At 39.7% G+C, this 72,089-nt stretch overlaps 1 protein-coding gene and 1 long non-coding RNA gene across 3 annotated transcripts; one reads left to right on the top strand and one right to left on the bottom strand.

Annotated features, from left to right (window-relative positions):
• The first annotated feature begins 44,239 nt into the window (after positions 1-44,239).
• LOC133781629 (uncharacterized) lies at positions 44,240-51,661 on the top strand. Of its 2 annotated transcripts, XM_062220680.1 has the most exons (9): positions 44,240-44,923; positions 45,378-45,530; positions 45,650-45,802; positions 47,141-47,206; positions 47,402-47,464; positions 47,753-47,851; positions 49,849-50,028; positions 50,375-50,757; positions 50,838-51,661. In XM_062220680.1, the coding sequence occupies exons 1-9, from the start codon at positions 44,254-44,256 to the stop codon at positions 51,444-51,446; spliced, it is 2,376 nt and encodes a 791-aa protein (XP_062076664.1). In that variant the 5' UTR covers positions 44,240-44,253; the 3' UTR covers positions 51,447-51,661. The 2 variants fall into 2 exon arrangements, with proteins under 2 accessions (XP_062076664.1, XP_062076665.1); XM_062220681.1 differs by lacking the exon at positions 47,402-47,464.
• A 3,772-nt stretch (positions 51,662-55,433) lies between these two features.
• LOC133781628 (uncharacterized) lies at positions 55,434-57,106 on the bottom strand. Its single transcript, XR_009870174.1, has 3 exons — positions 56,895-57,106; positions 56,591-56,657; positions 55,434-55,841 (listed from the first exon to the last, which is right to left on the bottom strand). It is a non-coding gene; the product is annotated as an uncharacterized LOC133781628 (long non-coding RNA).
• Positions 57,107-72,089: the final 14,983 nt, after the last annotated feature.

The following is a 72,089-nucleotide window of genomic DNA, read 5'->3' as shown; positions in this document are numbered from 1 at the left end:
GTCAAATTCCCCAGCATTCCCTCCTCGACTCACTAACTCCAAATATATCCCCAATTATTCATTCCCATTACCCAATAACCCAATTCAATCCCAAATACCTAAAATACCCCTTGACTCACCCCAAGTCGGGTATTGGGTCTCGTTGTGACTTTCCCGCTAACATGCTCCCTAGGATCATCTCGTACTGAATAACCCAAATAAACCCACATAATAATGTAATCTCTAACATATATCACATATATACAATTATGCCCGTAACGGGCCAAATTACGAAAGTTTCCATTCTAATAAGAAACGGGCTCACATGCATACTTAATATCCTACACATGCATAACTAGTTATATTATTATATAACTCACATGACCACAATAAAATATAACAAATAAACATACAATTCCATATATTGCCATCCTGGCCCCCTAATCAAGGTCCAAAGCCTTATTTGGTAATTTTCTGACGTTACACTCATCGTGCCTTCTCACAAAATATAGAGTTTGAAACCTCTTAAATATATACATGAGGAGAACTAGGAAAGACCCAACAATTACTTGGTGTCAATTCATACTTGATGAAGATGATTGAATATATGTGATTCATGATAGCCCATGAGTTCTCCAACACTTAGTAGAATGTAAAGAAACCTGGAGAAAATGCGTACATTGGAAATATGAGAACAACCATCAAGGACAAGGTACGTGTGCGGGTACGAGATGTATGACCATGAGGAGGATAGAGGCGTGACCCTGACATCCGTATCAGACAAGTAGTGGTGGTACAAATTAGTAAAAATAGTGGAGGCACTACCTGCATACCCCTGACCATCTACCAGGGTCGACACCACAACCTTTGCACCACTACGTCCTGCACCACTACCCTGACAATGCACCTATGTACGGTCTTGTCCTTTGGGACCACCTTGTATCAGAGGCCATTAGAGCCCATCTATAAATAGGCTTCGACCCCTCAAACCAAGGGGTTGGAAATTTTTTTGTATGCTCAAACAATTAAGAATATATGATTTTTGCTCCATTGTGTTTTTGGAGCCTTCTCCTTCAAGTTCTTTCTATCTTCTTTATACATAGTTGTTGTAATACACTTTGAGTTTTCCGATCCTATATCATTGACGAGTTCTCACTGTCAACAATTACTATGTTGCTTCTAAGATAAGAATATAACTACTCAAATACATTTTGTGAATTATTTAAAGGAACTTTCATGTTAAATCATTTGTTAAAAAAATATATAAATTACACTACGAAAAATCTAAGTTTTAGTCACAATAAATTTTGTGACTACAAGTAAAAAATTTGTGTCTAAAGAAAAATCATATTACCTATGTCATCACTAAAAAGTCAGTGGCTAAAAGTATTAGCCACAAAAATCAAAATTTGTTGTCACTAAATATATTTTTAGTCATGTTGTCGCCTTTTTTTGTCAACTTAAAACGTAGAGCGAATAAACAATAGGAACTATGGCGCAGATGAACAATGCAGTAAAACAACAAGAATTTTACGTGGTTCAGTAGTTAACTCTGCCTAGTCCACGAGTCAATTTTATTAAGACTTTGGAAATTTCAGGTAATTCTTCAGGGATGAATTCTCCATAAATTCTCTTAAGATATCAAAAATCTGTCCCTTACAAGTGTTCATGATCTATCTATTTATAGAGGGTTCTCAGAGTTCGTTGCCACATATTTCGGGAAGATACTCCTTATTTATTAATGAAAATAATGACATTAAATTCTGTAACTCCTATATACAAGGAAACGTCCCCTGAAGACCAGGAGGCATATAACAGACTTGTTAATATCCCTTTAATGTTGGGATGTTACAACAATAAATATCTTTTAAATGCATGAACTGCGTCTCCTCAGATGACCCACTAAGTCGTTCGAGGTCGGCAATCAGCATCATGCCAATCCAGGTCTATAGATAAGTTATGAGCTAGGCACCTTTCCCCAAAACCAGCTCGGAGCGGGTAAATACCACCGAGGCTGTCACACTCCAAGCTTATACTTATGCCAAGCTCGGGCTACTTGATCCGCAGACACTCGACATCGGGTATATATCGATGCCAGGTTCTTTCGAGCTTAGAAAGAACTTCGAGCTAACAAATGTCTTTGAGGTTGCCATCTTGATTCGAGGGTTCGACACATGAGTCATGCATTTGCGTTTCAGATATTTTGAGCTCACAATTGACGAGTCCAGCTTTCGAGATCACAATCTTGGGGGTCTCAAAATCTGGGTGTAACATTTTGTCCCCTCAAAAGTATTAGTTCGAATCCTATGAGAAGGAAACTTTTGAACTACTTCCTTCGAGAACCATTCCATCACACACTCGAGTATGGACACACGTCAGCTGGGTATTGCTTACTCAAGGTACTCGAGTGCCTTGAAACTCTGCCCATGATCGTTCGCCTGCCAGCTTTATGGTACCATCATGTCATTTTTCCCTGGCCGTCAGATCTGATACGAAATCTAGCCAATGGCTCAGAATAATTCAACTTTTACAATCTCAGAGGGTCTATAAATATATCCCCTTTCATCTTCTCCATTTTTTCTTCACATTCAACTTCTCAGAGAGAAAAAACCACAATTCTTTGCCTAGTTCCTGCATGTTCTCCAAGCCGAGAAGACAAAGCACGGTTGGACTTTTTGATTCAATGAGATCGCACTTGCAACCGCTCATTCAATCATCTATTTCTCTGTTTCCACCGATCACATTGTGTAAGTTTTCAGTTTATGGCTTCTTTACGTTATACATGTACAATTTTTTTTTTGTATGCTTTTGCCTCTGTTACACCGTGAGTGCTAGGATTTATACTAGTTTAGTGCACTAGGATTAGGATGCTCTGACTGATAGTCATTAGACTCAAACCCAATTTCTGCGAAAGAAGGTCCAGAAATGGTTCATTTTCTGGGTTTTCAAATTTTAGAAACCATATCTTGCACACCAAGATATTGGGTACACAATCAGGGTTTTTTTTTAAGGAATGCACGATTCCCAACAATATCACCTTTTAGACAACCACTACCTTTTCTTTTTCTAATATTTTGGGACTTCTCATAACTGATCCACCTCCCTTCCTTTCAGTGGAATACACACTTTGAGATTGGTCTCTTCCTTTGGGTCGAGCTTGCCTTGTAGTCTCGATCATTCGAGCTTAGGTACTATTTATTTCTTTATTTCTTGCTCCCTTGGACCTCACCCTTTGCTTTCTTGTTAGATGCTGCAGAATTCGGGAAAGTGGTGGGGGTCAAAGCTCGTAATTCCTTACTCACCAGTAGCTTCGAGCCCAGAATCTCCATTCACTCGCAACCAACACTTAATTCGGGAGCACGAACTGAGACGTGAGCAAGAGGACACTCGAGACCACTTCTGACGTCAGATAGATGAAGTCGAAGAAGGGAAAAGGAAAAGACTAAGGGTCTCCCTTCATCCAGATCCGGACACCAAGCCTAGACCGATCCCTCTCGATTCTGCTCTTAAAGTGAAAATCACCTTCAAACCAGGTGATCTTCAGTTTTCACTGATGGGGGAACCCTCTACCTCGTAGCCGAGGAGAGAATTTTTTGAGGCCGAGCATTACTGAAGCTCGGTCACGCCACTAGGCCAGATAACCGATATTCTTGCCTTTCATGGCATAGGACTATAAGGTTCGCTGAGGTGTCGAGACTCGACCTCGCACGAGCGGAGCTGCCGCACTCCAGGAGATGGAAATCCTTACCGCAAGCTGAGATATGCAGCTTGGAGCCAGGAGCATATGAAAGCAGGGGCGATACTGCCCTTGAAGTATTTTTTCAAGGACTTCACAAACTTCGTTGGGTTGGCCCCTTTCCAGCTCAACACCAATTCTTACAGGATCCTGTCTACCCTGAGGTCGCTGTATCACGAGTTGAAGTGGGTAGGACCTTCACCAGAAGAGATTTTATTTCTCTTCTGCTTGAAAAACAATCCCTCCCGAGCTTGGGGAGGGGACGACTTCTACTACCTCTCGAGCTATCCGAAGGAGAAGAAGATGTTTGAAGACCTTCCCAATCATCCTCCCGACTTCAAGAAGGCCTTCTTCTGAAAAGATGGCCTAGCCCCGTCTCGATTCTATTCGTTCAGACGGATTCGTAAGTATTTCAACCTCCTTCTTTTTTGTGCTTGACCTTTGCTTTAGGCTCATGCTTAGCTAAAATGTTCTTAATTTTCCAGCCAACTATCATCACCCTTCTCCCACCAATAAGATGAGGGAGCGCCGAGAGACTCTGCTCCAGCTTCCTATGGCAGGAGGTCTCTCTCTTACCTCCTTCATGAAGGCAAGCTTCGGGCATGTGGGCTCTTAGGAGAGGATCAGTCTTCATCGGACTGGTCCAATAAAAAATACGACTGGTGGGAGCTCGTACCTTTACTAACTGGCAATCTCCCCCCAAGGAGAGATGTGAGGCCTCCACCTCCAGTTCGTCATAGGAGTCCACAATCGGGGAATGAGGCCAATGACGAGGCCTCAAGCTCGGACTTGGATGATCAAGGTATAGTCATCCTTAGCTCGAAAATGTGGTTCCCCTCCCTATTAAAGCATAAACCCGATAGGTTAATATTATGTAAGGATGATAGGAACCCTTTCTATGTATGGTCTTGGGTAGATGATATGGTACATAGGTTTGATAGCTGGCTCGGGAAATACAACACCATGTATAGCCTGAACGAGGTATGGAACGAGATATCCATCCAATACAGGACTAATGACTATAGGGACCTTTCGAGGTTGACTTCCACCTATAAGGAAGGCACTCCCCCCGCCTCTTCTGAAGATGGGGAAATTTCGTGGTCCCCGAGCACAAGCTCGGGGGAGAGTTCCAGTTAGGTTTCTCTCCACTTGTCTTTTTATCCCATGTATGTTTGCATTATGCTGAGTTACTTTATTTTTCGATAACTCATATTATGGTGTAACTGTGCAGGCAAGATGGAATCCGACCTCGACAACATCCTTGAGAGTGGCAGGGCCAAAAGAAGCAAGAGCCCGAGAGGCTCACGGAAGTCCGAGCGTCCCACCAAGGTCCTTAAGAGGACTGAAAAGACACCTCCTCCACCAGCTTTGGCTGCTATGAGCTTGGCTGTGGAGCCGACTCCTCAGGTCAAAGCGTCCACTACGGTCGAGCTCTAACCTCCTCCCATCATGGTTCACTCAACACTTGGCCCACCTCCAAAAAAACCCTCAGCTTCCATAGCACGCAAGTTGTCAGTTTCTACTCACATCGATGAGTATGTAGTTGAAAATGCTGCTGGATCCCATGGGGGTACGCTTGGCTCGGACATTCTATCTCGAGTGGGCCAGAGCTTTAGCGGCTTTGATGCTCCTCATTGGAAATTCTTGAATAATGCTCGAGACTGCAATACGCTTTATGAGAAGAGTATCGAGCTCACTGCTGCGGTAACTTCCCTCATCTTTCGGTATTAGCTGTATTTACACTTGGTCTGTATGCTAATTTGATTTCTTTGTATGCCAGACTCTTGCTGTCTCTGCCCAGCTCAACTATAAGCTGAACCACGAGGTCCACTTGAGCATGTCAATTGCTCAGGAGGCGAAGGATCTTCAGCTCAAACTGAGTGATGAGCTCAAGGCAAAAAGGCAAAGGTAGAGGCAGAGGCTGAGGAGCTAAAGGCCAAGTCTTCCGAGCTTGAAAAGCTGAATGCCCGGATCGCGGAGCTTGAACAGGAGAATGCCCGGGTCAAGGAGACCAATGCCAAGCTTGAAGAAGAGAAGGCCGCCACTTTCGAGATCATGGAAGGTGAAAAGAGTTGTCTTCTCGAGGAGTTTAAGGAGAAGAAGGACCAGGCAGTCGACATGGCTATGTATAGAATCTGGGCCAACAATGTCGACCTCGACACCAGCTTCTTAGGCCCTCTTGAAGCGAAGCTCGTGGCCCAATGGCAGGTTCGGCTGGATGATGAGGAGACTGCCCGAGATGAGGTGGAGAAAGCCAGAGGGACCTGATGCTGAGAAGGCCAAGGAGAATGCTCCTTCTTAATTCTTGCCTCGGGGCTGTGTCCTTTTGAATCTTTTGTAAAAGTCCTTTTATTTTGTTTTTTGTTTTTTTATGCCCATGGGGCCGAGACAATTTTATGGCTCGTGAAGGAGCTAGTATTACTTTTTTGGACTTACTTTAATATATTTCCTTTACAATTCTCGAGCCGAAATATTTTGCGCAATTTAAATTAAAGTGTCATATATGCCTGTTTATTCATACAAACATAATTTGGATTTAAGCTCGAGGTTCAATGCTTTCATGCACATTTTGCTCGAATTATCCACTTCCGATCTCGTTATTTGTCAAGGTCGGATATTACTTTTACCATGCACCCAAAATTACTTATATGGCATGTAATGCAGATGGTTTAGTTGTATCTTACTTTTTAGTTGCTTTTTCTCATCCTCGGTTAGCTCTCCAAGGTTATGAGGTTGAAACTATTGTTTTGCAAGATACTCCAGCCTCGATCTCGACTTAGCACGAAGTGGGTTATGTTCCAACTTACCGCCGATTAGTTTTTTTAGCTGATTTGTTCCAAACCTATTAAGGTCATGTTAGGTTTGTAATCCATACACTTATATTTTTAATCTAGTTTTCATATTTGGTTACATCCAAACATTTTTATCTTTTTGGCAATTTGGTTATATCCAAACTTATCTCATTTCGCGCATTTGGTTATATCCAAACATTTGTATGTTTTTGACGGTTTGGTTATATCCAAACAGTTATATGTGTTTCGTATATGCTATTTTATTTTTTCAAGCTGATGGTATATGTACCACAGATGCCCCCTTAATATCCTATGAGTGTGACCATAGGTTATTAAATTAAGAGAGATTGCAAAAAATACAGCATATTAAACGAAATCAAACTTTATTTGAAAACATCCAAAAATAGAAAAATAGTACAGATAAACAAGCATGGTTACAGGCAACATCCTTCCCATACTATTGATAGTAAGGTCGTAGGTGTTCGCAATTCCATGCTCGTGGTACTAGACTTCCATCCAATCTTGCCAACTTGTACACACCAAGTCAGACGACTGACTCTATCTGATAGGGTCCTTCCCAATTTGTCCCGAGTATGCCAGCTGCTGGATCCCGTGTTGCCAATAATACACGCCTTAGCACCAAATCTCCCACACCAAGTTTTCGATCTCGAACTCTTTTGTTGAAGTATCGGGTAGCTCGCTTTTGGTATGCAACATTTTTTAATTAAGCTTCGTTCCTTCTTTCTTCGATCAGGTCAAGAGTTTCTTCGAGCTGAGAGTGGTTCGAGGTTTGATCATAAGCGAGGGCTCGAATTGTGGGAATTTTGACCTTGATTGGCAACATAGCCTTGCAACCGTATGCCAGACAGAATGGGGTATGTCCTGTAGATGTACGGGCCGTGGTCCTATATGCCCATAGGACTTGGGGCAATTCTTCGGGCCATCTTCCCTTAGCTTCTTCCAACTTTTTCTTCAGCGTACTTTTTAGGGTTTTGTTTACAGGTTTGACCTGGCCATTCGCCCGGGGATGGGCCACTGAGGAGAAGCTCTTTAATATCCCATTTTTTCGCAAAAGTTGGTAAACAGATCACTGTCGAACTGGGTACCATTATCAGACACAATCTTCCTTGGCATTCCATATCGACATATGATGTTTTTCACCACAAAGTCAATGATTTTTTTCGAGGTTATTTTCGCCAAAGGTTCAGCCTCTGTCCACTTTGTGAAGTAATCTACGGCGACTACTGCATATTTTACTCTGCCCTTGCCAGTCGGAAGGGAGCCTATGAGGTCGATTCCCCATACCGCAAATGGCCATGGGGAGGTCATCATAGTTATTTTGGATGGTGGAGCTCGAGGAACTGTGGCGAATCGTTGGCACTTATCACACCTTTTTACGTAGTCGAACGAGTCTGATTTGATGGTAGGCCAGAAGTATCCCTGACGTATGATTTTCTTGGACAGGCTATGCCCCCCAGTATGGTCTCCACAGAAACCTTCATGAATTTCTTCTAAGATTTTCTTAGCTTCGGGTGGAGTCAAACACCGGAGTAGTAGCATGGAATATTCTCTTCTATACAGCCTTCCATCTACAATGGTATAACGAGGGATTTGATACATCAACTTTCGAGCCTTGGTCCGTTCTTCCGGAAGGATGCCGGTCTCGAGATATTCAACTATCGGAGTCATCTAGGTAGGCTCGGAATTGATCATACACATGTCCTCCTGCTCTGGCTCGTCAATACTAGGTGCCGAGAGATGTTCAATTGGTATGACATTCAGTTCGTCATTCTCGACATAGGTAGCGAGCCTAGCTAAGGCGTCCGCATTCGAGTTCTGTTCTCGGGGGACCTGTTCTATCATATAGAACTCGAAATGATCCAATGCTAATTTTTCCTTTTCTAAGTATGCCACCATTCTCGTACCACGAGCTTGGTACTCTTCCAAGATTTGGTTAACCACTAGCTGGGAGTCGTTGTAGCAATGTATTGCTTTAGCTTTGAGCTCCTTGGCTATGCAAAGTCCCGCCAGTAAATCCTCATACTCGACCTCGTTATTTGACGTGTTGAAGTCAAATCTTAAGGCAGAGTGAAATCGGCTTCCTGCAGGGGTGATCAAAATTACTCCTGCCCTTGATCCATTTTCGTTAGACGACCCGTCAACGTAAAGTTTCCACAACTCATGGGCTGGGGTTATAACTTCGTCGTTGGCCATGCTAGTACACTCCACTATGAAGTTTGCCAAGGCTTGCCCCCTAATGGTCGCCCTTGGATGATAGGTGATCTCGAATTGTCCGAGTTCAACGACCCATTTAAGAAGTCGACCTAAAGCTTCTGGCTTGGACAAGACTTGTCTTAGTGGTTGATCAGTTAATACATGGATGGGGTGCGCTTGAAAATAGGGTCGAAGATTTCGAGATGAGTGAATTAGGCTGAGAGCTAGCTTCTCCATCAAGGGATATCTTGATTCTGCCCCCAGTAACCTTTTACTGACGTAATAAACGGGCCTTTGCACTTTTTCCTCCTCCCGTACGAGTACTGCGCTTATGGCGTGCTCGGTCGTAGCAAGGTACAAGTACAGAACTTCTCCCGAAATGGGTTTTGACAAGATAGGAGGTTCTGCGAGGTGTTTCTTGAGTTTCTAAAAAGCCAACTCGCATTCCTCTGTCCATTCAATTTCTTGCCTCCCCTCAACAGGTTGAAAAATGGAAGACAACAGTCTGTAGAGTTTGATATAAACATACTTAGTGCAGCCATCCAGCCAGTCAAACTCTGGACATCTTTGTGTTTTTGAGGTGAAGGGATATCGATCAGGGCCTGGATCTTATCCGGATTAGCTTCTATTCCTCGAGCATTTATAATGAAACCCTGGAATTTTCCTGAAGATACTCCGAAAGAGCACTTCTGAGGGTTAAGCTTCATGTTATATTTCCGGAGCATGGCAAAGCATTTTTCGAGGTCATCAACATGGTTATTGTTAAGTTGAGATTTGACTAACATATCGTCAACATAAACTTCCATGTTGTTCCCTATTTGCTCGGAGAACATCATGTTCACGAGCTGCTGGTAAGTGGCTCCAGCATTTTTGAGCCCGAATGGCATGACGTTATAACAATATAACCCTTTATCTGTTATGAAGCTTGTATGTTCCTGGTTAGAGGCATGCATGGAAATCTAGTTATATCCAGAATAGGCATCCATGAATAAAATTAGTCCGTGCCCTGCCGTGGCATCCACGTGCTGGTCGATCCGTGGTAAAGGAAAATAGTCCTTAGGGCACGCCTTATTGAGGTCCGAGTAATCAATGCAGGTTTGCCACGTCCCATTAGGCTTCGGGACCAGCACCGGATTGGCTACCCAATCGGGGTAAAAAGCATCCCTGATGAATCGGTTTGCTTTTAACCTGTCGACTTCCTCTTTAAGGGCCTTTTTCCTATCATCATCCAGTTGTCTTCGCTTTTGTTGCTTCAGCGGGAAGCTTTTATCGATATTTAGTGCGTGGCTCACTACATTTGGACTTATTCCTATCATTTTCGAATGTGACCACGCGAAGACATCCTAGTTCTTCTTCAAAAAGCAAATTAATTGCTATTTGGTTTCTTCGTGTAGGTTTTTCCCGACCTTTACCATTTTCGGGGGATCTGATTCTTTGAGCCTGACCTCTTCGAGCTCTTCCAATGGTTCGAGATCAATTTTTTCCTCCACTCTTGGGTTGATTTCTTCATCGATCTTTAGGACCTTCTCGTCCTTATTCTGAATAATGACGAGTGCTTGTGCGCTCGCATGCTTCTTTCCTCTTATGGAAATGCTATAGCATTCCCTCCTGGCTAGCTGGTCTCCCTTCAACATCCCGATGCCACTAGAAGTTGGGAACTTGATGGCCAAATGCCTTACAGATGAGACTGCCCCCAACCCTACTAGGGCGGGTCTCTCGAGCAGCATGTTGTAGGCTGATGGCAGGTCCACTACTAAAAACTCCATCATCTTGGTTGCTGAGACTTGGTAGTCTCCCAAGGTTACAGGGAGTTCAATGGACCCCATACATGCAATCCCCTCTCCTAAAAAACCGTACAATGTCGTTGCAAAAGATTTTAGGTCTCGAAGCGCGAGTCCCATCTTTTCTAAGGTGGCTTATAGAGAATGTTCACTGAGCTCCCATTATCAATGAGAAATTAGTGAACTCTCTTATTCGCGAGCTGGAGAGTGATGATCAGTGGGTCATTGTGGGGAAACTGAACATGGGACGCATCGTCCCCAGTAAAGGTTATCGGCTGAGATTCAATCTTTTGGTACTTTGGAGATCTAGGTTCGGGTTCATAAGGGGACCCATCCCCAGATTTTAGCTCGTTCATGTATCGCTTTTGGGCATTGTTGCCCGATCCTGCGAGATGAGGCCCGCCCGAGATGGTTATCACATCTTCTCCGTCAATCGGAGGGGGCCTATCTTCTTCTCTAGCTCAGGAATTATTGTTTTGAGCAGGCGGCGGCGCGACTGCCCTCTGGCTAGTAGAAGCCTGATTATTATTCTGGTTCTTGACATACTGTCTGAAGTATCCTCTCGATATCTGTAACGCCCTACTACCTTAGAGTCGTTACTAAGTGAGGTTAAAATGTGCAATCAACTCGCTAGACGAGGTTTTTAAAACAAAAGTGTGATTAAACAGAAGTCTAGGCTGTAATCTTTAAAAAGTACTCTATTTCATTAAAAGTTCAAGAGTTTAACATACGGGATCCCAGAACTCAGTTTATAAAATATTTACAACCCAAAACAAGTTTATAAGTAATTAACCATCAAAACTAGGGTTTGTACAGCCATTTCTCAAAAATATTCCCAACCAAAGCAGTCAGGCAGGCCAAACAGGTACGCGCCGCCCCCACGCTCTCTGTACTCATGGCTGGTTGACTTTCTCTTTGCCCTTACCTGCAACACAAAGCACCCGTGAGCCGAAGCCCAACAAGAAAACCCAACAATACATAACATATGCATAATATACAGTCATCACAGTAGATAGCTCATATCTAGTCAGACAATCCATAAAATCTAACACATATACGACCATGTCGTCCCAGAAGCGCAACCAAAGCCTGGAATCTCGGTCTACACCGTAAGGATATCCCATGTATCCATCGGGGTCTCACCCTAGCCACGAGCACTCCATGTGCTAAGTGGTATTCCCGGCCCCACTGCCGTTCTCGGCCCTTCGCCGTTCCCGACCCTTCGCCGTTCATTCTGCTATTTCCACATTTAGCATACTGAAATAACAATCAAATACATAATCATTAATGTAATGCTACATCCTAGCAATAATACAATCTAGGGCCGCGCCCTGCAACAAAATTATGGGCCCAAGCCCTACTCTACAGGTGCTACAGTTCTCTTACCTGTATCCCGAGCTTTCGATGCCCCAAAGCCGCAAGCACGGTCTTCTAACCCGAGCCTCTCCAAAGACCTAGTCACAACACATATAAAAAATCCTTTAATACTAATCAATCCCAAAACCACTTCCCGGGACCAATCCAACACTCTCGGAATCCCCAAATTCCTAAAACGATACATCAGAAACATCCCCCGAACCCCTGGAGCAAAGGCTAAAATTTGCAAAATCTCATGTTCTGAAAATGGCCTAGCGCCGCAGCGCTGCCCTAGAGGGCTGCGGCACCCAGCAAATCAGAGAGCTTCCTCTCCCCAGACACAGCCTCGCGCCGCGGCGCCCAAGAACAGGGCCGCGGCGCTCCTTCGCAAACCCATAAATCTGGGTTTTCCCCTGCGTTTTCCTCGAGCCAAAACCACTCCAAATAATCCTAACAAGTACCTAAGCCCCAAAATCAGTTTAAAACCCCAAACAAACCATTTAACAAACTATAAACCTCAACAACAAGCTCAATTACTCACTTACACTCAAGATCCACACTTGAGTTAAAGATTTCAGAAATTCAAACCATAACTCCTAAGACCTAAACCAAAGCTTGAAAAGTATAAACCATGCCTCTAACATCTCAAACAAAACCAGATACAAAACTCAAACATGATAAACTCTTACCTCAGTCAAGAAACCAGCTTGAATTCTCCTCAACTCTAGCTTCAAGTCACCTTCCTTTTGATTATCCCAACTCTGAATTCCATACAAAACCAGCCACCATCCTATTTCATGCTTATTCTCTAAAAACCAGACTTGAAACTTAAACAAAACAGAGACAAATCCTTACCTCTGAATAATCTTGGCTTATGCTCAACTTAGTTGTCTTGAACCACCAAAAACTCTCCTCCTAGGTTCCCAACTTCAGCCTTCCTCTTCTTCTATTTTCTTCTGGATTTTCCTCAAATTCAGCATAAACCCAACTGCCCAAGTGAAAATAACGTAAATGATCTTTCCCCCAGCTGAAGGTTCTTTATCTTGCCAAATATACTATCCTATCCTTCCATAGTTATCCTCTCCTAACTAAACCTCAAGGGCACTCTTGTCCTTTCACCTATATTACAATTCTACCATTTCTTTCATCCAAACTTGTTACTCATAGTGGTTACTAATGGTTACCCAGGTTACTCAATCACCAATAACCACTAACTCACAAGAACCCAATTACAAACTCCCCAAAATACCCCTAGGCTCCTCCCGAGCCGGGTATTAGATCCCGTTGTGAATTTTGAGTTATCTAGCTCGCTAGGACCGTCTTGGCACGTGCATCACATTAATATCACCACACCCACGTGGTACAAATCACATAACATAATTATCACATTTATGCCCTCAACAGGCTAAATTTACCAATTTACCCCTATCATGCAACCGGGGCCCACATGCATATTTATACTACCTAAACATGCATTCTAATCACATACTCATTTAAATTCATATATTATCATATTAATTCACTTATTGCCCTCCAGGCCCGCTAATCAAGGTCCTAAATCTTATTAGCAACTTAGGGTGTTACAAGATTAGTCCTTCGATCTCGTCCTTCAACTGCCTGCATTCATTAGTAGTGTGCCCAGTATCTCTGTGAAATCTACAGTACTTGCTGGAGTCTCTCTTGGACTTCTGATTTCTCATGGGGTTTGGACGCCTGAAAGGGACCTGGTTTTCATTAGCCAGGTATATATTCTCCCGAGACTCGTTGAGCTCAGTGTACACTTTGTACACGGAGAAATACCTTTCCCCTTTCTTCTTCTTTCCCCCTTCTACCTCGGGGTTACTTCCTTCATTCTTCTTCCTTTTGGAAGGGTTTTCTGCAAGGGGTTTCGAGGCTAATGGGTCTGCTGAGGCCGAGGCAGAGTTTTGCATTTATTGTTGTAGTTATGGGCTGAGAGGTCATATTTAGCGTTGACCTCGCCTCTTCTACATTGACAAACCTCTGAGCTCGTCTATTAAACTTGGTTAAGGACATCACAAGCTTTCTCTGCATATCATCCCAGAAGGGACTTCCCGGCATTACCCCAGCTTGGACGGCCATTAGATGACCGCTGTCGTCTACATCCCGAGCTTGGGCGACCTCCAGATTAAAACTTGTAAGGTAGCTCTTCAATGTTTCACTTGGATATTGCCGAACGTTGGTCAGGGTCGATGCCTTGGGTCTTACCCCGATCATGGCTCTAAACTACTTCTTGAAATCTTTTGATAGCTGATCCCAAGAAGTGATTGAATGTCTCTTATATTTTTCAAACCAGTTTTTTGCTGGTCCTGTAAGCGATGCTGGAAATAACATGCATCTGAGCTCATAGCCCACATTACTTGCTCTCATTATGGTGTTAAATGTACTCAAGATTTTCCTTCAAAAGGCAGGACATGAGGAATCTGAAACCCTTGAGGAAACAGAGTGTTGGAAATATGGGGAGTGAATGGTTCGAGCTCCTCATCAGAATCCTCACCCCGACTCCGACCTCGCTCATTCTACAAGAGCCTAAATGATCTTTCCAGCTGATCAATTCTTTCTTGAACTGGGTCCACAGGGGGTCGCGCCTGAAATTGGCTTTCATTGATCACAATTCCAGGCTCGCGTCTTCGCATGTAATCTTTGCGCTCATTTAGGCGATCTCTCAGGTCTGGGTTCGTTGGATTACCACTACCCCGATTCTGATTCAGGTGCTCCCGCAGGTCGGAGTGGTTCCTTTGGTTTCCAGTATTTCTAAGTCCTTGAACATACATGATGACTAATCTAGTGTCCCCTGAGTCGTCACTGGAGAGGCTTGTCGCATGATTGTTCCAAGATGTATTTATTTCATGCTGCCTCGTCTCTGCAGTGCGAGATCGAGACATTTGGCTTCTTGTAGGCTGGGCGCCCTCTTCGTTCCCTAGTAGCCTCTCTATTCCCATGTTTCCATCCTACCCGCCTTTCCTCATCACCCTGAGTTGGTTGTGCGTTCCTCCGAGGTGGAGAGGGGTATCTTATTGGTGACGGAGGGAACCGTATGGGTGACGGTGGCTGCAAACCATTTCAGGGCCTGGATGGTCCTGAGTTCGCCCGTGCTGACTCGGTAACATTCTGTGTGTTACCAGGAATCTAAGTCCGAACCTCTGCACGGGCTCGGTTATTCCTAGTTTCTGCTGGTATCTCTGCAGTTGAGTTAACCGGAGCCCTAGCCCGAGTGTTTCTTCGGGGCCTCGAGCGAGCAGGTTGCTCTGCCGGTGGCGGAGGTTGCTCCGTTCTTCTTGTGGCAGCATTTTTCCAAGGTCGCCCACGAGGTCTGTGGGGAGGAATATGAACGTCCCGCGGAGGTGGGGCTTGGTTCTCCTGCGGAGGTTGAGGCTGAGCTACCTGCGCCTCCGCAGCTAACCTAGGCAACTCCTCGTTCCGCTTCTTGGCCTTAGCCAACTATTTTCTTAACTGTCAGTTTTCAAGTTCTACAATGGGAACGTACCGTTCGGGATTATAGTACATGTACTCATCGTCCCTGGGAACTGGAGGTGCTAGAGGTCCTCGAGAATCAGAGGACTCACTTCTCTCTTCAGGTTCAAGATTCGTCATCGGCTGCTTCCCAGGGCGCCATGGATAGTTTTCTTCAGGAATATTCTGATCATTCGCAGCCATAGATAATCAGGGATCGTATTGCTTAAGGCTCTCAATGAAAGCACCAAACTGTTGATGCCATTTTTTGTCAACTTAAAACGTAGAGCGAATAAACAATAGGAACTATGGAGCAGATAAACAATGCAGTAAAACAACAAGAATTTTACGTGGTTCAGCAGTTAACTCTGCCTAGTCCACGAGTCAATTTAATTAAGACTTTGGAAATTTCAGGTAATTCTTCAGGGATGAATTCTCCAAAAATTCTCTCAAGATATCAAAAATCCGTCCCTTACAAGTGTTCATGATCTATCTATTTATAGAGGGTTCTCAGAGTTCGTTCCCACATATTTCAGGAAGATACTCCTTATTTATTAATGAAAATAATGACATTAAATTTTGTAACTCCTATATACAAGGAAACGTCCCCTGACGACCAGGAGGCATATAACAGACTTGTTAATATCCCTTTAATGTTGGGATGTTACAACAATAAATATCTTTTAAATGCATGGACTGCATCTTCTCAGATGACCCACTAAGTCGTTCGAGGTCGGCAATCAGCGTCATGCTAGTACAGGTCTATAGATAAGTTATGAGCTAGGCACCTTTCCCCAAGACCAGCTCAGAGCGGGTAAATACCACCGAGGCTGTCACACTCCGAGCTTATACTTATGCCAAGCTCGGGCTACTTGATCCACAGACACCCGACATCAGGTATATCCCGATGCCAGGTTCTTTCGAGCTCAGAAAGAACTTTGAGCTAAAAAATGTCTTTGAGGTTGCCATCTTGATTCGAGGGTTCGACACCTGAGTCATGCATATGCGTTTCAGATATTTCGAGCGCACAATTGACAAGTCCAGCATTCGAGATCACAATCTCGGGGGTCTCGAAATCTAGGTGTAACAAGTCACAACAAACTTTATCACTAAGAATAATAGGTTGTAACTAAAACTACATTAATGACAACTTGTGATTAAGTATGAATTTTTAGTTACAAGTAATTTTTTGTTGTGACTAAAAGTAACATTTAGTCACAAAAAATATATGTTGTGACTAAAAAGTTGCCACTAAAGGGTGCCTTTATTTGTAGTGATAACTAAACAAATCATATCATGACTCTTGAATCCTTTCTATTCTCTAATCTTTGATTACCTCTTTCTTTTTTATAATTATTTGCGCTTTGTTTTGTCAACTATATTTGCTTTATTTTACCATCAAGTTCTTAAAACAAAAATCACTAATCCATTCCTATTTATATTTCTATTTCAATTACTTCTTACTATTTTTTTTGTGCTTATTTTTTTTACTAAACCTTTTTGTTTATAATTACTTCATTGTGGAATCAACTGCCCACCTATCCAATAGTTACGGCTAGTGAATGTTACATTTTGGGTGTTAAACAAACTTTTCAAAATCTTGCAAATAAGCATTGATGTTCCAAGCCGAATCGATCGATGACACCCCAATGAATCTAAAACAAGAGAAAGATATATGTATATTTTTGAGTTTCCTAGATATTCAGTTGCCCATATACTACTGTAAAAATATAAGGAATTGGATAACCTCTTATATGAACTAGATCTAAAAAATCAAATTTAAAATCATGAAAAGTATCTATCAAGTAACTGATTATGCAGTCCAGACCTTGAAAAAATATATATACAGTTAAAAGTGGTTAAAAAAAAGTAAACTAAAAAAATTATAATAAAAACGATTCACATTATATTATAAAATAAAATAGCGTTGTATAATATCTGTTGACGCCATTTTTTATCAACTTAAATCGTAGAGAAATTAAACAATTAAACAATGAAGCGAATGAATGATGAAGAAAAACAAGAGAATTTTTACCTCCTTCAGCAGTTAATTCTGCCTAGTCCATGAGTCTATGTTATTAAACTTGGAACTTTCTGGAAATTCTTCAGAGATGAATTACCCAGAGCATTTTCTCCAGAATTCAGAAATCAGTCATTTTCAAGTGGTGAATCCTTCTCTATTCATAGAGAAGGTTGCAGAATTCATTACCACATATTTCAGGAAGATATTCTGTATATCAATTGGAATAATTATATTAAATGCATTATCTCCTATATACACGGAAACGTCCCATGAAGATTGGGAACGGATAGCAGATTAAATGACACCCCTTAAATATTGGGATTACACAACAATAAATATGTTCACATTTAATGGACTTTCCCAGACGATTCATAAGGTCTTCAAGATCAACAATCGACATTGAGTCTCTCAAGACTTATGGGTCAATCACAAACTTGTCACTCAACTTCACGCTACGCTCGGGATAGATAGGTACTATCGAGGCTGTCACACTAGAGATTGCACTTCCTGAGCTCAAACTACCTCACCTGAGGACGATCGGTAAAAGATATATTCAAGTGTCATGCCATTGCCCATCGCGAGCTTAGAGAATATTTGAGGTTACACACCCTCGAAGTCGTTGTTTTACTTCAGAGGTTTTACGGCTGGACCATATGGTGTTTTCATACATTTCGAGCTCACACATGACGAGCCCAGTTTTCGGGCTCATAACCTCTTTTCTCAAAATCTGGGTGTAACATTTTTCTCCCTCAAAAGTATCAGTTCGAATCCTATGAGAAGGAAACTTTTGAACTGCTCCTCTTGGAAACTGTACCATTAATTGCACTCGAGTGTGGACACACGTTAGCCAGGTATTGACTAATCAGAGTACTTGAGTGCCTTTGAACCATGCCCACGTTCATTCACCTGCCAACTTTATGGTACCATTGTTTCATTTGTCCCTGATCGTCAGACCATATATGAAATCTAGCCAATGGCTCAGATCAGCTCGGCCTTTGACATTTCCAGGGGCCTATAAATACATCCCCATAGTCTTCCCTATTTCACTTTCTCCTTGTGTTTTCAGAGGAAGGAAAAAAAAAAGAAAACCAGAAATTGTATTTGCCCAGTTCTTGTATGTTCTCCAAAGCCAAGAAAATAGAGCAACGTTGGCTTCTTCAACTCCGCGAGATCATCTTTGCAGCCACTCCTTCGGTCATCAATTTCTCTGTACCCACTAGCTACATTGTGTAAGCTTCTGTTCTTAGCTTCGTATACCAGTGTATATACTTTATTTTTCCATGCACGTTTATGTTTCTGTTGCACCTTGGGTACTAGTTTAGCACTAGGATACTTTAGCAAATATGGTGTAGTTTGTAAGCTTATTAGACGTTATGGATTTTTAAACCCAGATTTTGCATAAAAGATGCAAATATGACTCTTGTGATGTGTGTTTTTTTTTAATTTCGGATGACATATCGTGTACACCAAGAAACTGGGTACAATATTAGGGTTTTCCCAAAAATATCACTTTTTGAGTAACCGCCAACTTTTTTCCCTGAAAATCCGGGATCATCGAAAATAAATCCACCTTCCTCCCTTTCCGTGGAATACACACTTCGAGCCTGGCCTCGTTCTTTGGATCGAGTTTACTCCATAATCTCGATCATTCGAGCATAGGACTTCTTGATTTCTATTCTTAATTTCTTGTTCGTTTGGCCCTCACCCGTTTGCTCTCTTGCCAGGAGCTGCAGAACTTAGAAAAGCGGTGGGGGTCAAAGCTCGCAATTCCTTACTCACTGAAAACTCTGAGCCCGGAGTCACCTTTTACCCAGAATCAGTGTTTGATTTGGGGGCACCAACTAAGGCGTGAGAAAGAAGATACTCGAGCTCACTTTCGACGTCGAATCGACGAGGTTGAGGAGAGGAAAAGGAAGAGACTTAGGGTTGCCATCTACCCAGATCCAGACCCCGAGCCTAGACCAATCCCCATCGATACCACTTTTAAGTGATAATCGCCTTCAAGCCAGGCAATCTCCAATTTTCACTGATGGGAGAACCATCAAATCCCCCTTCTACCTCACAACCAACCTCTATTCCCACATCGAAGGGAGAATTTTTCAAGGCCGAGCACTACTGGAGCTCAATTTCTTCACTGGGGCAGATCTCTGACATCTTTCCCCTCCATGGAATTGGACTATCGGGATCGTTGAGGTGTCGAGCTCAAACTCCCACGATCGAAGCTGCCGCACCCTGGGAGATGGTAATCCCGACAACAAGTTAAAATATGCAGCTTGGAGAGAGGAGCATATGAAGGCAGGGGCCTTATTGCCCTTAAAGTCCTTTTTCAAGGACTTATTGGAATTTTTCAGGCTCGCTCCTTTCCAGCTCAACACCAACTCATACAGGGTTTTGTCAACCCTGAGGTCGCTTTACCACGAGCTAAAGTGGGAAGGACCTTCACCAAAGAAGATTCTGTATCTCTTTTGCTTGAAAAGAAATCCTTCCCGAGCTCAAGGAGGGGACGACTTCTACTACCTTTCGAGCTATCCCAAGGAGAAGAAAATCTTTGAGGATTTACCCAACCATCCCCCTAATTTCAAGACAGATTTCTTTTGGACAGATGGCCTGGCTCCTTTCAGATACTATTCGTTCAGTCGAATCTGTAAGTATAAAAAATCTCTTCTTTTTGTGATCGAATTTTTTGCTTAGGCTCAAATAACTCATGATATGTTTATTTCTCCAGCCAATTATTGTCGACCTACTACCACCGATGAGATGAAGGAGCACAAGGAGGCCTTGCTCCAATTCCCTTACGGTAGGCATTCCCTTTCTTATCTTCTTCATGAAGATATGCTTCGAGCTTGTGGTCTCCTGGAAAAGGATCAGTCCACAAATGACTGGTCCAACAAGAAATACACCAAGTGGGAGTTTATGCCTCTCCCAACCGGCAGCCTTCCTCCGAGGCGCAGTTCTAAGCCACATTCCCCAGCTCAACATCACAGGAGTCCACAATCAGGGAACGAGGCCAATGACGAGGACTCGAGCTCGAGCGACAGAGGTACGGTCATCCTTAGCTCGGACTTATGGTCTCCCTCGCTACTTAAGCATAAGCCCGACAGATTAATCTTGTGTGAAGATGATAGGGACCACTTTTATGTATGGTCCTAGGTAGATGAGAGGGTTCATAGGTTTGATAGTTGAGTAGGGAAATATGATGCCATGTATAGTCTGAATGAGGTATGGGACAAAATAGCCGTTCAATACGGGACAAATGATTATAGGGACCTTTCGAGGTTGACTTCCATATATAGGGAAGGGACTCCCCCTGCCTCTTCTGAAGATGGGGAAATTATGTGGTCACCGAGCACGAGTTCGAGGGAGAGTTCCAGTTAAGTTCCTCTTTACTTGTCCTTTATTCCTTGCTTGTCTTCATTATGCTAACTTTTTATGTCTTGGAATTTCTTATAATGTGGTGCAATTGTGCAGGGGCTATGGACTTTGATCTCGACACTGTGCTTGCCAGTGGCGAAGGGGCTTAGAGGAGTAAGCACCTGAGGGGCTCGTTAAAGTCACATCGGCTTACCAAGGTCCTTAAGAGGACTGAGAAGACTCCTCCTCCAGCTCCCACTGTTTCGAGCCCAGCTGTAAGTCCTATTTCCCAGGTCGAAGCTTCCACCACAGATGTCCCCCCTATGCCTCTTACTATCATGGTCTGCCCAACGCTCGGCCTTCCTCCGAAGAAACCAGCAGCCAAAGGGCGCCTGTTGTCAATTTCTACTCATGTTGATGAGTATGTCGTCGACAATGCTGCCAGGACTCATGGAGCTACACTTCGCTCGGACATCTTGTCTCGGGTAGGCCAGGGCATCAGCAGCTTCGAGGCTCCCCAGTGGAAGTTTTTGAACAATGCTCGGGACTGTAACACCCTTTATTACAAGAGTATCAAGATCACTGCTGCAGTAACTTCTCTCACCTTACAATTTGTTGTAATTATGCTTAGCATGTGTTCTAATTTGATTTGTTTGTGTTTCGGTCTCTTGCTGCCGTTGCTCAGCTTAACTATATGTTGAACAACGAGGTCCACTCGAGCATGTCCTATGCCCAAGAGTCAAAGAATCTTCAACTTGAGCTCATTGACGAGTTCAAGGCTGCAAAGGAAAAGATGGAGGTTGAAGCCGAGTAGATGAAGGCCAGGATAGCTGAGCTTGAAAAGATCAATGCCAAGCTTGAGGATGAGAAAAAGGCCACCTTCAAGATAATGGAGGGAGAAAAGGCTCGTCTTCTCGCAGAGTTCAAGGAGAAGAAGGATCGGGCGGTCGACCTGGCCATGTACATGATTTGGGCCAGTAACACTGATCTTGATACCAGCTTCATAGGCTCTTATGAGGAAGAGCTAGTGGCCAAATGGCAGGCTCGAATCGATGCGGATGAGGCTGCTCGGGAGGAGGCAGAGAGGGCCAAAAGGAGGATGCTGAGAAGGCTAAGGAGGGCGCTCCTTCCTCCTAAATCTCGACCTGGGGCTGCGTCCCTTTGAACCTCTTGTAATAGTTTTTTATCTTCTGTTTTTTATGCCCTTAGGGCTAAGACAATTTATCGCTCGTGAAAGGGATATTTTCTTATGATATCTATAATACCGTATTTGACTTTACTTTAATATTTTCACTTTACATTTCTTAAGTCGAAATATTTCAAGCAATTTATATTAAAGTGTCCTTATGTCTGTTTATTCATACAAACACGTGGTGGATTTTAAGCTCGAGCTTCAATGCATTCATGCACAGTTTACTCGATGTATCTGTGTCCGATCCCGTTACTTGTCAAGGTCGGAACTTACTTTTGCCATGCCCTCGAAAATACTTATATGGCGTGTAATATAGGTGGTTTAGTTATATCCTGCTTTTATAGTTACTTTTCCTTGTCCTCGGGTAGCTCCCCAAAGTTATGAGGTCGAAACTATCTTTTTGCAAGTACTCCAGCCTCTATCTCGACTTAACATGAAGTAGGTTTATCCATCTTTTTGTCAATTAGTTTTAGCTGGTTTGTTCCAAACCTATTTAGGTCGTGTTTTTGGTTTGTAATCCACAGAAAAATATTTTTGATCTAGTTATGTCTAGATCACGCATTTGGTTTTATCCAAATTACTTTGCCTCGTGCATTTGGTTATATCCAAACATTCTTAGCTCGCGTATTTGGTTATATCCAATTTTTTTTTTATTCTTTTCGTATATGCTATTTTATTTTTTCAAGCTAACGGTATATATACCACTAATGCCCCCTTAATATCCTATGAGTGTGACCATAGGTTATTAAATTAAGAGAGTTTGCAAAAAAAAAATACAACATATTGAAACTAAAACGAACTTTATTCGGAATTGAACAATTTATTAACAGAAGCGTAGTAAAGATAAACAAGCACGGTTACATGTGACATCGTTCCTACACTATTGATAGTAAGGCCGTAGATGTTCCCCATTCCATGCTCGTGGTACCGAATCCCCGTTCAATCTTGCCAATTTGTAGATGCCAGGTCAGATAACTGTTTCGATCTGATAAGGTCCTTCCCAATTAGGCCCGAGCACGCCAGCAGTCGGGTCCCGTGTAGCCAAGAACACACGCCTTAGCACCAAATCTCCCAAACCGAATTTTCTGTCTCGAACCTTTTTATTGTAATACTAGGTAGCTCGCTATTGGTATGCAACATTTTTTAGTTAAGCCTCGTCCCGTCTTTCTTCAATCAGGTCCAAACTTACTTCGAGTTGGGATTGGTTCGAGGCTTGATCATATGCGTGGGTACGAATGGTGAGTATTTTGACCTCGATTGGCAGCCTATCCTCGCATCCATATGCCAAAGAAAAAGGGGTATGTCCTGTTGAAGTACGAGTTGTGGTTCGATATGCCCACAAGACTTGGGGCAACTCTTTGGGCCATTTCCCCTTTGCTTCTTCCAATTTTTTCTTCATAGAACTCTTCAGGGTTTTATTCACAGCCTCGACTTGGCCATTTTCTTGGGGATGGGCCACATAGGAGAAGCTTTTTATTATCCCATTTTTCTCACAAAAGTTGGTAAACAAGTCGCTATCAAATTGAGTGCCGTTATCGGACACTATCTTTCTTGGCATCCTATATCGGCAGATGATATTTTTTACCATGAAGTCCAAGACTTTCTTCGAGGTAATTGTTTCCAAATGTTCAGCCTCGTTCCACTTCGTAAAGTAATTTATCGCGACTACTGCATACTTAACTCTGCCTTTGCCAGTTGGCAACGAGCCTATGAGGTAAATTCCCCAGATCGCAAATGGCCATGGGGAGGTCATCATAGTTAGCTCGAAAGGTGGAGCTCGAGGGACTGTGCCAAACCGTTGACACTTATCGCACCTCTTGGCGTATAATTTTCTTAGATTGGCTATGCCCCCCAGTGTGGTCCCCACAGAATCCTTCATGAATCTCTTCTATGATCTTCTTAGCCTCGGGTGGAGTCACACACGGGAGTAATGGCATAGTGTATCCTCTTCGATATAGCCTTCCTTCCACAATAATGTACCTGGGAATCTGATACATCAGTTTCAGCATTGGTCTGTTCTGCTGGGAGAATGCCAGTTTCAAGGTACTCAACTATCGGGGTCATTTAGGTTGGCTCGGAGTTAATCATGCAAACATCCTCCTGCTCAGGCTCACTCATACTGGGTGTTGATAGATGCTTGATTGGCACAACATTCAGCTCGTCGACCTCGGTGGATGCGGCAAGCCTAGCAAGGGCGTTTGCATTCGAATTTTGCTCTCGGGGAAACTGCTCTATCGTGTAAAATTTGAAATGTTCGAGTGCTGCTTTTGCTTTTTCTAGATATGCAGCCATCTTTGTTCCGCGAGCCTGGTATTCCCCTAAAATTTGGTTGACCACCAACTGCGAGTCACTATAACAGTGTATTGCTTTAGCCTTGAGTTCCTTGGCTATTCGAAGTTCTGCTAATAGAGCTTCGTATTCAGCCTCATTGTTAGATGCTTCAAAGTCAAATCTCAAGGCCGAGTGAAATCGGCTTCCAGTTGGAGTGATCAATATGATTCTTGCCCCCGATCCATTTTTGTTGGAAGACCCATCGACATAAAGTTTCCACAGCTCGCGAGTTAGGGTTATAACTTTGTCGTCAGTCATTGCAGTACATTCCACAATGAAGTCTGCCAATGCCTGTCCTCTTATGGTTGTCCTCGGATGATAAGTGATCTCGAATTGCCCGAGCTCAACAACCCATTTTAGTAATTGACCCGAGGCTTCTGTCTTGGATAGGACTTGTCGTTGTGGTTGGTTGGTCAGCACATGGAAGGGGTGCGCTTGGAAGTAAGGTTGGAGCTTTCGAGATGAATGGATTAGGCTAAGAGCTAACTTCTCCATTAAAGGGTATCTCAATTCTGCCCCCAGTAACCTTTAGCTAACATAGTATACTGGCTTTTGCATCTTCTGTTCTTCTCAGACGAGCACGGCGCTAATGGCGTGCTCGGTTGTAGCGAGATATATGTACAAACTTTCTCCTGTGATAGGTTTCGACAAGATAGGAGGGTCCGCGAGGTGATTTTTAAGTTCCTGAAATGCTAACTCGCATTCCTCTGTCCATTCAAATTTTTGCCCCCTCTCAAAAGGTTGAAAAATGGAGGACAACGGTCCGTAGATTTTGAGATAAACCAACTTAATGCCGCCATTCGTCCAGTCAAAATCTAGACATCCTTATGCTTTCGAGGTGAGGGCATGTCAATTAACGCTTGGTTCTTGTCAAGATTAGCCTCTATTCCATAGGCATTCACAATGAAACCTAGGAACTTCCCCGATGATACTCCAAAAGAGCATTTATGGGGGTTGAGCTTCATGTTGTACTTCCGTAACACGGAAAAGTACTCTTCAAGGTTGTCCACATGGTTATTGTTATGTTTAGATTTAACTAACATATCATCAACATAAACTTCCATGTTATTACCTATTTGTTCGGAGAACATCATGTTTACGAGCCGTTGGTATGTGGCTCCAACATTCTTGAGCTTGAACGACATAACATTGTTGCAATATAGTCTTTTATCTATCACAAAACTTGTATGCTCTTGGTCCGGGGCATGCATGGAAATTTGGTTATATCCAGAATAAGCATCGATGAACGTCATAAGTCCATGCCCAGCTGTGACATCTACGAGCTGGTCGATCCTCGGTAGGGGGAAGCAGTCCTTAGGACATGCTTTATTGAGGTCTGAGTAATCAATACAGGTTCACCATGTTTTGTTAGGTTTTAGAACTAGCACCGGTTTAGCGACCCAATCTGGGTAGAAGGCATCTCGTATGAATCGATTTTCCTTTAACCTGTCGACCTCTTCCTTCAAGGCCTTCTTCTTGTCGTCGTCTAGGAGTCTTCACTTTTGCTGCTTCGGGGGGAAGCTCTTGTCAATATTAAGAGCGTGGCTTATCACATTCGGGCTTATCCCTACAATGTCCAAATGTGACCACGCGAAAACATCCTGGTTCTTTTTCAAAAAGCAAATTAATTACTATTTTGTTTCTTTTAGAAGGTTTTTCCTTATCTTCACTGTTTTTGGGGGGTCTACTTCTTCGAGTTTGACCAGTTCGAGCTCTTCTAACGGCTTGAGATCAGCTTTTTCCTCTATTCTTGGATCAACTTCTTCGTCTATCTCGAAGACTGTCCCATCCTTATTCTGAATTATGACAAGTGTTTGTGCACTCGCTTGTTTCTTTCCTCTAACGAAAATGCTATAGCATTCCCTCCCTACAAGCTGGTCTCCTTTCAGTGTTCCGATGCCACTAGAAGTCGGGAACTTGATGGACAAATTCCTTATAAACGAAATTGCCCCCAGCCTTACTAGGGTGGGTCTCTCGAGTAGTACATTGTAGGCCGATGGTAGATCCACTACTACGAATTCCATCATCTTGGTTGTCGAGACTGGGTAGTCTCCCAAGGTTACGGGGAGTTCGATGGGTCTCATACAGGCAATCCCTTCTCCTGAAAAGCCGTACAACGTCGCTGCACATGCCTTTAGTTCATGAAGCGTGAGTCCCAAGAAGCGATCGAATGTCTCTTATACTTCTCAAGCCAAATTTTTGCTGGTCTTGTGAGCGAGGCTGGAAACAGCATGCATATGAGCTCGTAGCCAACATTACTCGCTCGCATAATTGTGTTGAACGTACTCAAATGATTGTATGGATCAGAATTTCGATCAAATGGTGGGACATGAGGAATTCAGAATCCTTGAGGAAATGGGATGCTGGAAATATGAGGGGCAAAGGGTTCGAGTTCTTCGTCGAACTCTTCGTCCCGATCCCGACCTCTTTCATTTTGTAAGAGCTTGAATGCTCTTTCCAGTTGTTCAATCCTTTCATGGATTGGATCCACTGTGGGTCTGACTTGAAGCAGTGGGAACTGGTTATCGTTGATCATAACCCCAATTTTGCGCCTCGGCACAGGGTTCTTGCGTCCATTAAGATGATCCCTCAGATCTGGATTCGAGGGATTATCATTCCCCCGATTATGGTTTAGGTGTTCTCATAAATCTGGGTGATCCTTTCGATTCCCATTATTTCTACATCCCTGGTCATACATACTAACCGATCTAGTGTTTCCCGAGCCTTCGCTGACATGGCTTCTTGCGCGGTTGTTTTGAGATGGTTTCTTTGCCAGTTGCCTCGTCTTAATAGTGTGAGACCGAGACATTTGGCTTCTCGTGGGTTGGGTATCTCTATGCTCCTTAGCAGTCTCCATATTTCCACGTCTTTGCCCAACTCACCTTTCTCTATCACCCTGAGTCGGTTGTGTGATTCTCCGAGTTGGTGAGGGACACCTTATTGGCGATGGTGGGTACCTTATGGATGATGGTGGCTGCCATCCATTACGGGACCTAGAAGGCCCCGATTTTGGTCGAACTGGTTCGGGAATTCTATGCGTGTTACCAGGATTTTAGGTCTGAGCCTCCGTGGGTGCTCAGTTATTCCCTACCCCAGCCGGTACCTCTGCAGTTGAGTTGGCAGGAGCTTTAGCCCGGTTACTTCTCCGGGGCCTTGACGGAGTAGACTGTTCTGCAGGCGGCGGAGGTTGCTCCGTTCTCCGGGTGGCAACATTTTTGAGCGGTCGCCCATGAGACCTACGTGGTGGAACATGAACGTCCCACAAAGGCGGAGTTTGGGCCTCTAGCAGACGTGGGGACTTAGCCGCCTATGCCTCAGCAGCCAATCTGGCCAGCTCCTCGTTATGTTTCTTGGCCTCTGCCAACTGCTTTCACAGTTGATGATTTTCGAGCTCCACTATTGGGACATATCGTTCAGGATTATAATACATGTCCTCGTCGTCCCCGGGGGCCGGTGGTCCCCGAGAGTCGGATGAACCACTCCTCTCATCAGGGTTCGAATTCACCATAGGCTTCTTTCCAGGGCGTCGGGGGTAGTTAGCTTCATATAAAATTTCCTCCTCAGGGACATTGGGATCATTCGCGACCATTGTTGATTCAGGGAGGCTTTTTTTACTAGACTCACACACGTATTGCTTAATGCTCTCAATGAAAGCACCAAACTGTTGACGCCATTTTTCGTCAACTTAAATCGTAGAGCAATTAAACAATTAAATAATGAAGCAAATGAATAATGAAGAAAAACAAGAGAATTTTTACGTGGTTTAGTAGTTAATTCTGCCTAGTCCACGAGTCTCTGTTATTAAGACTTGGAACTTTCTGGAAATTCTTCAGAGATGAATTACCTAGAGCTTTTTCTCCAAAATTCAGAAATCGTTCCTTTTCAAGTGGTGATTCCTTCTCTATTTATAGAGAAGGTTGCAGAATTCATTCCTACATATTTTGGGAAGATATTCTGTATATCAATTGAAATAATGATATTAAATGATGTATGCCCTAAACATCCACGGGTTATTAGCGAGCTGGAAAATGGAATAATTCTATCAGCCACGTGGAAGCCACCTACCCGGAGCTGCTATTACGAGTCTCCACCTCTTTAGCTCGAGGTAGTCAAAGGTTTAGTAAGAATACTCGAAGGCATCGGGTCAGCAGTGTGGACACCACGAGCTGGATCTACATCAAGCTTGAGGTACGACATAGAGCTGACACCCCTGAACATTTATGAAGTCAACTACACAATGTAAATGTGCGCATATCAGACATCACGTGTCTACTCCATTCCTGAAATCTCGGACATGCAGCATAAACGTGCGTGTTCAGGCACCCCACGACTGGTTTGGGCCATGCGGCCCATTATCCCTCTTACCTATTGATTAGACAACACTTCATTGTCAGGTTTTAGGAATTAATCATAAGTGTCACAGAAGTGACATGATGGGTAAGAAGGTCACGTGATGACCCCCTTTACCAACACCCAAGTGTCCTCTCCCTATAAATATGGAGACCCTGGGCGTTGCAAGGGGTTGGCGTCTAGTTTGTAAAGAAACACCCTGCAAGGAATACCAGAGATATATCAATAATATTGACTGGTCGACTAGAGAGATTTTAACCTACGAACCACCTAAAAGGAAAGGAGTTATAACCTTCCCCTATACTATTTTCACAAGTTTGGAATATAAATATTTACATATTATGATTCATTATCTAGCATTAATCATCCTGTCTATTAGTATAATTATCTGTTTCCAAAGAACAACGTCAACAGTTTGGTGCTTTCATTGAGTTTTTAGATTGGTGCTATTGCAGAAACCCAACCATGGTGGTTACTCGCTCGAGGTATGGTAATGAAGCGGATCAACGTGATGGGTAGGAGCCCCACCATGTGGCCATGTTCGATGAGCAAAACCCCGAGGTTGAGCATCGACTGGGAAAACAGCCAATGGACCAGGGCGACACTGGAAGTTCGGCTCCCCGGCCGCCTAATCCGAACCCGGATTTCTACACAGTTGAGAAGTCAGCTGTCGAAAGCAAACAAGAAAATCGAAGAGGTCTTGGCCCGATTACCCCCTCTTACAACCGACGCTATCGTCGAAAAGAGGAATGGTGGGACTCATAAGTCCTGCCGGGGGAACCGGTCCAGGCCCAGCCGTTAGTCAGAACCTTGACTCCGAATTCTACTTCCACGACACACCACCAGGAAACTGTGTTTGAGGAACTTCCTAGGGCCGACCAGCAATTCAGCCGATCGGTCCGGACCTCAACTCCTAGCTCAGTTCCCCCCTCGAGTGCACCCAAGAGGGCTCGAGGAAGCTCAAGAAGGAGATCTGGGGAGGGCTCGTGACGACAGCCCGCCTCGGCCAGCCGTCCTGCACCACGGTCAGACCACAGAGCACAGGACGCAGGGAATGGTAGAGCGGGGCGGCCGTGACGTAGCTTAGTCCGCCCTGACGGGACTAGGATCGCATCACCAGTTAGGCATCCCCCATCACCAATAAGATACCCATCTCCACCCCGTCCATTCCGAGAAATTCTTGCTCATGGTAGTAGCAGGAGAAATCCTCCTTCCGCCGGACCTTCCCATCACAGCCGGGCATGTGGGGAAATCCCAGATCCTCACCCTCAGTGGCGGGCTCTGAGTTTTTCAAATGGAAGTTACTGGATCGAGAGTCATTGAAGTGGCATGTCTGGCAAAGACCTGCGCCATCGTTTGAGTTCGGCTTAAAGCCCTCGAGCCACCTCGAGGGCCGACCTCCGAGATTGCCTCAACTCTCAGAGAGGAGACCGAGCTAGAAATGGTAGTCGTGCTCACCAAGGGGAGGGTCTGTCAGAAGTATGTGACAGCGGGAATGTCCCACATAACCTATCTCAAGTGTAGAGTCCAAGAACTTTACTTAGCTAATTATTTAGTAGTATTATAGTATGTATAGTATTATCTTTGTAACTGTGGATTTTTGGTTCAGACCGGGAATTATTTGGACACTCATAGTAGTACTTATAGACTTTCTAAGATTAACCTATAGTTTAAGAATATTAATTTTAACCTAAGGTTTGATTATATAGCTGGTATTAAGAATAATATTTATTATACTATAAGGTTTAGATATCAACCAATAGGATTTTAAGCACATGTTATGAATGGGTGATTAAGAATTAAGTATTTTGAGGATTTAATTTAATAAGGAGTAAAGTTTGAAAGTTATAGGGTCAGTCAGCAGCTTTGAATACGTTGAGGGCTTAGTCAAGGTTGTTTACTCCATTCAAACTTAGCTAAAAATGTGTAATTTCGTGTTTAATTAATCAGCGTGTGCCGATATATCGCAGCTATAGGGGGCGATATATCGCAGCACGTAGATACGGAAAACACGAAACGATGCACGGTCGCCTCGGGCATACTGGCCAAGGCGATATATCGCCTATAAGGGGCGATATATCGCCTCCTTCAGCATAATTCAAAAGTTTTTGAATTCTTTTTCCTTTCAGCCATTCAACTTCTTCATAAGTCCAGCATCTTTTGAACGAGTCTTCAGCCTCTACTGAACGATTATTCAAATTATTTTCACCTAAAAAGCTATTATTTTTATTCAAGTAAAATTAAGATTCCTTCATTCCCAAACTCTATAAATAGAACCTAGTACCCAGCCATTATTCACCTTTTACTCTAAGTTCAGAAGCTGCAAGTGATAGGAGAGTGTGAGAGTTAAACACTTGGGTGGGGAAATCATAAGCTTAATCATCTTAAGCTTATCAAACACTTTGGGAAGTAAGGTTCTATAGTATTTCAGTTGTGGTATAGATTGGTCTTGCAAGTCTTTGAGGTAAACCAAAACTTTAGTTCATTGGTTTTATGTTATGTTTCCCTTCTCTTAGTCTTCTACTCAGTCTTCTAACCTCATTCTTATTTTGGTTAGGGAATCTAAGTTCTTGAGCACATAAGTTTTGGTAAGTGTGACTTTCAATGGTTTAGTCTTTCCATTCCTTTCATTTCATCTCTTTTTCTTCATTAGACTCACCCTGTTATATATGGTTTTAGGAGTGTTCCAAAAAAAGTCCCAACGCTGTCCTCTTATCCCGGTAACTTTGGTAAGGAAAATAGGGTAGAATCAATATGTTATATGCTTATGTTATCGTATGTTTTATGTTATTAAATGTATTATGATATGTATGTATGTATATAGGCTTGGGCATATGACCCATATGACTAACAAGACCCCAAAAGATTATGGGCATATGACCTACTTAGCTAGTAGGACCCCACTAATCTAATGGGCATATGACTTGTTTAGTCTATGGGACCCCAAGTAACAATGGCCATTATAGTATGTGTATGTTATAAGTATTATGTTAAGTCTTTATGTTTCTTATGAAATTATGTTTATGACTATGTGTTAGATTTTCCTTGCTGGGCATTAGGCTCATTCCTTTTTGTTTTATGTGCAGGAAAATAGCTTTAGAGGGGATCAGGTTCGTGGATGCTTGGGATTGTGTATCGATGGTGAATGGAGTCAAGGAGCCGAGCGTTATTCAATTCGAGGATGTAGTTTTGTTTTATGTCTTTTTACATGTATTTTCCGCACTATTTATGTAATGTCTTTTTATCTTAAATTATGTTTTGTTTTTAAGACAATGGGATCCCATATCCTACTTATTTTATGAAAGTAACTCTATTTCTACAAGTTTCCAATAAAGTATGGTATTTTCGCAAAAATGTAAGTTTTATGTATAGTTTTGTTAATGGTCCAAAAGTCTAGAGTAGTGGGTCATTACATCAAGATAGGAAGGACAATAACCTGCCTAACGCGTACAATGGAACTGGAGCTATTGAACAGCCCCAGAACAACCAAGGAAGTAAGGACCAAACCCTGGAGCGTTTAGCTCAGATGGAGGAGATGATGAGGAAGCTCTTATCGAAAAAAGAAAAAGATGAGTACGACTCGGGGGACGAACTCGAGCTCTTCGCCCCCAGCATGGAAGCCACAGTGCATCCACCTGGTTTCCGTATGCATCACTTGTCCAAATTCGATGGAGACGGGGACCCATCAGATCATTTGGGTATGTTCAACACCCTGATGATGGCCCACAACATCGGTCCCGAGCTGAGGTGTTTAATATTTCCTTCCACCTTGACTGGGCCGGCCAGGCAATGGTTCAAACAGAATAAAATGCAGTCCATCAGCTCGTGGAAAACCTTTTCTTCCCACTTCAAGAGGCATTCCGAGCTTCTCAGGTTGCCTGCGTCAAAGCCGACACCTTGGAAAACGTAAAGCAACAACCCGTGGAACCTTTGAAAGCTTACCTGAGCAGATTTGCAAACATCGTGGCTCGAGCCAGGGACGCAGATGATAGTTCCAAGCTTATGGCCTTGAGGACTGGGATCCTCGTTGGAGGCGGACTCTGGGAAGAGATATAGAGTAAAGGTGTCAGCACCATGAACGAATTCTTAAATAAGGCCCAGGGATGGATAAACCTGAAGGAGGTGCGAGCATCGACTGCGGGAACCAGCCAAGCCTCTGATCAGCCCGCTGGAGTGGGAACGAATGCCGTGACAACGACCCAAACCGTTACACAGAATAACCAATTGGGTGGAGGCAAGAGAAAAGGGAGTAGCAAGGGCGGCCAGCACGGCCCGAAGAAGAACAAGTCCGTAGAAAAGATTAAGCCAGTCTACACGACTTACACCGAGCTCACGAACACTAGGGAGAACATTTTCCTAGAAAACTCTGCTCGCCTCCCCTGGAAGAAACCGGAACCTTTGAAGCACCAGAAGGCTAAGCGGGACCCCTCCAAGTTTTGTCGATTCCACAACGACATTGGCCACAACACTGACGATTGTAGGCACCTGAAGGATGAGATCGAGACTCTCATCAGAGCCGGGCCTTTGGCTCAGTATGCGCGGAATAGAGTTACCACTGGTCAACCCGCTCCAGAAGCTCCGATAAGTCAGCCCGGGTCTCGGATATATCAAGACACCCCTCCTCATGTGATAGTAGGAGAGATCTCCATGATCTCCGGAGGCCCCCATCTGGCCGGCACGAGCAGAGGTGCCCAGAAGAGATATGTCAACGAATTGAAAGCTCATAATAGAGTGGAGTTTGTCCCTCAGCAGCATCTACCCAAACAACAACGAATGGAGAGGCAACCAATCATATTCACCGAGGAAGATGCCAGTCACATCTAGTCCCCTCATAACGACCCTCTGGTCAAAGCCGCCCAGCTTGCCAATCGGATAGTTAGGAGGATACTGGTCAATAATGGGAGCTCGGTGAACCTGCTGTTCCGATCTATGCTGGAAAAGATGGGTTTATCTGTAACCAAGTTGAAAGCCACCTCCATGATGCTATATGGATTTTCTGGAGAAGGGTCGGCAGCAATAGGAACAATCGAGCTGGTGATCACCTTGGGAGAGGGACCCCAGACTGTCTCAAAACTCCTTGAATTTGTGGTCATCGATTGTCCCGCCGCGTACAATGCTATTTTGGGCTGACCTACATTGATAGTGTTTGAAGCCATAACTTCCATCCGCCACCTCGCACTAAAATTCCCCTCTTCCTTGGGGATATGCACGGTCCGAGGTGATCAGCTCACTGACAGGGAATGCTATAGCATTTCGATGAAGGGAAAATCAAAACCCGGGCAACAGACGATGACCATCTAGGGCGGGAGTGAGGAATCTAGGGAAATCGTACCTAGTCCCGAGATAGAACAACCTCAGAATTCCAGAAGGGAGGATATCATCTTAAATAATGATATTGACCCCAGAGTAGACGAGGATAGATCCGAGCTCCAGGCCATCGAAGAGCTCGAGGAGGTAAATATCGACCCACAAGACCCCTCGAAGGTGGTGAAGCTCGGGAAAAATCTATGTAGCAAGAGGAAGGCGGAGCTGATTAGGTTTTTGCAAGAAAATCTAGATGTGTTCGCCTGGTCCCATGGAGACATGATAGGGATTAGCCCGAGCATCATCATGCACACCCTCCACTTGGATAAAAATGTGCCTGCAAAGTCCGAAAAACAAAGGTGCCTAGGAACGACCCGAGCTGAGGCCCTAGAGGAGGAAGTAGCCCGACTCTTAAAGTGTGGCTTTATCCGCGAAGCAAAGTTCCTGGTCTGGGTCGCCAATCCTGTGTTGGTCCCGAAGCCCAACGGGAAATGGTGGACTTGCATCGACTTTTCCAATATGAAAAAAGCCTGCCCCAAAGATTGCTTCCCCTTTCCAAGGATTGACCAATTGGTAGATGCCACTGTGGGACACGAGCTCATGTCTTTTATGGATGCATACTCGGGCTATAACCAAATCTCCATGAATCCAGTAGACCAGGAACACATTAGCTTCATGACCCCAACTAACGTTTATTGTTACAAGGTCATGCCTTTTGGGCTGAAAAACGCAGGAGCTACGTACCAGAGGCTGGTAAATAAGATGTTTACCAATCAGATCGGGAAAAATATGGATGTGTATGTTGACGACATGTTGGTTAAGTCGAAAACTGCCGATAACCATGTCTCCAATCTGGAGGAATGCTTTAAGATTTTGAGGGAATACAGCACGAGGCTAAACCCCCAAAAGTGTACTTTCGGGGTTGCGTCAGGAAAATTCCTGGGTTTCATCGTCAATACCAGGGGAATAGAAGCGAACCCCGATAAGATCAGGTCGCTACTCAAGATGCCCTCACCCCGGTTGCAAAAAGACGTTCAAAGTCTAAAAGGAAGGGTTGCGGCCCTTAATCGGTTTATTTCTAAATTTACCAACAAGTGTTTGCCATTCTACAACCTGCTCCGAGGAAATAAAAATTTTGAGTGGACCGAGGAATGCGAACATGCCTTCCTCGACCTAAAAGCACATTTAGCCGAGCCGCCCGTGTTATCCAAACCAACGGCAGGAGAGCCTCTTTTCCTTTACCTAGCTATCACGGAAGATGAAGCTAGCGCCGTATTAGTCCGAGAAGAAGACCGATCTCAAAATCCAGTCTATTACATCAGCAAGAGGCTTCTCGGAGCTGAATCCCGATATCCATTGATGGAAAAGATGGCTTTCTGCCTTATTACGGCCTCCCGAAAGCTCATGACATATTTCCAGTCCCACTCAATACACGTCATAACCGATCAGCCTTTAAGGCAGGTTTTGCAGAAACCTGAAGCATCGGGGCGTCTGTTGAAGTGGACTATCGAACTCAGCCAATTTTAGATACTGTACATACCACGAACTGCAATAAAAAGCCAGGCCCTGGCTGATTTTGTGGCAGAATGCATAGGGTTCCGAGAAGATCCAGTAGAAGAGTCAGCTTAGGTCTCATGGAAGGTCTTCGTAGATGGCTCGTCTAACGAGAACGACTCCGGGGCTAGAATCATATTGATTTCCCTAAAGGGACATCGATTCCACTCGGCGTTGTGGTTCAGATTCAAAGTGTCCAACAACGAGGCCGAATACGAAGCTTTATCGGCAGGGCTAAGGGTGGCCCAGGAGATAAGGGCCAGCTCCGTCTAGTGTTACAGCGATTCCCAGCTCGTGGTAAACCAAGTTTTGGGAGAATACCAAGCATAGGGAACCAAGATGGCCGCTTACCTGGCCAAGGTAAAGAAAGAACTATCCCCATTTGAGCGTGGCTCAATCGAGCAGATACCTCGGGAGCAGAATGCCAACGCAGACGCCCTGGCAAAGATCGCTACCTCTGAGGAGGCGGAGACTTTGGGGCTGGTGCTGGTAGAGTTCTTGGAAAGACCAAGCATAGAGGAAGTCGGGGCGGAGGTCGAGATGATTGACGCCAGACCGACTTGGATGACTCCCATCCTCGAGTATCTCATAGCAGGAAAGTTACCCAAGGGGCGAAATGATGCAAGGAGGGTACTTTACTAGGTTCCAAGGTATACAGTGATAGATGGGATATTATACCGGCGTGGACTCTCTTTACCTCTCCTACGGTGCATTCTGCCGAGCGAGGCGAATACCATTTTGCAGGAGGTGCACGAGGGTTTTTGCGGAGATCACACTGGGGGGCAAAGCCTGGCCCTGAAGATACTAAGGCAAGGGTATTATTGGCCCACTTTGTCAAAGGACTGGATCTCCTACGTCCAAAAGTGCAACAAGTGCCAGTGATTCGCCACAATTGCCCGAGCTCCTCCGGTCGAGTTGAAGATGATCTCGTCCCCATGGCCGTTCGCGGTCTGGGGGATTGACCTGGTTGGTGCCCTCCCTACTGAAATGGGAGGAGTTCGCTATGCGGTGGTGGCTATCGACTACTTCACGAAGTGGGCAGAAGTAGAGCCCCTGGCGACGATCACTTCAAAGAGAGTCCTCGACTTCGTGGTCAAGAATATTGTCTACCGATTCGAGCTGCCAAAGAAGATCGTGTCGGATAATGGAACGCAGTTCGAAAACGACCTCTTCACTGAATTCTGCGAGAAGCACGAAATTTTTAAAAGCTTCTCCTCCGTGGCCTATCCCCAGGCCAATGGACAGGTCGAGGCTGTCAATAAGACGCTAAAAGCAAGCCTTAAGAAAAGACTGGATAAAGCCAAGGGAGTTTGGCCCGAACAGCTTCCCCAGGTACTGTGGGCATATCGGACCTCGCACCGAACTTCGACAGGTCATACTCCTTTCTCCCTGGCTTTCGGGAGTGAAGCAGTCCTTCCTGTCAAAGTAAAGGTTGCCTCACATAGAGTCCAGAAATTTGACCAAGACCGGAACGACGAATTGCTCTGCACGTCCCTCGACCTAATTGATAAAAAACGAGAAGCTTCACAGCTGCAGCTCGCGCATTATAAACAAAAGATCACTCGTTATTTCAACTCAAAGGTCAAGAAATGTCTCTTTAGTGTTGGCGACCTGGTACTCAGAAGAGTCTTCCTGGCCAGTAAGGATCCCAAGGACGGAGTGTTGGGACCAAACTGGGAACGACCCTATCAAATAACAGAGGTGGTGAAAGAAGGAACCTTCAAGCTAGCTTGGCTTAACGAAGAAGCGGTCTTACGGACTTGGAATGCTATACACCTAAAGAAATATTATCAGTAATATCTTTGTAAGGCTTAGTTAGAAAAGCCACATTTTTTTATTAAGTAATAAGAGAATCTTTTTGCATTGTCGTATATGTTTGTGGATGTAACGTCAAGTAACCACGAAAGGCCCTTTCCTGATTACTTGGGGGGCATATATCCTGGATATAACCAGGTCGTCCTAAAAGTTAGAAGTTGATTCAAAGTGATTGATCGATGTTTTTCTTAAAAAAGCACGAGATATCAATAAAGGATTAACACGAACTAAGTTTTTAAAAACAATGTCCTGGATATAGCCAGGTCCTAAAACTTAGAAGTTTATTCAAATTGATTGATCGATGTTTTTCTTAAAAAGCACGAGATACTAATAAAGGATTAACACGAACTAAGTTTTTAAAATCAATGTCCTGGGTATAACCAGGTCCTAAAACTTAGAAGTTTATTCAAATTGATTGATCGATGTTTTTCTTAAAAAGAGCGAGATATCAATAAAAGATTAACGCGAAGTAAGTTTTTAAAATCAATGTCCTGGATATAACCAGGTCCTAAAACTTAGAAGTTGATTCAAATTGATTGATCGATGTTTTTCTTAAAAAGTGTGAGATATCAATAAAGGATTAACGCGAACCAAGTTTTTAAAATCAATGTCGTGGATATAACCAGGTCCTAAAACTTAGAAGTTGATTCAAAGTGATTGATCGATGTTTTTCTTAAAAAGCGCGAGATATCAATAAAGGATTAACGCGGACTAAGTTTTTAAAATCAATGTCTTGGATACAGCCAGGTCCTAAAACTTAGAAGTTGGTTCAAATTGATTAATAGATGTTTTTTCCTAAAAAGCATAAGATGTTAATCATAACACCAACAGAAACTAAGTTCTCTCCAAATGCGTTAAAGAGGAGTAACAATAAAGTTAAACCACAATATATATATATATAAATAGATCAAAGTAAATCTGAGGAAACCAATTGTCTCGAGGATAAAATCCTCGTAATATAAAATTACAAATAAGAAAATAATAATAAGAGAAAAAGGAGCAGAAGTCCTAAGCCCCACTAGGCCGCTCCGACGAAATCACCCCTTCAACGTCCTGCTCGGCAGCAGCGGAAGTCTCCCCAGTCTCAGAGGGCGCCTCTTGTTGAAGGCGAGCCTTGAACTTCTCTAGGAAGGACTCCCACACCTCCGGCCCTAGGAAGGAAAAGTCACCATCCTGGTTGAAGGCCTACTAATGATACAGCATGGCCTCCATGGAGGAGCTGGAAGATGCCCTCTCCGCCACAAGGGCGGCCTTGGCTTCTTCAAGTTCGACCTTCGCGGCGTCCAGGGCGACCTTGGTAGCCTCGGCCTCCAGCAGCTTGGCCCGGGATGCCTCCAGGTTGGCGTGCGCAGCAACCAAGGCGGCCTGCGCAACCTTCTCGCTTTCCCTGATAGCCATCAAGGCAGCCTTGGCATATCGCTCTTGTTCTTGAGCAGACGCAAGATCGGCCTTGGCAGTTTTGAACTCGCCCTTGACCTCGTCAAACCTAGCCCGGGACTGAGCTATGCTTCGATGTAGGGCCAAAGCCGCCTGCAAGATAAAAAGATAATAAGGCAAGTGCTTTAGAAGAAGCAAAGAGAACCATTGGTCAAGAAAACTTACCGTGAGGGTCATCCCCCGTGAAGACTCCATAACGTTCTCGGGGCTCCTCGTCTCGATCTCCCGCAGATCCCTTGGGGTGGCATTGTAGCAGTGATCCACTATATAGGTCGCGGTTTCATAAACCGTCCCTCGAAAGGCCTCGGTGATTTTCTCCAGGGCCTGAGTGTTGACTGGGATGTGCACGGTGGGAACCGGAGCTGGCAAGGTCCCGGATGGTACCTCCAGTTCCCGGTTAGAGACAGGAGGTCGTAGGGGAGGTGGAGCCATCTTCTCTATGGCAGGAGGGGGTGGAGGCACCTTCTCTATGGCGGAAGGGCCCTGGCCCTTCCCCTTGGCAGGAGACTTGGAACTGGTCCCAGGGGAGGGGGAGTTTTCTTAGTCAGCCGGAGCCTCTTCACCAAGGGTCCAGACGACCTGGAGGAAGGATTTCCCCCCTGGAGCATGGATTGCAGAACGTTGTCCCTGGGCTATGACATCTCCTCGCCTGAAACAAAGAACAGAGCGTCAATATGCATGTAAATATATTTGATCGCAAAGGATAAAAAAATCTCTAAAAGAATGTATTGAAAAAGGTCCTACCCTCCGAGCTAGAGGAGGAATCTATTGTCATGACCTTCGGCCGCTGAGCTTCTACGAGGGAGTCTAAGACTATAACTTCACAAATGAGAGGGGGCTCTGGGTCCGGATCTGCCTCAGGACTGGACTCCTCTACATACTGCCTAAGCCGCGGAGCTACTATACCCTCCAGAAGGGAGGGCCATGACCTAAGGTTGGTCTCGTACTCCTCAAAGAAGGCCGACCTAAAGGCCAGGGTATTGTCTACTACTACAGTGCCCCTAGGGCGGCCGATGTCATGACGCAACACTAGCTAGTCAACGCACTGGAGTAGAGTTATGTTACGATCTGAGTCATTTCGGTGACGATGAACGAGTTGGCTGGGGTTAAACCTAGCAAGCCGTAGGTCTACGGTAGCTCTGTCTAAATCCTTAAACAAGTATGGGTTACCTTGGCCAGAGGGATCGACTGCTGCCCAAGACTGGACCCACTCCGCGTTGACCCCCTTGACGACCTCAAGATCCCGCTTCCGACGCACGAGCGGCACCTCGTCTTCCTCATCCTACTCGTTGTCATCCGCGACCCTCTCCTCAGGGATGGGCGCCATCTTGCAAGCTGCTGGGGTGATCCGCGGCCTCCTCAAGGCTAGAGTCTAGCCCGGAGAAATTAACTTACACGCCAGCATCGTCTCATCAGACACGAGCTGGCGGTAATCTTTTTCGCTTGGAGGGAGCCCCACCAAGGTCTCGTATTGACCCCCGAGGGTCACCGATTTAGCGGTCCTCGCAAAAATAGCTGCACGATAGTATTCAAGTCAATACGCCTGGAAAGAAACAAGTCAGCGACGATTTTGCGAGCTGAAGATAGAAAGAACTTACGAGGACGGTTGAAGTAATGGTGTTCGCAGTTGCGGAACCTCGTCGACATGAAAATCTGGTCCTTGAAGTCGTTGGGGGTGGTTGGGCAGCTCGATGATTGTGGTGGAGTTGGGGAAACGGGTCAAGTAATAGAACCCATCGCCTCGCCCCCGTTGATCCGGGCTGGCTTTGAGGCAGAAAAAGTAGAGAATGTCCGCCGGTGTAGGGACCTCCCATTCCTACTTAGGGAACAGGTACCTCAGCCCCGCTAACAGACGGTAGGAGTTAGGGGGGAGCTGAAAGGGGGCCAGCTTCACGAAGTTCAGGAAGTCCGCGAAGTACTGGTCCAGAGGAAGAAAGGCCCCGGCCTTAAGGTGTTCGTTGTTCCAGGCTGCGAACTCCTCGTCGAGCGGTGTGCAGCTTCACTCGCCCTCGAGGGGAGGTCGGGCAACAAGAGCTCCCGTCCCTATTTCGATGTTGTGGGACAGCAAGATCTTGTTGACCTTCCCCTGAGTTGTAACCTTCGAGACAATCCTCTCGGCCTCGAAGAAGGCGTCAGGTCCCACCTCGACCTCTTTCTCCACGGTGGGACCGAAGAGGGGGATAGGGGAATCTGCTACCACCTCCTTCCCCTTGCTGGCCTGCTGGGATGATGAGCTGGCGGCACCCTTCTTGGGCATGTTCTTCCTGGGTCCCATCTGGTCGCCTAACGAACAAAGATGAAGAAAATTTAGAAAGGCGACCTAAAAATAAGAAAGGGAATCTAGTGCGAGGAATGGTTTTCCTTACACAGGTTGAGGTAATCTCAGCCCGCGGTGAGTGAGGCCACGCGGTTCTATGAACATGCGCCTGTGCTCCCAACGGGTCCCCGATCGCTCGGGATCTGTGTGTCAGGAGGGTCAGGATAATACTTGCCTTGGAGGGAAAGTTTCGAAAAGCAAAAACTGCCTAGGAAGCATGGCCCCTAAGCTACCCGGTTTTGCACCACAGAAACTTGTTGCCTTCTCCTCTCCAAATAGGCATTTCAAGAGATTACCCAAAAAAATCCCCCCAGAATTATCTTATCCTATCTATTATATTCCTAAGCATTCTTTCCTATGGTCGATACCCCTAGGGTAAAAAAAAAAAACAACAAACAACCTACAGTATGCAACCTAAACAAAAAAAAGAAAAAGAAAAACACAGGCAGAGGACTTACAGAAGTTTTTGCTGTATGAAAGTCGAAAAGGGCGTAGAAGTCGAAATCCTGGTGGAGCCTTTAGATCTGGAATAACGGAGAAACCTTCGTAAGTGAAACTCAGGGACTTCTGGAACAATAACCGGAAGAACAAAACTATGACTTAAACACAAATTTATACAAAAATATGGGAAAACAAAACCCAGAAACATAAGATTTTGGATAAAAAAAAATCATAAAATAAAAATATTAAACTTGAAAACATTTGAAAAAATACCATAACTTACAAAATTTCCACCAAAAGTAAAATTTATTTTAGTGATTAATTAATAATTGCTCTTATTAGAGCTTAATTCTTATTGCAGAAACAATATAAATATAGGACAATTCTAATATAGGGGCTTCATTTTAAGCCTTACTGGTAGGGCTATTCGGTGTTCTCAACTCATGAATAGTTTTCGGCACAATTTTTTTTTATGACTGTATATATTGTAGTTATTTAGAGTATCCTGCAAATTTTCAAGAAATTCCGAATAATTTACAGTACTGAAAACTAGGTTCAAACATGTTGTTTTCCACGTGCATAAAAAAAATTAGTCACGCGCACAACAAAATATTTGGACTTAGTTTTCGATATTGTAGACTATTCAGAATTTTCTAAAAATTTGCAGGATGCTCTAAATAGCTACAATATACACGGTCATAAACAAAAATCGCACCGAAAACTGTTCATGGGTCAGGAACACTTAGAGCCACACCGGAGCTTAAAGTGAAGCCCCTATAAGAGAATTGTCCTATAAATATATATTTTTATAATTTGTATGCATTATTCTTATTCTTATGTGTTTGAGGTTCACTTTTGCAAACGTCATCTTTAGTGACCACTCAATTGTGACGACTGCAACAACTTAATTTTGAGCCTATAAATATAAATTGATTTTTTTTCATTTTTATTTTTATCTCAACTCCAACAGATGCCTAACGTCTGAAGCAATTAAAGTATCGCAGTTGGTAAAAAGTTGCATTGTGGCGCCAGCAGGCTAGAAAAGTATTTTAATTAGTCAAGCAAACTAGTTTATGCTCTTTTGTATTTCAATTAGGGTGAGAGAGGTTCTAATTAATGTAATAAATAAGGCTTTGGTTTTATATAGAGAGAGTCCAAAAAATAATAGCAATATTTAGATAATAGGAAAATTTTATTAAGACAGAGTACTCATTATATAATGTAATTGAATCGTTTTTTATAGTTGAAGAAAGTAAGCTTTATTAATTATCTTCGAATGCAATTGTTTATCGATAACAAATGGTATATATATATATATCATTAACAATTCGAACGCTGTTAAATATTTTTAATCTTAATCACATCTAATTAATAGTATCCCTCTGAAGTTTGATGAAGAAAAGTATAATTTATTAATAGTTGTTCACGTAAGAATAAAAATGATAAAGAAAAAGTAAATTCCAAAGGAATATTGTAAAATAACTATTTTTTATTATTATTAACAGATTTAATTTATAACCGGATAACATTTGCAAATCTGTACTCTCAAGCACAATATAATTAGGACAATTAAACACCAATTTAGCATAACAAGCTAGTTTACCAAAATGCCTTTTAGAATAAATATAAATTAAAAAAATAATTTTAAAATTATAGATAAAATCAATTCATGAAAAATAGGTGATTCGAAAGAAGGCTGGGCATTTTATTTTAGTCTTATATAATTTCAATCGTTTATTTATTTAGTTTGAGATCTGGTATCTACTTTTTATGACAATGGGAATTAAATACACGTAAACTAATTTGATTCAATTGTTAGAAAAAGAAATCTTCTAATTTATAAAATTATATATATATATATATTTTACTTTGGGCAGGAGAGAATTCAAACTTACACATCCTCTTTACCAAAAGAAGTCACTACAAAAAATATTAGTTTTAGTGACAATAAAATTTGTGACTAAAGAAAAATTATTTACTTGTGTCATCACTAAAAAGTCTGTGGCTAAAAATATTAGTCACAAAAATCATAATTTATTGTCACAAAAATATATTTTTAGTCATAACAAATTTTATCACTAAAAATAATAAGTTGTGAATAAAACTACATTAGTGATAATTTTTTATTAAGCATAACATTTTAGCCACACATAATTTTTTTTTTGGTGACTAAAAGTGACATTTAGTCACACAAAATATATGTTGTGACTGAAAAGTTATCACTTAAGGGTACCTTTATTTGTAGTGAGTGTAGCACCTCTAACTCTAAGCTATGCCTACGATAAAATTAATTAGTTAATTTAATTAATTAACTTATCTTGCTATACTTTTAGAGTGTTGCTATTTGACACAATGAGGTATCCAACACCACATGAAGTGACACCCTATGATTAATTAGGAATACCCCATAATACTTATGAAATTCAAATAAGTGGATCCGATATTAAATTGCACCAATATATCACCTCCTTGTCGTATTGAGAACCTCGTTCTCATACTTTTATGTTAATATACTTTGAACTTACGCAATACATAAGTGTCACCCTATGATTTATTAATGATATTTCATAATACTTATTATAATTAAATTCAAATAAGTGAGATCTGATATTAGATTGCACCAATAACGATATACTGCCTCTTTCTTGTGTTGTTGGACACGAGTGGTGCCTTTAGCAATTCTCATACTTTTATGTTGACATACTTTGAACTTACGCAATCGCGGGCACAAATTCTCTCAGCTACATGAAAACATTTAAAAATTGTAGACAACAATATCAATATGAAATTACTACTCCATAAGACAAAAATGGCAGAAGACGACATTGCACAGAAGATAGCTAAGTTGAAGCAGGAGATGGTTGGTGAAATAAGAGGTGCCATGCAACGTAGCTGGGGAGAAGTGGTAAGCTTATACGAGAGGGAGCCTATGACTCACATGACCAAGATCAGCAGGTCCGGCTACACAGCCTTGCATGTGGCCGTGGCCGATGGCAATGAAGACATTGTTGAAAAGCTAGTGAATCGGATCAAGGTTGTGCAAGAGAAGACTGAACCAACCAACCCAAACCATATCGTTGAGAAGAGTGAGATTTTGTTAACACCGGTTGAAGATGAATATACGATGGTCGAAACAGGAGAGAAACTTGTAATGTACTCCAAACCTCTTGAAATCAAAAACCAGAAGGGAGATACGGCTCTTCATCTGGCTGCTCTTATAGGAAACGTCCGTATGTGCAGGGCCATTATCACAGCAGCCTCTTCTGATGTTAAGCTGGCGGCATCGTTGATTGAGATTGAGAATAACATGGGCGAAACTCCACTCTTCTTGGCTGCTCTCCATGGCAAGAAGGATGCTTTCCTTTACCTTAACTCAGTCTTGACTAATAAAGCGGGAAGTTCAAAATGGGCAGTTAGATGTTGTAGAAGGCATAATGGTGATACTGTTCTGCATTGTGCCATAGATGGCGAGTTCTTCGGTAAGTAGCTAGCTAGGGTATCAATGGTACAATTTTGACAATAAATCAAGTTGATATATTCTGACTATTCATGATGATTACATTTTGGATAAATAGTCAAAATTTTATTTTAATTACTATAAACAGGGTCGGTCCTATATCATTTTTTATAAACTTTGAGGCATTTGTAAAGAATTAGATATTTTTATAATATTTATACACAAAATAGTATTTTTTATAAGATTTGGGGGCCATTTGTATAAAAGAAAATGGTGTTCTTATATACTTTGGATCCTTTTTCATAAGGGGTTCTAAGCACAAGCCTGATCTGTCTATAACTTTAATTCTTTTTTATGTATAGGTGGTAATTTAATTAAGAACATAGTAATTACAATTGTGTTATTATTAATAACATAATTTATATATATATATAGTGAATTTTTTTAACATGGCTTTATTTGTTTTTATTGGATAGATTTGGCTTTTCAGATAATATCATTGAATGAAGATTTAGCAAAGTCTGTCAATGGCGCAGGACAAGCCCCTCTCCATATTTTAGCTGATAAGCCTTGTGCATTTAGAAGTTCTATCAACAAGTTGGATTTATGGAGAGCAATCATTTATAAATGTATGTATTATTATTATAAAATTATTGATGATTATAATAAAATATAATCATAAGCCAGATCACCATTATCATTATCATCATGATCAAAAACTAATTTTTCTGAGTTTTTGGTTTCTAAGTTATATATGTGGAAAAGCTGACGACAAATGTAGAACCTAGTGAAACTTCATTAAGAAGCTCTGACGATGGTGAACAAGAACAGAAGAAGTATCCACCAAACTACTTCACTTTGGTCAGAATCTTTGCTTATCTATGGAAGTTCGTTGTAATTGGTATGTCTAAACTATGCCATAATTAATTACTTAATTAGCTATGTAAATATCTTATTATTATCATTTTACAAGCCTTTAATTAAATTAATTAATTATAAAGATGACTACTCAATCTCAGCTTTTTCAAACGGCAAAAATTCTGAGTTTTTCAGACATTATAACTACAATTATACTTTTTTTTTTTTAAAAAAGAAATGTATCCGAAAAGATAAGGTATAATGTGTATTGTAAATTTATTATTATTTTTTATTAATTTCTAAAAATGAGCAGAATGTTAAATGTTTTAATAAAGCAATCTATTTACAACGTTTTTTCAGAACCCCATACTACATAAAATACAAAGTCATTTAACCACATTTTCCCTACATTCTTCAAAAAGAAATATTTCACTACTATAGATATATATATATATATAACTCAATCAACATTTTGCAATTTTTTTTTTTCAAATTATGTCTCGTCTACTCTAATCTGTGTCTAGGAAAAGATAAATGAATATTATTCACTTAATTGGTCATGTCTTTATTATAAAGTGATTCCTAGCATACAATTGAAGTCTATAAAAGTAATTGTAGCCTCTTTATAAAGACTGTCGAAGGGATCGTTCTTAGCATATATAAATTAAGCCTATAAAAGTGCAGCATATATATTGGTGCACCCCCAAAAGGCACTATGGTGAAACCCATTGATGTTTATGGCTAGAAAAGTATTTTTAGTGAATTTTTTTTCCGATCGTATATATTATAATTACTTAGAGCATGCATTTGCAAATTTTTAAAAAATTATTAATAATTTATAGTACCGAAAATAAAATTTAAACATATTAATTTTCATACGCATAAAAAGACAGTCACGTGTAAAATAAATTACTTGAACTTTGTTTTTTATATTTTATATTTAAAATTTCTCAAAAATTTATAAAATACTCTAAATAACTAAAATATATCTGAACATAAAAAAATATTTGCGCCGAAAATACTTTCATCTGGCTATAGGAAATGTATCAATATGCCCGGAAAACTTCTCTATATATAATCTTTTGTAATATATAGAGAGAGAGGTCTACCTTTTTATATATATATATATTATTATATTTCAATTCATTTTGTCGTTTAGCTAGGCTTTAATTTATCCAAATGCATTATTTGACGGTTCTAAAAAGAAGACGGAGAAAAGTTCAAAGTACTCTATATATGGCCTCCGTTATCATTATTCTCTCTCTCTTTTTATTTTTTTAAATAGACTATTTATGTACTACTTTTTTTTGGTAGCTACTTGATTATATATTTACACATTCAATTGGTATTCTGCTAATTAATAGTTATGTTCCATTTGCAGTGACTACTTCTAGATTTAGCTTTGAAGAAGAAACTACTACAAACAACCCTAATGGAGGAGACAAAGGTGGGCAAAATTTTTCTATACTTTTATAAATATATCGATAATACTGACTGTTAAATTTTAAGTTAATTAACAAGGATATAAATATTAACATCACAATAAATTCGTATATATGTAGGTACATAAAAGTTTATCAAATTATTAATTAATTGATATACAAAAAATAATTAGCTAAGTTAATTACTATATTTATTACAGATAGTCCCAGAAATAGTACGGCAGGAACTGATATAGAGAATCAAACTTATAGAGGAAACCAAGGTGAGGAGGAGATCATTCTTTTATATTTTATTTTCCTTCTGTGTTTTGAAAAAATAAAATTCTCTAAAAAGTATATATGAGTAAAATCAAATGAGGATGTTTTGTTTACTTTTATATATTTGTTACAAAATCATTATTTTATGACATAAATTATATGATTAGTACTTTATTAGTATTGTTATACTGATTCGTGTCGTTCACTATTATATATGGATCATCATATATTATAATTCTTATTTTAGAATATTGTTATTTATGATCAAATCATCATTCATCAATCATGTGCAGGAAACAAATCAGTACCCGAAATGGTTCCACCAAATTATGTCATCATCTATAATTTTCTCATGCTTATACATAGGAGCCTACTAGCATTCACGGGACTAGGTATGTCCTATCAAGTAAAATATATTTTTATACGAATATGGAATATAAATATATACATACATGTTTATATATAAATATATATATTTATATATCTTACATTATCAAAACTAGAGCCAGGTTTCGACCCTAACATTATCACGTATATATATAAATATATATATATATATAAATAAAAGAGCGACTATAATGCATCTACTTTTCTAAAAACATCGGTGCAACCAGTTTCTGAAAACATAAATTGGTTGTATTGATGTTTTCTACACCTCGATAATTTTTTTCCAATTTTTTTTATATGACACTATACATTATAATCATTTAAGACACCTTCCAAAATTCCAAGAAATTCCAAATAATTTACCATGCCAAAAACAATGTTTAAACTGTTGATTTTTACACGCGTATACAAAATAATAAGCATGCTTGCAACAAGATATTTGAACCCTGTTTTTGGTACCATAATTTTTTCAAAATTTCTTAAAAAATTTGTACGATGTTTTAGATAGCTGCAATATACACCGTCATATAATTTTTTTTTATTATTATATCTATCTACATGTAGAAAATAGAAAAAAAATACACAAGTATTGTAAAAAAAAAGTAATCACTTCGTATATATATATATATATTATATATATGTATGTACATGTATGTAACGCATGAGAAAATCAGAGTCCTCTATTTCATGGGTTTCCTAGGTAAGTCCATTGTATTTATACTTTTATAATTAGGGTTATTTATCTTTAATTATCTCTACTCAATTAACAATAATAAAATAAAATCATCATCGTTTTTCATGCATTCCAATTATAGGCATAGATAGATGGATGAGATCATTAATTGAGGAGGAGTGAGTTTGATTTTTTTGGGTGAAGAGAGAGTGTAAAACAAATTAAGAAACCATTCTCATGTTACTTGGGATTAGCTCAGGTGGTTGGGTATACTAGTGTATATAAAGAGGACAGAGGGTTCTATTCCTCTGCATAAAAAAAATCACTCTCACCTCTAAACATTGAAAATAAAAAAATAAAGTTATGATAAAATAGTATATGCGTCTTCAATATATATATATAAGGTGATGAGTTCAATCATGTGTTAATAGTAATATTTTGAAGAGAAATATTTTAATCTTTAAAGAAAATACTATTAACCTTGTCTAAAACAAAATGGTTAAGTAATCATAAAATCATTAATGTTTTAGCACAGGGACTTATCTTAGCTAGACAATCTTAAATGTGTAACTACTTATCACAAGCTTTGTGGATGTCCACGCGTATATTTCATATTAGGGCTAAGCATTGGTCGGTTTGGGCTATTTTTTCATATTATTAAATACAGAATTCGGTTTTCGGTCCAGATTGATTTGATCCAAAATTTGACTGGCCAAACCAATCAAAGAAAAAATCCGACCATTTTGGACCGTGGTTTAGTCGGTTTAACCGAAGTTCATTTTTTTTTAAAAAAAATTCCCATAATTTTTTAGAAAGTTTTAATTAAAAAAAAACAAATTTTTTTTGGATTTTTGGAATCTATTTTTATGTTTTTTTAAAACATAAATACATAAAACATAGTTACATTTACAAATTTGAAAGTTGAAAACATAATTAAAAGTCCATAAGCATAACATAACCTACATATATTTATAATTTTGGTCGGTTTCGGTTCAAACTGGTTGATCCACATTGATTTTTCAAACCGACCGAATAGTAGCGGTTTATGCCGTTAATAGTTTTTTCAATGTTCGGATTAATTGTTTTTGATTTTTTCGGTATTCAGAAGGTCGGTGTACTCAGTTTTTTTTATTTTTCAGATTTTATGCTCACTACTACTTCATATATAATGAATTTTAATTATATATTCTTTTATATTTATTTAGAACTATATATATTGTACTCTTTATTTAGAATATATTCATCAACTATGAAAACTATGTTTCGATTGTTTAATTAGCTTATTTTTAAGCATTTTATGCGTTGATATATTTCATTTTTGTTTGGAAGGACATGGATGGATAATTGGTATACGGAAACTAAAAGAGAAGCATCAATGGTCTGTTCAATTATTGAACGAACTTTTAAAACATAATATTTTGTATGACTTCGAAGATGCTGGTGAGATGCCATATTTTGACGTACAAAATAAGAAGTATTATGAAGAACTAAATTTGGCATTTGATCAGGGTAAGTATATATCTAATTCTATAGTAAATATAACTTTCTCAACTTTTATAAGTGTGTTTTATAAATAGTTAATAATCCTCTTCCAAAGAAAATTATTTATTCTTACCATAAATTAAGTTTCATTGTGAAGTTCAAATTCCTCATACCATTTCACTAATGGAAAAAATCCAGGGGCTATTCTTGATAATAATCTAAAACTCATGAATTTGCAGCAATAGAGTTCTCTAATAAAATCCAAAACTTCCAAATAGAAAAGACTATTTGGTACCTTCTTTTGAGTGAGAACTAATTCTACACGTGTGAAAATCGTAGACAGATTTTAATGCTTATATTATATTGCTTGCAGCGAAGGAAGAAAGCCCAAATGATCAAAAGAGTAGTACTAGTGAAGTCGTAATCAGAAAGAGAGAAACACCCATATTAATTGCAGCACGAAATGGTATCACAGAAATGGTAGAGATAATCCTAAAAAGATTTCCAATGGCCATCTATGACTCGAACGAGGATGGGAAGAATATAGTGTTGTTGGCTTTGGAGAATAAGAAAGTAAAATTGTACAAGTTCTTGCTCCAGAAATTTTCCAAAAACGAGAGTATCTTTCGCAGAGTTGATAACAATGGGAATGGTGCATTGCATGTTGCCGCAGCAAATAATGATCATGGAAATCTACATCGCTGGCCTATTCCTGGTGATGCTTTGCAGATGCAGTGGGAAATTAAATGGAACATGGTACTTACATATTTACTAATTAAATAATTGAAAAACAGTCAGTTGAACTTGTTGAAATGTATTTATTTTTCTAAATGCAGTTTGTAAAGAATTCAATGCCGGAGGACTTTTTTGTTGGGTACAACAACAAGGGAGAAACTCCAGAAGCCATCTTCACAAGGGACCACAAGAGTCTTGTCCAGACAGGTAGTGAATGGATGAGAAAAACTGCAGAGTCTTGCTCCCTCGTCGCCGCCCTCATCGCCACCGTCGCTTTCGCCACATCAACATCTCTACCCGGCGGCACCAGCGACCAAAACGGGAAACCAATGTTCGCAAAGCAGCCGGCATTTCATGTGTTTGCCGTGGCTTCATTGATAGCTCTATGCTTTTCAGTCACTTCCTTGGTGATGTTCCTCGCCATCCTCACTTCTCGGTTTTCAGAGAAAGAATTTGATAAAGTTCTACCAAGGAAACTTTTGTTGGGACTAACCTCATTGTTTTTGGCCATAGTGTCTATGCTTGTTTCGTTCTGTGCTGGCCACTTTTTTGTTCTTCAAGATGCTCTCAAAGTAGCTGCATTTCCAGTTTACACTCTCACTTTCATACCAATATCTTTCTTTGCGGCAGCTCAGTTTCCACTCTATATTGATCTGGTGCGAGCCACCTTTTGGAGTCCCTTTGGTGGCCAGGAAAATTATTTTCATTGAATGCATATTAGTTATAAGAAAAATGCTTTGTGTAAATTTATTTATTAATATGTTTTTGAAGCTAGAGAAACTAAGAGTAATATAGATAGAAACTAGGCAGATGATATAAAGTACTCTTAACTTACTTTGTGAATGTTAGAATATATACCCACATGCTATATATTCTTATAATATCATAGAAGTGTATGACATAATAATAATAATACTATTTTTTTTCTGAGTAAAAGGATATATTTCATTCACCAAAAGTAAAGACATTGATTACCCTGTTGTAATTTCTAATCCAGAAATTGCTCAGAGAACAAAAGAGGTCGGCCATAAGATTGTTTGCCTTAATAGCCCTGCATTATATGGTCACACATCAACCTTCTATCCTTGGCCGAAGGATAATATATAATAATTGTAGTTACCCAAGAATCAAAAGGAATATAAAAACATAAAAATCACTACAAGAAAATTGTCTTTTACTGACGATTTTGGGAGTGTTGCCAGCAAAGCTCAACTTTTTTCGGCGAGTTTCATTAAACGCGCCGGCGAAAGTTATATCCTTTGCTGAGGCTTTTCTATGCCAGCAAAAGTAGATTTTTGCTAGCGCATTTTGCGAAACTCCCTGGCAAAAATACTTTTAGTGGAGAATTTCGTGAAATGCGATAGCAAAAGTACTTTTAGTGGAGAATTTCCTAGAAAACCCCTGAAAAAAGTGGCTGAATAAAATTCTAAATTCGGTGTCGATCATCGTCGATCTCACCCCGAGATATAGTAGTTTCTTGGAACCTTGTCTAATTATGGGGTATTTCAAACCTAATCAACTGTCTCATTGCTAGCGGGATCACTAATACAAAAACAACATTTTAGGACACTTTTTAGGGCACTCACCTAGATGCGAGTCCTAAAAACAACTCCCGACCTTTTTAGGACTCGCAATAATTTCTATAGGGCTCGCGGAGCTAGTCCTAAAAACTCATGCGTGTCCTAAAAGTTTGATTTGTTTTTTTTAATATACACCTCTTAGTCTTTTTAGGACTCGAATTGCGAGTCCTAAAAACTGATGTGTATCCTAAAAGTCTTATTTTGTTTTTTTAATAAACACCTCTTGGAGTTACATAATTTTTTTGTAATAATAATAAAATTTTGAATAGTACTTATATATCATCAAATATAGTTTGGTGTGGTGGTTTCCTACCTATTTAACTTAATGTAGGTCCAGGGTTCTAATCTTATCTTTAGAATTTTGATTTTTTTTAAAAAATAATATATATGGTGTTACCAAGTTTCGAACCCTCACCCTATACGACTGGGCTGGGCTCGGGGCTAGCTGGGGGTCGATGGAGCTGGGAGGGGTTCGGTTGGGCTGGGTTGGGTCTGGGTCGGCGGTGCAGGGAGGGGCTCGGCAGGGACGACGGCTGGGCTGGGCTCGGCGCTGGCTGGGTGTCGGCTAGTGGGCGACGACGGGGCTGGCTAGTGGGGTTCTCAACTTCACGGCGGCAACATGTATTTATTTTATTTCTTGATATTTTTATGTTAAAATATATTTGATTTGATTATCACTACAACAGAAAGGAGTATTAGAGGCGGAGGCTTCCGCCAGTAATAATAATACATATTACCGGCGGGGGTCCGCCGGTAATACTTGGTCGGTGATTAGGGGTATTACCGGCGGACTGACACCACGCGGTATTCTATTAATATCGGCGGATTAATAGGGGCAGGAATCCGCCGGTATAAAAGAATAGTTAATCTCGTTTGACTTATATAATACCAGCAGTCCCGCCCCTAGAAATTTGTCGCTAATAAATAAACATAATTTAAGAAACAAAAAAATAAAATAATAACACCATTAAAGTTGGAAACAACTTATAAAAACACAAACAAAATTTAAAAAATATGAAATCCAGAAACAAATCCCATTAAAATAATTTATTAAACAACATAACAAATTTAAGAACATCAAAAATCTAAAAACTGTCATGAAATCCATGCCGTGTTCAAACCCCATCAGTGGCCAAACTCTCTGCCATGGTCAAACCCATGAACCTCACGGCCCCACTATGAACCACCACCACCTAAATATTAGAAAAACCAGTTAGAGAGAGATAGGTAGAGTGTGTGTGAAAGAGAGATATAAAGAGAGACTTACCATGTGTATCGCCGTCACACGCGTCGACCCCAACCATGGGCCAATGCACACCCAGAGGCCCTTTGCTTCGTCGACACCAAAGGCCACCACATTGGCTCCAGAGGGTGCCGCCACCAACAAGACACAAAGAGTGACAAAGAGAGAGAGAACGAAAGAGAGTACCTGTGTTGGAGCCTTTGATCTGTTCCTTCCTCATAGCCCAACAGTACAAGTGAGAGTCAGGGAGAGAGAGGGAGGTCTCAGACAGAGGGGTGGTGGTGGTGCTCGGATAGAGGGGTGGTGGTGGTGCTCGGACAAAAGGGAGGACTGAGAGAAGAGTGCGTCTTAGAGAGGGAGAGAAGAGAAATGAGAGGGACAGACGAAACGATGTGCAAAATTTTCAATATGTAAGATTATTAGAGGCAGGGACCCACCGCTATTAATATTATCCCGCCGGTAATAAACTATTAGCGGCGGGACCCACCGCTATTAATATATCCCGCCGGTAATAGTCTTATTATCGGCGGATATTTACCTGCCGCTATTAAAATATTCCGCCGGTAATAGTCTTATTACCAACGGATATTTACCCGCCGCTAATAATATTAGCGGTGGATAGTCCGCCTTTACTAAGGGAAAATACCAACCGCTAATAATTTTGAAACTTAATACCCTTTCGTTTCCCGGGCATTGTATTAGCAGCGGACTACCTGCTGCTAACAATTGGTAAGTCCGGCGCTAATAAAAAAATAATTTTTTTTATTAATTTCCACATTATTAGCGGCGGACTAAGTCCGCCTCTAATTTTAGATTTTCTTGTAGCGTATGTTGGATATGTTCAGATCTAGTTTTTGACGTATATTGTGACATTTTGTTATATTTTGTTACTGGATTTTGGTGTATTTATGGTCTATTTTGATGTTTCTTTAATAGCTACTACTTGTATTTTCCTACTAGTTTTTTGTGTATTTTGTGACTAGATTTTGGTGCATTTTGCAACCAAGTTGAATGGATTAATATCACTACTACAAAATTGACATGAGATGACAGTTTTAAACCGTCATAAGGATTCTCTTACGTCGGTTCTGATACTGTCATCCCATGCAATGTCATGTCATGTAAGACATGAAATGACGGTTCAAATAAAAACGTTTGTACCATGCTATGGATATGACAACGGTCCCTGTGCAAGCGTTGTACCCTGCTATGCATGTGACAACAATTCCTATTGAAGCGTTGTCTATGCAATATGTGACACGACAGTTCCTATACAAGCGTCATCTCCTACAATACTTGCGACAACAGTTCCTACACAAGCATTGTCTCATGCAATACATGAGACAACAATATTTATTGAACCGTCGTCTCATATAAAAAAATTGAAGAAAAAAACTTATTTCACTCTTTTGAACCCCATAATCCAAACAAAATCAATAGATAGACAAAATCAACAAAATTCAATATATTCTAACCCATAAATCAAACCAAAGACAAATGAAATACAGAAATTATATTACATTTGAATTTAACTTTACAACATATTTCTAAAAACGTAAAACTTATTATTATACATAAAAAAACAAAGTATTTTGACTACAAACTTAAAACAAAGTCTTCCAAACAAAATCAATAGATAGAGAAAATCAACAAAATTCAATATATTCTAACCCATAAATCAAACCAAATACAAATGAAATACACAAATTATATTACATTTTAATTTAAGTTTACAACATATTTCTAAAAACGTGAAACTTATTATTATACATAAAAAAACAACGTATTTTGACTACAAACTTGAAACAAAGTCCTCCAAACAAAATCAATAGATAGGCAAAATCAACAAAATTTAATATATTCTAACCCATAAATCAAACCAAACACAAATGAAATACAAAAATTATATTACATTTGAATTTAAGTTTACAACATATTTATAGACATGCAAAACTTATTATTCTACATAAAAAAACAAAGTATTTTGACTACAAACTTAAAACAAAGTCCCTAAAAAGAAATGCAACCAGCTACAACAAGCTAATTTGCAGTACAGGTCTGACTCTATCATTAATATTGCATTACTTGTGCTTGCTAACAATAAGTCCACCTGTTCAAGAAAACAAAAGAGTTACATAATTATCAATGTTCTTCACTTACTCTTCACCAAACTCGTAGAACCTATTGCTTATTTTCTTTGAGAATCACCAAATCGTTCTTTGGCAGCTTCTATGATGACATTAATTCATTCTATTCCCGGTATAGTTGCAGTAAAAGTGCATCTGTCAATAGAAATGTTTTCATAAGAATGGAACTTAAAAGTAGATACATAGCCAAATATAGATAATCAAAGCCTTAATTAAAGTCCCAAAATTTCATCATCTAAATGAGAATAGAGACAACAATCAATGATTTTTTGTATGCATAAATTACAACTGAAAATATAATTTTTTTGTAAAAGTCCTTGAGAACAAAGTCACTATAAATGGCTAAGTGGCAAAGATAAACATTTTAGTTTAATTTTTTTTTCTTTTCTTAAAAAGTAGTATAAAAAAGTTGCAGTACTTAGGGACAAATGAACATAAGCACTAATCTATTTTGGGTCCAAAGAAAGAAGTTAACATATAGAATTGAATTGCAACTACCAATACTATATACACCAACCAAGCTCGATCATTAAATACTAAACCCATTTCACTTTATTTGTTATACTGTAATTTTTATTATTGCTACCTGAGTAGTTTGTAGCAAGCCACTACTGATAAAATATACAATGTGTAACTCATAACATCATAATCAAGAAAGTAACTCTTCACAAATCTTTCAATCTAATTCCACTAGTTTAAACTCTGATTTTTTATTATCTGATAACATAAACAGCGACATTTATTGTATTGTAAATAAAGTATTATTTTTCTTTGTTTTTGAAAACATAATATTTCTAAAATATATAAATAAATAAAATAAAGAGTTTTTGGTTAAGCTGGCCATTAAATCCAAAAAGGCATAAGTGGAGGAACCCATTTCTTACTCAGCTATGAAATGGTAATCCAGTGACATTTCTTGCATTCTTGTCATCAAGCACTCATCTGAGTTCACTAAAACATAATTATAAATTATAAATTATAATGGTCAACAGATTTCTTCTTATACAATCAATGCTCATTTTATAGAGACCAGCCCATTTCACACAATTTCCATGCCTATGTACATTTCTACTCCCTTGCTCTCACTCCACAATTGTCATGCCTATATACATTTCACACAATCAACACTAAAATTGAAAATGACCCAAAATATCAAATTAAGATAAAATAATGCTAGTGAGCACAAACCATCTGTTACAGTCATGGAAACTTGTAGTGACACATTCCAAGCATGTGGTCTGAAACTAATTAAATAGGGTACTAATTAATAAGAAAATCATACTTGAGAAATATAAAATATTTCATGAATCAACTGAAGTAAAGCTATCTTCAGAATGATAAATGGCAAGCAAATAATCCTAGTTAGCACTTACTTGCTATATCACCATTGAGAACCTACATAATAGAATTACAAAGAAATTATACTTACAACAGTATAGCATGCTTTTACATGTGCTAATGGTTTTCCAAAATGCACCATCATCCTTGTTATATCATGTAATCCATCCAAATACTTCAGAAATGCAATCCACGTTATTAAATTAAAGGCAAAAGAAGGCTTTATATTTAAATGACTTTCTAGACTAAAAGTATACAAAAACTAATTCACTGTGCCAAGTATATACATACTAGAGTATTTAAGAAAATTGACAAACTTGTGCCCGATAGATAATATTTGGATCCCATTTGGCGCAAGTTTCTTCATGTGGTAAATAATGAATGATTGCTACATTTTTGCCTCTATAATAATTTCAATTCCAAAACATAGAAGCATGAATTAATATATTTCTAGAGCAACTTGTGAACAGTTCAAAACCAGGCACCCCGTTCCAAGTGAAAAGAAAAGGAAGCAATAGGTTACCTTTTTTGAGGATTGAAACCCTCTATGAATTTCCTAATTCCCCTGCAATCATAATTATGTCCAAGAGTAGAGAAAAAACATAGATGGAATTATAGATGGAAAAATTTATTAAAAGAAAACCATTATATTTAGAAGCTCCTTTGAATATTGAGAATACAATTATTCATTATGACATTTCAAGATATCAAAGATTATATCCTAGAAAATTTCAAATCTTGATGTATTACCTTACAATTTTTAAAGATTATATGAAATATTGACTCACATCAGCAAGAAAGTTTTTAATTTTCAAATATTGATGTATTACCTTATAATTTTCAGGGTATGTTTGCATATCTATGAGAGAAATCAGTTGGAAGCATGTGAGGTAGGCGGGAAGGGCTTGAGGTCGAAGATCTGCGGGACGACGCATAGAGAAAGACAGGCTTGTGGCCAGAGATCTGGTAGATGTCGTATACGCCGTTGTCATTCACCGCGTGTTAGGGAAGAGTTGTCGTCGCTCGAAGGGAAGAAGTTGTTCAACTTGACTGCAGTGGGATCGCGGCACTGTGGAAAACTCTGGAGAAGAAGTGCTAAATTTTCTTAACCTAATACCCAATTAAACAATACACGGTAGTCGCTACCACCTATGTGTTATATTTAAAAATTTTATTTTTAAGGATTAATTTCTTCTTTATATAAATAATTTTAAGTTTAAAAATATAAAAAATCATACATTATTAACATATCTTAATATTTGAATTAATTTAAAGTAGTATTAATATAATATAATTTATTAAAAGTATGATATTATATATAAAAATTTAACAACTAATTAATATTAAAATTTTGAATTATTTAAATAACTTTTTTAAGACATTTTTAAAATTTGTTATAATTTTTTTTAAAAAGTATTATTAATTCTTCTAAAAATATAAACTATTATTATTAGTTTTTTTAAATTAAAAAATCATGATAATCAAGTATTATTAATTAAAGTCCATTTTTAATAATATTTTATATTATTTCACATTTATATCATAAAATTTTATTAATTTAAAAATCATAATTATAAAATATGTAATTAATGACAAATGTACAAGCTATTACTTAATATTTTTTTATTGATATGTCTAGACAATTTTTTTTATTATATTAGAAGATACACATGATCCAATAATATTGAGTATATTTAATATTAAGAACCTTTTTGAAAAATAATAATAATAAAACCACATACAAGAGACGATGGTCTAAGTAAAATTGTCTTATTGTGATAAAAGTAAAGACGGGACAACGGTCTCCCAAGAACTGTTGTCTCATGTAAGTTTTGGTTTACATGGCACGACAGTTCTAGAGAATATGTCGTCACGTGTCTATTTTTAACACGAGAAAACAGTTATACTAAAAACGTCGTCTCATGTACGTTGTCTAAGTATAATTTTGTACTGGTGTATGGTTGATTTATGGTCTATTTTGCTGATGCTTTTTGTGTAGTTTGCTATTGTGCAATGGATACTAGCTGAGGTCTTACTACAACAAAATAAACATTTAATGATTATATGAGAAAGATATTGTAGACATTTAATATGTCCCTCTAAGGGAGAAGTTGTTGCATCTAAAGGTACCCTATGATGATTCCCTGGGAGAGACTTTGTAGACATTTAACGTCTCCCCCTGAGAGTCATCATAGGGTGTAGAACATACATCCTATGATGACTCCCTGGGGGAGACGTCGAATGTCTATAAAGTCTCCCCCTCGGAGTCATCGTAGGGTACCTACAACATCTCCCCATAAAAGATTTTGTATATATTCAATATCTCTTATCCTGAGTCATCATTGGTTTTTGTATTTTAAAAAAATAATAATTAATAATAAATTAAATATTTATTTTCAGTATATTAATTAATATAATCAAATATATATTTTTTGAAATGAAATTCAATCTATTAATTAAAAAATATAAATTATATGCAAATTTAAATTGTGAATTTTCATTAATAAAATTAAAATGTGTATATAATTTGTTTTAGCTAGCTAAATATACAAAAAATCAATATTTGTTGTTACACATACAAAATCAACAAATATTACACTAGATAGCTCAACATATAGTAAGAAATAAAAAGTAAACAACAAAAACCTATTTTTTGGGACGATGACATTGAACTATCGGTAACATATCGTTCGCCCACTAGCATTTCATTAATCTGTGCTGGTGTATATGACGTAGTGTTTAGCTACAAAAAATACAAAGTAAAATATATTATTTAATTATTATTATTTGATTATATATACTTAATAATAAATAAACCATAAACTTTTTATAAATATATATACATACCTCTTTCTTCAAGTAACGTCCAGGTCATGGATGTTCAATATAATCCTTCAACATCCTCATCACATAATATCCAAATGCCACATTGTCTGGTTGGTGTGAACACTAATATTTAAATAAAAATACTTAATATAAAGAATATTAGTAAAATTCAATTATAGATTTTCAAAATAATTGAAGTTGTAGTTAGTTACTTTAGGTTGCACAATTTCTATATTATTTGGAATCTCGGGATGTTTTGGTAGACTAGTCAGAAAAAGGTTGACCCCGTTCGAAACAAACAAATGATAGATTAAATTAGTAACTTGTAACAACACTTAAAAAAATTTCCTACTTTGATTTAAAACACTTACAGCTCTTTCTTCAATTTTTTTGTCCAAATTATCTTCGACAAGAGTCTTTTTCGTTTCTCGCGCTCTTATCCAAATTTCATATCCATCTACATCTTCCACTCTTAGTTCTTTTTTCTAGGACATCAACATAATTGAAGTTTAATTATTAAATTTTCCTAAGTCTAACAAAATTTTGGCAGCATAACAACTACATTTTAACATCTCCAAAAAATTTTAAACCTGTAAATAACACAAAATATATCGACATAGTGTGCAAATTGAAAAATGAAAACAATTAATAAAATCTATAAAAAATTGGCAGAGTTTCCTTTGTTTTTGTAGCATATCCCAATTTTATAATTATATATAAATTCAACACAAACAAACACAAAATCAACATACATAATTCCATCCTTATATCACCGCCAACAACAAATTTCCCAGAACCTACTTCACTAAAGTAAAACATGCATGATTTAACTCTAATTTTATAAATAAATATTGCAATAATAATAACACTACTACAATTTGGACACCAGCCATCGGCCATGAGAGGTCGGTTCTGCTTAAACCGACTTAACACACATTCATAAGTCAGTTTTTACAGAACCGACTTATCGTGTATGTCAAAGGTAAGCATGGGACGTCAGTTGCGCGCGAACCGACCTACCATGTCCACATGGTAGGTCGGTTCTAAGTGAACCGACCTCCCATGCTTGTAGAAGACATAATAGGTTGGTTCATGCAAAACCGACTTACCATGTGGACATGGTAGGTCGGTTCGCGCGCAACTGACGTCCCATGCTTACCTTTGACATACATGATAAGTCGGTTCTATGTGGACCGACCTACCTTGATAGCATGGTAGGTCGCTACTATGTGAACCGACTTATCATGTCACATTATAAGAATTTTAAAATATATTAATTTATTTAAACTATAAATATATATGTGTAAGCTATTAGTGTATGAAATAAATGTAAGAAATTTATATTTATTAATATTACATTATAATATTTTGAAGTATAATTTTATATTATTTGAATTTTAAATATATTAATTTATTTAAATAATACATATATATATAATTATTTCAGTATGAAATAAGTATAAAACAATATACTTATTAATATTACATATATTATAATTTTTTTAAATATAAATAAATTAATAAATTATTTGTAATTAAAACGAATTAATTTAATTTTTTATAAACAAGAAAATATTTTAATTTAATAGTATTTATAATTTAAAATAAAAAAACTTTATAAAATAATTTAGAGTATATCTCTTTAATAATTTTTTAGGTCGGTTGTGTGGGAAATGACTTTTCATGTGACATGGTAGGTCGGTTATGTGGGAACAGACCTACCATGTCATTATAAAAATATATTATTAAAGATACTCTAATTTATTTTTGGATTATTGGAATTTTAAAATATATTAATTTATTTAAACAATACATATATATATAATTTATTTGGGTGTGGAATAAGTATTAAAAAAATATATAGTTATTAATATTATATATTATAATTTTTGAAATATAAATAAATAAATTATTAATAATTTAAAAAAATTAATTTAATTTTTATAAATAAGAAAATAATTGGATTTAATGGTATTTGTGATTTAAAATAAAAAAAAACTTATTAAACAATTGTAAAGTATCTCTTTAATAATTTTTTAAATAACATGGTAGGTCAGTTGTGTGAGAAATGACTTCTCATGTGACATGGTAGGTCGGTTGTGTGGGAACAGACCTACCATGTCATTATAAAATTATATTATTAAAGATCCTCTAATTTGTTTTTGGATTATTGGAATTTTAAAATATATTAATTTATTTAAACAATACATATATATATATATAATTTATTTGGGTGTGGAATAAGTATTAAAAATATATATAGTTATTAATATTATATATTATAATTTTTGAAATATAAATAAATAAATTATTAATAATTAAAAAAATTTAATTTAATTTTTATAAATAAGAAAATAATTTGATTTAATGGTATTTGTGATTTAAAATAAAAAAACTTATTAAAAAATTGTAGAGTATCTCTTTAATAATTTTTTAAATAACATGGTAGGTCGGTTGTGTGGGAAATGACTTCTCATGTCGTATTCGGTCCTCAAGATGTCAAGATCTACCAAGATCTTGAAATCTATGGAACACCGATGATGAGAGGACAATGTTTAGAGTTTGTCTATGTAATGTCAGCAGAATCGGCTTATGTAGACAAGACTCGAAAGAACGAAACAACAAATTTATGGCATGCAAGGCTAGGACATGTCAGCTATCACAAACTCAAGGTAATGATGAAGAAGTCTATGCTTAAGGGTCTTCCTCAACTCGAGGTCAGAATAGAGACCATATGTGCTGGCTGCCAATACGGTAAGGCACATCAATTACCGTATGAAGATTCAAAGTTCAAAGCCAAAGCACCATTGGAGCTAGTTCATTCTGATGTATTCGGGCGAGTCAAACAATCATCAATCAGCGCCATGCGGTACATGGTTACATTCATTGGCGACTTCTCAAGGTATGTGTGGATTTTCTTTATGAAAGAAAAATCTGAAACTTTTTTAAAATTTAAAGAATTCAAAGAAATAGTGGAAGGAGAAGTCGGCAAGAAAATCCAATGCCTCTGAACAGACAATGGTGGCGAATATACCTTAGATAAATTTTCTGAGTATCTTCGAGAACGCTGCATATGCCATCAATTCACTTGTGCAAATACGCCACAACAGAATGGAGTAGCAGAGAGGAAGAATCGCTATCTTGCAGAGACATGTCGAAGCATACTACATTCAAAGAATGTTCCAGGGAGATTTTGGGCAGAAGGTATGAAAACAACAGCTCATGTGATCAATAGACTTCCTCAAGCAAAGTTAGGGTTCGTCTCACCCTTTGAGAAACTATGGGGCTATAAACCTACAGTAATTCACTTTCGAGTGTTTGGCTGTGTGTGCTACGTGTTTGTGCCAAGTCATCTACGTAGCAAATTTGATAAGAAGGCAATACGGTGTATCTTCATTGGATACGACAGCCAAAGAAAAGGGTGGAAATGTTGTGACCCAACAATAGGAAAATGATACGACAGCCATCTTGGTTCCCCGTGCTTGGTATTCACTTAGCACTTGGTTTACCACAAGCTGGGAATCGCTGTAACACTGAACGGAGCTGGCCTTCAGCTCCTGGGCCACCCTTAGCCCAGCCAGTAAAGCTTCGTATTTAGCCTCGTTGTTGGTTGCTTTGAATCCGAATCTCAACGCCGAGTGGAATCGGTGTCTTTCTGGGGATATCAAGATGATCCCAGCTCCGGAGCCATTCTCGTTAGATGAGCCATCTACGAAGACCTTCCATGAGGCCTGGACTAAGGAGGCCTGGGCTGAATCTTCCACAGGATCTTCTCGGAATCCCGTGCATTCTGCCACAAAATCAGCCAGGGCCTGGCTTTTATTACAATTTGCGGTGTGTACAAAATCTCAAACTGGCTGAGCTCAATAGCCCACTTCAACAGACGTCCCGATGCTTCAGGTTTTTGCAAAACCTGCCTTAAAGGCTGATCGGTTATGACATGTATTGAGTGGGACTAGAAATACGGCCTGAGCTTTCGGGAGGCTGTAATGAGACAGAAAGCCATCTTTTCCATCAACGGATACCGGGACTCAGCTCCGAGAAGCCTCTTGCTGATGTAATAGACTCGCTCCTGAGACTGGTCTTCTTCTCGGACCAATACAGCATTAGCTGCATCTTTCGTGACAGCTAGATAAAGGAAAAGAGGCTCTCCTGCCATTGGTTTGGACAATACGGGTGGCTCGGCTAAATGTGCTTTCAGGTCGAGGAAGGCACGTTCGCACTAGAGCCATGGGGTTGGTGGAATTTGAAATTCAAATAATGTCTCTAAACTCTATAAATAGGAGCCTATTGCTCACTTGTAAGACACAACTTTTCTATCAATTGGAGCACTTGGCTAGAAAACACCTAGATGCTTGATTATTCCAGAAAGCATTTCCATAATCTGTGAGAGATCCCTTAGTGCTTGAGTTAGGGGGAAATAAGCTTTTGGACAAAAGTTTCAAACCTTGTTCAAGTTGGTGATCTCCAACACTCTTCACTTTGGTTGTGTGAGTGAGAGTTTCTTGTTTTTTGTTCTTGTTCTTTTATTGCTTTTCTTCTCATTATTCTTGTTCTATTTACTTGTATTCTTTTTTGAGTTGTAATCATTTTATTTCTTTTGTTTCAAACACTTTTATTTTATTTGTATCATTTTGCTTATAGTTGTATTTCTTCATTCTCTTTTTCTAATTCTACTATTGTTTATTTGTATTTTCAGACACTATTTAATACATAATTATTTATTTGTAATATTTTGTCTAGAGTTGTAATTTTCTTACCAATTTCTATTGAAGCAAATTACATTTTCCTAACATGTTTGTCGTGGCTTCATAGATAACTCTACACTTTTCCGTCACTTTCTTGGTTAATTATGTTCCTAGCCATCCTCACTTCTCGGTTTTCAGAGAAAGAATATGATAGAGTTCTACCAAGGATACTTTTGATGGGACTAACCTCATTGTTTTTGGCCATAGTGTCTATGCTTGTTTCGTTCTGTTCTGGCCACTTCTTTGTTCTTCAAGATGCTCTCAAAGTAGCTGCATTTCCAGTTTACACCGTCACTTTCATACCAATATCTTTCTTTGCGGCAGCTCAATTTCCACTCTATATTGATCTGGTCCGAGCAACCTTTTGGAGTCCCTTTGGTGACCCGGGACTAAGGGACTAATAGCCCGGCCAGAGACAAAGAGGCGTCGTCCATAAGATTATTGGCCCTAATAGCCCTGCATTATATGGTCACACATCAACACCTCCCAGCCTTGGGGAAAGCACAATATATAATAATAGTATTTGCCCAAGAATCAAAAGGTATATAAAAACCTAAAAATTGATTACCAAAGAAAGAAGGCCTTGAAACACTCCAATCTGTCGATAAAGTTTTATCTTGTGAGTAGTCTTCTCATCCTGCACTACCTTTCATCTGAACTAGTGTTATATATTGTTATCACTATCATTCATGGGCCTTATCCGGCGACTTCTTGTTATTCACCGAAGGCCAAGAGTTCTCGTCGTAACCCGTATGTGAAAAAATGTTAGAATATATTTAGGAGATAGTCTCTTATTAATTGTATATATCTTTATTTAGCTAGTCAATATTTGTTTCCATAGTTTCAGTGATCCGTTAGCTAATTTGTAGCCTAACGTTATGCTTGTATCTTTGTATATATTTCTCTGACTTGTAATGGAATTCTCACGGAATCAATTTCCTTCATGGTATCAGATACGTTTTCGATCCTATCTCTTGAATCCTAGCCGTTCATCTTCTTCCTCTTCCCCCATTCTTCTTCTCACTCTCAAACATGGCCGAAAGCACCAAATTTCACCCTGCCCTCACTATCACAAATGTGAAATCTCTTGTTCCTGTCACATTAGATAACGAGCAGGCTCTATATCACTCATGGGCTGCCTTGTTTACCAACCTTACTCGGGTTCACGATCTCTACGATCATATTGTCCCACCCACAGAGGAACCTGCCATAGCAGCATACCTTGCTGCAAAATCTGCCGATCCGGCCATGTGGAAACGTCTTGACGCTGCGATTCTCCAGTGGATATATGGCACCATTTCCTCTGACCTTCTCCTTGCTATCCTACGACGTGATGACACTGCCGAGGGAGCATGGAAACGGCTCAAAGCATTATTTCAGGACAATAAGGCTTCGCGAGCAACCCACCTCGAAGAAGACTTCACCAATGCCGTTTTCGAGGAACACCATACCATCGACAACTACTGCACTTACCTTCAATCTCTGGCAGACCGGCTTGCGGATGTTGATGCCCCGGTGTCAAATGGGCGGCTCGTGTTACGTCTCACAGGTTCCTTGCCAGAGGCGTACAGTGGTACGGTTGATTTCATCCAAAATCAAGAGCCCCTACCTTCGTTCGAAAGCTGTCGATCAAGGTTGAAAATGGCAGAACGCACCATCAAAGCACGTGTCGCACGTGAATCCGGGACCCGCGGTGGCACAGCCATGGTTGCAGCAACTAGCAATGACTCCAATGACTCCTCCTCTGCTCCTAAATGCAACAACAGTAACAACAAAGGGCGCAACAACAACAAAAATAAGGGGAAAGGGAAGGGGTCCGGTCAGCAAGGTGGGGCCAGTGGTGGTCAGTCCTGTCAGCAACCACGTCCTCAAGCTCAGTCACAATGGCCACAGTGGCAGCCAAGTTGGGGAGGGTGGACCATTCCACCTTGTCCTTTCCCTGCCTATTCTTGGCAACCACGACCCAATTACACGGCCCAACGGCCATCTGCTGGGCCTGGTGTGCTTGGGCCCAGACCTCAAGCCTTCAATGTTATGACTCCATCTTCGGCTCCCTCTATTGCTAGTTACACGCCAACTGATATTGAGGCTGCTATGCATGCTCTATCTTTCTCTCAACCCGATGGAAACTACTACATGGATACTGGTGCGACATCTCACATGACGGCGGATGCAGGTATTCTCTCGTCTTATTTCAATTCAAGCACTAAAAATCACAACATTGTTGTTGGTAGTGGTCATTTAATTCCGGTTGTCGGTCACGGTAGCACTAATTTACCCCCACCTCATCCTCCTTTTGTTCTTCAAAATGTGTTACATGCTCCCAAACTCATTAAAAATCTGATATCTGTTCGTAAATTTACCACTGACAATATGGTTTCTATTTCTTTTGACCCTTTTGGTTTTTCGGTCAATGATTTACAGACGGGGACCAGACTTATGCGATGTGACAGTATTGGGGACTTATATCCACTCTTCTCAAATTCTCAAGCCACATCACCCAAACATTCAGCTTTTACTACTATGTCTCATGATATTTGGCATAATCGTTTAGGTCATCCTGGCGATACTATTATCAATTCTCTTCGTAGTAATAAATTTATTGAATGTAATAAGGCTTGTAAGACTTTTTGCTCATCTTGTCCTCTTGGGAAACATGCTAAACTTCCTTTTTATGATTCTTTATCATACACTTTTCTACCGTTTGATATTATTCATAGTGATCTTTGGACTTCTCCAATTGCTAGCTCTTCTGGGCATCGTTATTATGTTCTTTTTCTTGATGACTATAGCAAATTTCTTTGGACTTTTCCTATTGCAAAGAAATCACAAGTCAAACAGTTATTCATGTCTTTCCATGCTTTAGTCAAAACTCAATTTGAACGTACTATAAAGTCTTTTCAATGTGACAATGGCACGGAATATATTAATGGCACTCTTGAGCAGTTCTTTGATCGTCATGGCTTAGTCTTTCGTCTTTCTTGTCCTCACACATCGTCCCAAAATGGTAAAGCCGAAAGACACATCAAATCCATCAATAATATCATTCGGACCATTCTAGCTCATGCTTCTATGCCACCGTCCTTTTGGCATCATGCTCTATCTATGGCGACATATCTTCTAAATATTCTTCCTTCTAAGGTCTTAGATTATTTGTCACCCACACAAATCCTTTATCAAAGTGACCCTTCTTACTCGGATTTGCGTGTTTTTGGTTGTTTATGTTTTCCATTGTTTCCCTCAACTACTATAAACAAATTGCAGGAACGATCTTCCCCTTGTGCCTATCTTGGTCCGGCTCCAAACCATCGTGGCTCAAAATGCTATGATATGTCTAGTGGAAAGATAATAATTTGTCGTCATGTACGTTTTGTTGAAACCGAATTTCCATTTTCGAAACTCCACAAAACCACTCCTACAAATTTTGATTTTTTGAGTGATAATATTGATCCATCAATCATGAATGTTATTTCTCAGAATTTAGCACCACAAAATCCACAGCCTGACCCAACCCAACGGCCAAACTCTCCACCTATTCCTCACACTGGGCCGCGGTCTCACACGGGCCCAGCCACCCCTACTTCTTCTGCTGCTCAGTCCCGGCCCACTCCTCATGTAGCCCCGACGCTACAGCAGCCCCCTCCAGCTTCTTCCCCTATCTTGGACTCGCCCACCTCACGTGGCCCAGTCTCTAGCCCAAATTCATCACCTACATCCTTCTCAGCACCACACTTCTTTCCTAGGCCCAATAACCCCATGCTCCACCGCATGACAACTCGTGCTACCAATGGCATTTTTAAGCCAAATCCTAAGTACTCAACCAATTGTCACGCGACCACCACTAAGGCTATTTCTCCTATTCCAAAAAATCCCATTAGTGCGCTCCGTGATCCAAATTGGAATTGGGCAATGTTGGATGAATTTAATGCTTTAATTGATAATAAGACTTGGGAATTAGTGCCTAGGCCACCAGATGTGAATGTTATTCGTTCTATGTGGATTTTGCGCCATAAATATAAATCTGATGGTTCTTTTGAGCGTTATAAGGCTCGTCTTGTAGGTGATGGAAAAACACAGGAGCAAGGTGTTGATTGTGATGAGACGTTTAGCCCCGTTGTTAAACCTGCTACCATACGAGCAGTTCTCAGTATTGCTGTCTCTAAATCTTGGCCTATCCATCAAATGGATGTCAAGAATGCTTTTTTACATGGTCATCTCAATGAAACAGTTTATATGCATCAGCCCATGGGTTTTCGAGACAAAACTCATCCTAATCATGTTTGCCTCTTACAGAAATCTTTATATGGTTTGAAACAGGCTCCTCGCGCTTGGTATCAAATGTTTGCTGATTTTGTTGCTACCATTGGGTTCTCTCACAGTAAGTCAGATCACTCTTTATTTATTTACAAGAATGGTTCTGACACTGCTTACATACTGCTGTATGTGGATGACATTATACTTACGGCTTCATCTGATCGTCTTCGTAAGTATTTTATGGCTCTCTTGGGTTCTGAGTTTGCTATGAAGGACTTAGGTCCTCTGAGTTTCTTTTTGGGTATTGCTGTTACTCGTCATGCCCATGGTCTATTTTTATCTCAGAAACAATATGCTGCAAAAATTATTGAACGTGCCGGCATGTCTCACTGCAGTTCATGTCCTACTCCCGTTGACACTAAGTCCAAGCTTAGTGCCACCAGCGATGCTCTTTTTGATGATCCAACTAAATACCGAAGTCTTGCCGGTGCTCTTCAATATCTTACTTTCACTCGGCCTGATATATCTTATGCCGTGCAGCAGATTTGTCTTCATATGCATGCTCCGACAAATGAGCATATGAGTGCTCTCAAGCGTATCATACGCTACCTTCAGGGTACTTTATCCCATGGTTTGCATTTGTACAAATCCACCGTTGATCGACTAATCTCTTATACAGATGCTGATTGGGGTGGGTGTCCTGACACCCGTCGTTCCACTTCTGGGTATTGTGTATTCCTCGGGGATAATCTGGTCTCTTGGTCTTCCAAACGACAGCCTACTCTCCCCCACAGCAGTGCAGAGGCGGAATACAGGGGTGTGGCTAATGTTGTTTCTGATTCCTGCTGGATCAGAAACCTGCTTCTAGAGTTGCATTGTCCCATTCAAAAGGCTACTCTAGTTTACTGTGACAATGTGAGTGCAATATACTTATCCGGAAATCCTGTTCAACATCAACGCACTAAACACATTGAGATGGACATTCACTTCGTTCGTGAGAAAGTGGCTTGTGGCGAAGTTCGTGTGCTTCATGTGCCGTCCCGTTATCAAATTGCTGATATTTTTACAAAAGGGCTTCCGCGCGTTCTATTTAATGATTCCAGGGACAGTCTAAGCATACGAGAGCCTCCCGCTTCGACTGAGGGGGTGTGTTAGAATATATTTAGCAGATATTCTCTTATTAATTGTATATATCTTTATTTAGCTAGTCAATATTTGCTTCCATAGTTTCAGTGATCCGTTAGCTAATTTGTAGCCTAACGTTATGCTTGTATCTTTGTATATATTTCTCTGACTTGTAATGGAATTCTCACGGAATCAATTTCCTTCAAAAAAGGTACAAAAGAAAAAAAAATATCTTACAAATAATATTTCCTTAAACTCCAACTTCTATTTCCAAAAAATAATAAATATATTTGATATATGAAATGCTATATATATAAATTTATTTCCTACTCTTTTTAAAAGAAAATTAGCATAAATATATATTTTTTTAAATAAAGAATCAAATCCTAATAATTTTTCTTATATATATGTTTCATTAGTTCAATAGAAGTCTAACCTAACAAACCAAACCCTAAGCCGGCCCTAAACCTAAGCAACTCTCTCTTTCTCTCTCTCTCTCAGCCGCCCCAATCACTCAACCGCCGACCTCTCCTTGCACCAGTAAGTTCATTCACATGTCTGCTCTTTTTTTTTTCGTCCTTAAAAGAAAGAATAGATATTTTTTCCAAGTGAAAATCTGATCAAATCTTAGTGGATTCTTTTTACCGAGTGAATAAGTTCTCATAATTTTTTTTAATGAAATGAATGATACATATATAATCTTGCTAATGAAGCCCTTTTTAATTTTCTATGCGTCCCCAATTTAAAGATGATAGCTACTGTTATTCATTTCATATATGCTTAGACTTGTTCGCTGTTATTATTCGATCTGTCAAGTTGTTATTCTCTTAGAACTATTTAATGTTAATTAGTTTATATATTTGTATATCTGTTTCGTATAAATATGTGTATATGTTTTGTTGTTTATTATTATTTTGATAAGAATATATATATATATATATGTGATGGGTTCTAGAGTTTTAACACAAAGAGGAGCATGCTATTGTTGATATAAATCGCCAAATGGGATCTTGGTAACTTCCTATTGCATAGTACGGACACCAAAATGAAAAGCTCAAATTTTGGGGAGTGAAAAGCTCAAATCTTTATGTAATCATTATAAAAGTTTATTTTATATGTTATTTGATATTATTAATGTGTTCACTGGTTACTTATGTTAATTACTTTATTATTTGATATTATATTAATCTATTAACTAGTTACTTATGTTAATTAGTTTATATATATCTATTTGTATTTTACAAAATATAAATGTGTAGTTTTAACGAGTGTAGAGTTGCCTATAAGCTATATTCTTTGCAAAATATTTTGTTCCATAAATAAATATTTACTATTCTCTTTGTGCTTTCCTATGTGTAGTTTTAACGAGGGTGCTTTTTGATTTGTCCCAATACATGTAATATGTTTATTTATTTTTGGTTGTGTATTTTATATTGTTTGATGTCACATGTCATTTCATAAAATAAAGATTATATTTTGGCAATTTTCAGGACTCTGCTTATGCAGTGTTTGGGAATACAAAGGTAATTGTGTCTGTGTGAGTATTTCTCTCACTATATTATCAATATATATGTATATATATACGTGTGTTTATATATTGGTATTTTGTTTTAGGATTTAGCATGAAACAAATGAATAACTGGTTTCAATACTTGTGTTTTTTGCAATGTCACTTTAGATTTTGGGCCAAGAGACAGCAAGAAGGAATTGATGTACAGTGGCATTAGATGGTTGAAATGTAATGTGAGCTTATACAACTTTTTTAACCCAAGTCTGTGATCAGGTACACTACAAAAAATAACATTTTTTTACAGGTGCATTTGACTCAGTGCGTTTGAAAAAATTGATTAAAGGGCATTTCTTAGCGAGAGTATACAATTTATATTTCACTATATATGTTGGCCCAATTATTTGCATGTGCTACCAAAATTTATTAAAATTATTTATTAGTAATTTTTTAAGACATTAATATCCAGATAAAATAATTCACTTTATCTGACTTTTCCCCTGTTGTAACTTTTTCCATCACTATCGCCCCTTTCATCTGTCGATTCTCCTACCTCTTCTTCTTTGTTGTCTCCGCTGCCTTTTA

Source organism: Humulus lupulus, chromosome 6 (genome assembly GCF_963169125.1).
Source record: "Humulus lupulus chromosome 6, drHumLupu1.1, whole genome shotgun sequence".
NCBI classification, from domain to species: Eukaryota; Viridiplantae; Streptophyta; class Magnoliopsida; order Rosales; family Cannabaceae; genus Humulus; species Humulus lupulus.
The sequence above is the reverse complement of the archived record's forward strand: the minus strand, read 5'-3'. Positions and strand labels throughout refer to the sequence as shown.

Bases quoted from the DNA above. Each gene is read 5' to 3' on its own strand.
- LOC133781629 (XM_062220680.1), top strand. From the start codon at position 44,254: ATGGCAGAAGACGACATTGCACAGAAGATAGCTAAGTTGAAGCAGGAG. The intron at 45,803-47,140 runs GTATGTCTAAAC...TTCCATTTGCAG, and splicing joins ATGGAAGTTCGTTGTAATTG to TGACTACTTCTAGATTTAGC. The intron at 47,852-49,848 runs GTATGTCCTATC...TTTGTTTGGAAG, and splicing joins ACTAGCATTCACGGGACTAG to GACATGGATGGATAATTGGT.